Source organism: Vulpes lagopus, chromosome X (assembly GCF_018345385.1).
Source record: "Vulpes lagopus strain Blue_001 chromosome X, ASM1834538v1, whole genome shotgun sequence".
NCBI lineage: Eukaryota > Metazoa > Chordata > Mammalia > Carnivora > Canidae > Vulpes > Vulpes lagopus.
The window spans coordinates 64406634-64478722 of NC_054848.1; the positions used below are offsets into that span (position 1 = coordinate 64406634).

The following is a 72089-nucleotide window of genomic DNA, read 5'->3' on the forward strand; positions in this document are numbered from 1 at the left end:
CTGTTTTACCCATTCTTCACCCTATGTCTTTGGATTACAGTGTTTAGTCCATTAATATTAAAATTATCAGTAGGCATGCACTTGACATTTTGTCATTTGTTTTATGGTTGTTTTTGTAGTTCTCCTTTGTTCCTTTATTCTCTTCCTCTTCTCACTGTTTGTTGGATTTTTATCATATATTTGTATTCTTTTTTATTTATTTATTTTTGCATATCTATTACTGGGTTTTGATTTGCCATTACCATTAACTGTATATAATATCTTATACATATAGCAGTCAATATTATGTTGATAGTCACTTAAGTTTATATCTGTTCTTTACTACTCTCCCTCCTAATGTTTTTGGTATATGGTGTCATATTTCATATGCTTTTGTTTTGTAAGTCCCATGACTGACTTTTATAGATATACTGAATTTTACTGCTTTTGCACTTCCTACATTTTTACTCCTACTTATGGCCTTTCTTTTCCATATTAACATTTATTAGAGCACTGGTTTAGTTGTCATGAATTCCTTTAAATTTTGTCTGGGAAAAAATTTTGTCTGAGAAGCTCTATCTTTCTTTTTTTTTTTAAATGATTGCCTTGTTCGATAAAGTACTCTTGATTGCAGAGATTTTTTATTATTGTAAATATATTATGGCACTTTCTTCTGGCCTCAAAATTTCTGCTTAAAAATACACTGATTATCTTATGGATTTCTTTGAATGTAACTGTTTTCTCGTGCTGTTTTAAAAATTCTCTCTTAATCCATACTTTTTTTTGTAATTTTAATTTATATGAGTTTTTTGTGGATGCTCCTCAAATAAATTTTCTGCCCCCTTTTATCTCTTCTTCTGGGATCCTACAATGCAAATATTATTATACCTGATGATGTTTCTGAGTTCCCTTAATAGTTTTCCTTTCTCTCTCTCTCTCTCTCTCTCTCTCTCTCTCTCTCCTGTTCTGCTTGGTTGATTTGTCATTATTCTTACAGTTCTCTATTCTTTCTGCTTCCTTTTATCTACTATATATTCCATTTGTGTATTTTTAATTTCAGTTATTGAGTTTTTCATCTCTGATTGGTTCTTTCTTATGTTTTATTACCTTTTGTTGAGGGTATCACTGAGGTCCTCCATTCTTTACTCAAGTGAAGTGAGTATTTTTATAACCATTATTTTAAATTCTTTCATCAGTGATATCACTTCTCTATTTTGTTTAGCTTTCTTGCTGTCATTTTGTCCTATTCTCTCATTTGGGACATGTTTCTCTATCTCCTCATCTTGCTAACTCTGTGTCTGTTCCTATATTTTAGGAAACTCCTCTACCTCTCTTGCTCTTCTAAGTAGTGGCTTTATGATTGAGAGGTCTTGTAGTGCCCAGCAATGCAATATCTCCTGTTTGCCAAAACCTGGAACTTCAGGGATGTTTCCTGTGTTGCTTCTTGTACCCTACTGTTGTGACTGTACCATGTTTGCCTTTAGTACAGTCATCTGCAATGGCTCTTTTTGCCTATAGTGGGAAGTATTTGATCCTTGGGTTGTTAATGAGCCACTATAGGGCTGCCTTGTTCTTGAGTTGATTCAGACCATGTGTTTGCCAGAGATTGAGTAACACTGAAGTGCAGGGTATTTTTCCTGTTTTGTCCCCTGCAAAGCTTTCATTTGTGGGCAGGGCCTGCAGTCAGACCTGATGTCTGCCCCCCAGTCCAGTTCTTGGGTCATCATTGGACTGATAATGTAAAGTTATCTTCCCCTCTCAAAAGACCAGGAGTCATTTTGGGGTAGTGCTGACTCCAGGTGGGGTTGCTTGCACACTGCCTAGCTTCTGGCACTTATTTGATAGGCTGTGGCCAAGGGCTTGTTGGAAAGAACAAGCCCACAGAGAACATGGGATCAGGAAACACAGTGCCAGCAATTCTGCACACTTCTGCTACTGAAGAAGACCTGCAGCTGCATGAGAAAATCCCTGCTGAGGCTTAAATGGTGGGGATGATTATGCAGGAGCACATAAGGATGGGGTACATTCTTAGCAAGCAAGGTGGAGAGTGTGTGTACTGACATACTTCCTGCTATTTCCCTTGTATATAGGCTGGGGTGTGGGGAAAGGAAATGGTACCTGCCAGCTCTTTTGTTCTTGAAGTTCCCCAAAGGTCCCTGCCCTCCAGCACATGCTCTGAGATTAGTAAATAAATGTCCTTGCTGTATACCCCAGGTATTTTGAAAACTTCTGTTTCTATGCTGTATCTCAATAAGGTTGTTTATTGTGCTTTAAGGGCAGGGACTCTGCCCTCGTAGCTCTTCCAGAGCTGAACCTCTGAGTTTTAAAGTTCCAGATATTAATTCTCACTGATTATTAGGCCTCTCTGGTTTCCAAAGCCAAACGTTAGGGTGATTTGTCCTCCTCATGTGGGTCCTTCCATGCCTGGGGTGCCTGAGGTGGAGTCTGGTCCTCTACCCTTTTTGTGCCCAAAGCCTCCTTCCCTCCCAAGGACAATCCTGCAGGTCTGTTTGACTGCATCTCCACTCTTTCTACCGGCTTTTATGTGGCTTATTTTCTACATTTAGCTGTGGAGAGTCTGTTCTTCTGATCATTGGGTCATTTGTAGTTTGTTTACACTGAGGTGAATGTTATCTAGTAGTATCTGTGGGATGAGATGAGTTTAGGATCGTTCTACTCCACCATCTTCCCTAGAAGTTAGACATTTTTACCTTTTAAGTGGTATATTTAGTCCATACACTTCTTTTTTTAGTTTATTTATTTATTTTTTTGGTTAGTACACATGACATGATATCTACGCTCTTATCAAATTTTTAAGTATACAACATAGTATCATTAACTATGCATACTACGTTATATATCAGATATTCAAAACTTTATCTTACTCCATTTACATTTAATACAAGTACTTTACATTTGGATTTAAATCTAACATCTCATTATTTATTTCTCCTACAATTGTGCTCTTTTTTCTCCTTCTTGCTTTTCTCTATATTTTAATTATATCATTATCCTTTATAATTTTAATTACATTTACCCTCTATTATCTTATTAATTGTGCATTCTTTTATTATTCTTTTGTGGTTTTTCTAGAAATTAAACATAATCCTTTGATTTATTAGAGTTTGGGACAAATTAATATTTTTGCACTCCCCAGATAATGCAAGCAACTTATACTTTAATTCCACTTATTCAACCCACATTTACTACTATAAGCTTTATTTTTCATGAATTTTTATTTTATTTTAAGTTCAACCAGTTATTATTATTATTTACAAATGCCTAATATTTATATTCTACACTCATATATTTGCTCTCTTTGGTGCTCCTTATTTGGCTTTGTATTAATTGTATCATCTTGTATCATTTCCTCCTACCTGAAGAATCTCCTATTTTTTAAATTTTTTTAAAGATTTTGTTTATTTATTAATGAGAGACACACACAAACACACACACACACACAGATAGAAAGAGAGAGAGAGAGAGGCAGAAACACAGGCAGAGGGAGAAGCAGGCTCCATGCAGGGGGCCTGACGTGGGACTCAATCCTGGGTCTCCAGGATCACACCCTGGGAAGGCAGGCTCTAAACTGCCTGAGCCACCAGGGCTGCCCAAGAATCTCCTATTTTAATTCTTTTAGTGTTTCTGCTGGCAATGAAATTCTTATAATTTTTGTTTGTGTATATATATATATATATATATATATATATATATAATATATATAAATATATATTATGATCATTTCTGAGGAAATTTTGCTGTATTTAACTCCTAAATTAGCAGTACTTTTTCTTTCAGGACGTTAAAAATATAATTTCATTGTCTTCTGGCTTGTATATTCATTACTTATTTATGTGAAGATATAGTTAGGATAACCTATGTATCAAATGAGTATACACATAATCATGTATAATGTAAATAATAATAATAATTTGCTATGATATGAAGATAACTACTCAGTCATTTTACTATATTTGAATTTCCAATAAGTTGACACTGAAGCCACATCTATTTAAGCAGACATGTCATGATATTTGGCTAAATTGTCCCTTGCTTCACTGTTCCCTGATTTCCTCTTCTAGTATACTCCAAAATGAGATGCTTGTTCAAGGCGATCCATAGAAGTATGGAAACAGGATTTAGATCATCAATTTATGTTTTTTATTTCGTCTTTAAATATGTTCTATCTTTATGTATAATTTATAAAATATATTACAAAAATATGAACTCTACACACGTATACTAAGTTACTATCAAAGAAAGTTGGAAAAGTACTTTAGGCTGTAGGAAAAAGAAAAGTCAAAATCAATGCAGGTGCAAAGACTGTTTCCCAACTATGAAAACAGCAATCCAGTTAAGTATGTCAAACCTACAATCTGTTAAATTTTCAAGAACCTAGGCCATAATATCATCTAGCTAGTGAATAAATTTTTTTTTTCAAAATAGACTATTAGGGGATACCTGGGTGGCTCAGTAGTTCAGCACCTGCCTTTGGCCCTGGTCGTGATCCTGGAGACCCGGGATCGAGTCCCACATCGGGCTCCCTGCATGGAGCCTGCTTCTTCCTCTGCCTGTGTCTCTGTCTCTCTCTCTCTCTATGTCTCTCTTTCTCTCTCTCTGTATCTCATGAATAAATAAATAAAATCTTTAAAAATACAAAATAGACTAATAGATCAGCTGCCTTTTACAAAATCAAAACCACAAATTTGAATATTTCAGAAACCTATGTTGTTTCTCTTCAAGTTCATTTACATAATTGGTTCTTAACCAGAAGTAAGTATCCAAATCACCTAAGAGTGTTTTATTTTTGTTTTAAAATTTTAAGAGTTTATTTATTTATTTGTTATTTATCTGTTTGTTTATTAAGTTAGTTATTTAAAAGAGAAAAAGAGAATGGGCAGGAGGGAATGGGAGAGGGAATCTAAATTAGATTCCATGCTGAGCACAGAGCCTGATGTGGGGCTCTATCCCATGACCTTGAGTTCATGACTTAGAGATCATAACCTGACTGAAACCAGGTTAAGTTGGAGGCTTAACCAACTGAACCACCCAGGTGGCCCACCTAGAAGAGTTTTTCGTTAAATTTATTTATGAGAGAGAGAGAGAGAGAGAGAGAGAGAGAGAGAGAGAGAGAGAAAGAGAGGCAGAGACACAGGCAGAGGGAGAAGCAGGCTCCACGCAGGGAGCCTGATGCAGGACTCGATCCTGGAACTCCAGGATCATGCCCTGGGCCAAAGGCAGGCATGCAACCACTGAGCCACCCAGGGATCCCCTAGAAGAGTTTTAAAATGCAGACTTCATTAAGTCACACCCAGAGTTTCTATTTCAAGGGTTTAGGAGCTTTTGTCAGGCATGTTCACATTTTTTAATTTTGAAGTTTATATCTAGTTAAGAACCACTGTATTAGATATTATTTTAGTGTATCTAAAATTTTTCTTAAGTAAGTCAGTAGTAATTTAATGATGAGTATGGACCAGGTTTTGTACTGGATACTAGAGCTTTACTTACGAAATGAACATAGATTTGACACAAACAGTTAAATAAGTGGCTAATTATAAAAATAAAATTAAAAGTTACATTTACTAACTTGATAATTTAAGTCAGTTAAAAAATGAAGGTCTAGAATCTATGTGTATATAAGTACAATCTTGGAATTAGCAATGGTTACAACTCACTGTCCCTGATAACTAATTATGATGTAGCATTTTAAAAACAAATTACACTATGTGTATACTCAATAAACACCATCATTGTTACCAAATCCAATGGGTACTTTTTGAATGGAATTATTATAGAGCACTTTTTTCTTGTGTGGAGAAAAAGTTCAAAATACAGATCAACACTTATCTTTGCCCCTTTCAGATGACATTGGTAGTTTAAGTTTTGAGAACACTAAAAAGTTGTTGGATTTTTTTTCAAAATGTATTTAGTACATTTAGAAAATAGGTGAATTTCTACTTGTTTAGACTTTTTTCACTAGAAAATTGGAGGAGTCTGGTTTGATTTGGTGTTCTATATTATATTAATTTTAGAATTTGTCAAATTTGTGTTTTTATTTCAGCTCTTGATCCATAGTTTATTTTTCCTCAAGTTCATGGTGAAAAATATACTTTTGTTTTTCTATTAATTTCATTTAGAGGTGGGAACAGTGATGTGATTTATAGGTAGACATTCTTAGAAAATGGAGGTCAGGGAATGCATAAGATTTCTCAAACTGATGATTCCAGTCCAAGATGTTAATGTTGGAATACCCTGAACTCACCTCCTCTATGGAAAACACTAAATTGCACCTATTTATAGAACAATTCCTCCTAAGGAAAAACTAAGGGCTGATTGAACAGTTTTCACATAATCAGAGATAGAAAGAATGGTAAAAAGAGGACAACAAAAGAGATGAAGACACAGTAAAAATGAGAACCCTGACTCCTGATGCTGTGAAGAGCAGTGGGGAATGATAGCACTGAGGGACCAAGAACAGACTCCTCTGCCCTTGGGACAGAAAAAAAAAGCCATAGTTTACAAGAAGAACTAGTATGTCATCTTTTAGTTTTGTTTATTGTTACCTATGTAATGGGAGAAGATATTCACAAATGACATATCAGATAAAGGGCTAGTATCTAAAATCTATACAGAACTTATCAAGCTCAACACCCTCCAAAACAAATTCCACCCAAGAAATGGGCAGAATATATGAGCATACATTTCTCTCCAAAGTAGTCATACAAATGGCTAACAGACACATGAAAAACTGCTCAACATCACTCAGCATCAGTGAAATACAAATCAAAACCACAATGATACCAACTCGAGCTGGTCAGAATGGCTACAATTAGCAACTCAGGAAACAACAGATATTGATGAGGATGTGGAGAAAGGGGAACTCTTTTACACTGTTAGTGGAAATGCAAATTGGTGCAGCCGCTGTGGAAATTTTATATGCATTTATGGAATTCATATTTATGGATTAATTTAATATATATGGAATAAATTTATATAAAAAATTGTATAATAGAAATATATATAATTTTATATACGTGGAATAAAGTTTTATATATATGGAATATTAGTCATCAAAAAGAATGAAATCTTGCCATTTGTGATGACATGTAAATAGAGGGTATTATGCTAAGTGCAGTAAGTCGGTTATAGAAAGACAAATATCATATGATTTCACTCATATATGTAATTTAAGAAATAAAACAGATGAACATAGAGGAAGGGAAGAAAAATAAGATAAGAACAGAGAGGGAGGCAAATCATGAGACTCTTAACTATAGGGAACAAACTGAGGGTTGCTGAAGGGGAGGTGTCGGGGGATGGGGTAATTGGGTGATTGGCATTAAGGAGGGCACTTGATGTCATGAGTACTGGATGTTATATGCAATTGATGAATCACTAATTCTACCCTTGAAACTAATAATACTATATATTAACTACATTGAATTTAAATGTAAAATATGAGTAGTATCCAGAGCTGCAACAACAACAACAAAAAAAAAAAAAAATCAAGAAAAGAAAAAAAAAAGAGAAAAAAGAAAAGACAGAAAAAAAAAGCAACTAGTATATAAAAGAGACAAGAGTAGAACTCCAACCAATAGCAATGGAGCTGCAGGAATGCTCTCCGGGTCAAAGGGACCTAAAGAACAACATAATTTATTTTTTCAATCCACCTTAAAAACCCACACCAGGGAAGGTCCAGACACCATAACTCGTGGGTACAGTTGACACAGCAAGCTTGTAGTCTCAGGGATCTCAGGGTCCAAGCACACATCACTTTCAGTTGAGTTGGGGTGCAGGAAAAAAGCTGCAACTTTTTAAAAAGATTTTATTTATTTGTGAGAGACACAGAGAGAGGCAGAGACACAGGCAGAGGGAGAAGCAGGCTCCCTGCAGGGAGCCCAATGTAAGACTTGATCCCAGGACCCAAGGATCATGACCTGAGCCAAAGACAGATGCTCAACCACTGAGCCACCAAGATGCCCTGAGAGCTGCTATTTAAAAGGGATTCCAGAAGCTGTAGAAATTGTCTCTCATCCTCCACAAGTTCGAATCCCATGCAGTGAGCTTACAACCTCAGTTGGCTCACAGAACACAAGCCCACACAGCCCTAGTCATGCTGGAGCATGGAAAATAAGCCAATTTTTTGGTTTTGTTTGTTGTTTTCCTTTTGTTTTTGTTCTTTTTGGTCTTCTTTAAATTTTTTTCTTTTATTATTTTTCTTTCTTTAAGAATCTGCAGTTCAAATAAGCAACTATAATAGAAAAGAATCAGCTTGAGAACTCTGCCAAATAGTGGGAGAGCTGCTGGAATGCTCCCCAGGTGGGAGGGGTGAACATACATTGTTTACGCTCCCCCTTTACTTTGAAAGCACAGACCAGTGCAGTCTGAGCATCCTATTATCTGGCCTGCCACCTCAATGGTCCTGGGCTTCTAAGCCCATACCAACCCAAGCTATCCCACTAGGATGGCCACAGGGTAGTGCACACCAGGACACTGATGCTTAGTGCTCATCAGAGTCCAAGCCTTTGTGCCAAGGTGACAAAGGTACAAAGCAGCCCAGAATATTCCCAGATATCTTACTAAGGTACCCCTGGTATAGATTGCTCCAAAACATGTTGGCCAACATATGCTTGAAATCCAGCTGTCCTCCCAAGGTGTTCCTGATATCAAGCATCCCAGGAACTGCAGGTTCATGCATGCATAAGCTTCAGACACCCCACCAGGGCACATGTTGTGTGGAACACCTCAGAACACTATCATACATTCCAACCTTGGCTCCAGCCACATGGCCAGTGCACCACTGCACTGAGTACTTTAAGATACCCTGGCTTGCGCTGAATTCTGCATCATTAATTTTTCCATACAACCCTCCGTGTGGAGAGCCAGGACCCTCAGGCTTGTACCAGATTCAGGTTCAGCTGTCCTTTCAGGACACATTTTTCATGGAGACCCCCAGGGTTACAACAGCCCATAGCCATTTTAGCTTTAACAATCCTCCCAAGATGCCCACTGCACAGAGCATACCAGGAACTGCCACACTGTACCCCATCTCAGCTCCAGCCACTCCTCAGGGCACCCTCTGTACAGAGAATCCAGGAACAATTTGGTTTACATCCACTTCTGCTTCAGTTATCTTGCCAAGGTGCCCTATGTGTGCAGAAATCCATGTGCCCCCAGGTTGTGCCCACTTGAGTTTTAGCTATCCTGCCAGGGCATCCTCTGCATGGAGAGAATAAGCACCTCCTGACTGCAAACTACATCAGCTCCAGTCACCTTGCCAAGCCACCTCCTACACAGAGAGCCCCAGAACACTATGGTTTACACTCATTTCACCTTTAGCTTCCTTGCTAGCATTTCTTCAGTGCACAGAATGTTGTGAAAAACCTGCCTGTATCCACTTCATTTTTAGTTGTCCTGACAGGATTTCCACTACATGGAAAGCCCCAAGACCACAGCCTATGCCAACCCTAGCTCTAGCTATGGCAGGAAAAGTCACCAAACACACAGTCTACATAGGGGACAACCATGCACAAGAGAATTCCTTCAGTTTAGAAGACGTAGCTGTTCTGCCTAAGCCATAGAAACAAGCATAGAAAGTCAAGCAAAATAAGAGACAGATAAATGTTCTCCAAAAGAGGGGATGGGGGAGAAAAGTAAAACTCTTATAGATGAGTAAATGAAACGGGCATAAGAAATATGCCTGATAAAGAATTTAAAGTAATGATTGTAAAGATACCAGGCTGGACAAAAGAGTGGAATAACTCAATAAGACCTTCAATAAAGGCAAACAAAAAATATAAGAAAGAAGCAATTATAGTTGAAGAATACAATAACTGAAAATAAACACACACACAGACAATACAATCAGTGGCAGATAAGCAGATACAGAAGAATGTATCAATGATCTGGAAGGCACAGTAATGTAAAACACTCAAACTGAATGACAAAAAGCAAAAGGAAAATGAAATTTGAGAACAGGTTAAGGGATCTCCTGAACAACAGCAAGGGAACAAATACATTATAGAGGCCCCAGAAGAAGAAGAGAGAGAAAGGATTATAAATATATATATTTGAAGAAATAATACTGAAAAATTCCCTAACATAGGGAATGAAATAGACATCCAATTCTAAGAAGCACTGAGAATTATAATCAAGATGAACCAAAGATGTCCACATCATGACAAAAATACTTAATATGTCAAATATTAAGGGTTTCCTGGTGGTTCAGTGGTTGAGCGTCTGCCTTTGGTTCAGGTCGTGATCCCAGGATCCTGGGATTGAATCCCACATCAGGCTTCCCACAGGGAGCCTATCTCTCCTTCTGTCTATGTCTCTGCCTCTCTTGCTGTCTGTCATGAATAAATAAATAAAATATTTTAAAAATGCCAAAAGTTAAAGTTAGAGAACCTTAAAGCAGCAAGAGAGAAACTAAAAGTTGCCTGTAAGGAAGACTCATAAGCCTTCAGCAGAATCCTTACAGGCCAGAAGGGAATGCCATTTTGAATGATATATACAAAATGCTGAAAGGAAATATCTACAACCAAGAATGCTCTACCTGACAGGATTTTTCAGCTTTGATGGAAAGATAAATAATTTCCTAGATAAACAAAACTAAAAGAGTCTATCACCACTATGCCGGTTACATAAAAAATGATAAAGGGACTTTTTAAGTGAAAAAAATGACCCTAATTAGACATAAGAAAATTATTAATAAAAAGATGTAAAAAGACTATATATAATATATAAATGATTATATATATGACTATGTACATATATAAAAAACATAGAGGAAGGAGTAAAAAAGAAGGGAAAAATAAAGAAATAAAATTTTAAAATGTTTTTTGGACTTAAATGACAATGTATTTAATACAGAATGCTATTTACATATGATGTTATATATGAATATCATGGCAATCAGAAACCCAAAACCTACAATAGATATATAAAAAAATAAAGTTAAAAATAACACTATAAAAACTAGGCATTACAAAGAAAGAGAGCAAGAGAAGAAGAAAGGAATAAAGAAGAATTACAAAAACAGTCAACAATTAACAAAATGAAAATAGGTGCATAACAATAATTAAAAGTAAATGGCCAACTAAAAAAAAAAAAAAAAAGTAAATGGCCAGAATGATTTAATCAAAGACATGGTGGAGTGGAATGGATTAAACAACAATAATAAAAAAAAACAATAAAAATAAACAACAATAATAACAACATCCTTATATGTTGATGACAAGAGACAAACTTCAGATCTATAGATAAAGAGACTAAAAGTAGGGACACCTGGGTGACTCAGTGGTTGAGCGTTTGCCTTCTGCTCAGGGCGTGATCCTGGGGTTCCAGGATTGAGTCCCACATAGGGCTCCCTGCATGGAGCCTGCTTCTCCCTCTACTTATGTCTGTCCCTCTCTCTCTGTGTCTCTCATGAATAGATGAATAAAATCTTTTTTTTTAAAGTGAGAGACTAAAAGTGAAGGGATAAAAATAAAATCATATATAGATAAAGAGACTAAAAGTGATGGGATAAAAACAAAATCATATACTATGCAAATGGAAGGATAACAAAAAACAGGGTGGCGATACTGAAATCAGAAAAAAATAGACTATGTATAGTAAAATAGACTTTAAAACAAAGACTGCTAACAAAAGGTAAAAGCGTTACAGAATGTTACATTACATAATGATACTCTAACAAGAGACTATAACAATTATAAATATCTACAGACCCAGCACTGGAGGACCTAAATACATAAAACAGATATTAAAAGAAATAAAGGGAAAAATTGATAGCAACACAATGATAGTAAGGGACTTTACAATCCACTTACATCAATGGATAGATCATCGAGGCAGAAAATCAACAATGTCTTTGAATGACACATTGGACAACATCAACATAAGAGGTGTATATAGAACATTCCATCCAAAAACAATAGTATATTCATTCTTTTCAAGTGCACATGGAATGTTACCCAGAATAAATCGCATGGTAGACCACAAAACAAGCCTCAATAAATTTAAGAAGATTAAAATCATACCATGCATCTTTTGTAATCACAGCAATATGAAACTAGAAATCTATCATAAGAAAAAAAGAGTAGAATAGGCCACAAACAGAAACAAATGGAGGCAAAACAATATGACACTAAAAAATCAATGAGTTAATAAAGCAGTCAAAGAAGAAATGAAAAATAAATAAATGTAGACAAATGAGAATGAAAATGTAAAATCTTTGGGACACAGTAAAATCACTTCTAAGTAAGAAATATATTGGGATATAGGCCTATCTAAACAAAGGAGAAAAAGCTCACATAAACAATCTAACCTAACATATAAAGGGACTAGAAAAACAAGAACAAAAAGGCCGGGGTGAGTAAAAGGAAGGAAATAATAAAGGTCAAGGGAAATAAATGGCATAGGGACTAAAAGGCCAATAGAAAGTATCAATGAAAACATGAGCTGATTCTTTGAAAAGATAAACAAATTTGATATATCCTTAGCCAGACTCATCAAGAAAAAAAGGTAAAGTACCCAAATTAATAAAATTAAAAATGAGAGGAGAAATAACAAATGACACAAGAGAAATACAAATAATTATAAATGAATAATACAAAAATTTGTGTATCAACGAATAGACAACCTAGAAGGCGTGGATAAATTTCTAGAAACAATCTTTGAAAACTGAATCAGGAATAAATAGTAAAACTGAACAGACCAATTATTAGTAATGAAATTGAGAAATAAACTAAAAAATATAAAAAAAAATAAAAATCCTGGACCAAATGGTTTCACAGGTGAATTATATGAAACATTTAAAGAAGATTTACCCTGGTCAGCCTGGGTGGCTCAGCAGTTTAAGCGCCTGCCTTCATCCCAGGGCATGATCCTGGAATCCTGGGATTGAGTCCCATGTCGGGCCCCCTACATGGGGCCTGCTTCTCCCTCTGCCTGTGTCTCTGCCTCTCTCTCTCTCTCTCTCTGTGTCTATCATGAATAAATAAATAAATAAAATCTTTAAAAAATTAAATAAAGAAGATTTATTCTAAAAATATTCTTAAAAAATAGAAAAATGAGAAAAATATCCAAATACACTCTACCAGGCTAGAATTACACTAATACCAAAACCAAATACATTTTTAAAAAGAAAAATACATGTCAATTTACCTAATGAACACAGAAACAAAAACTCCCCCCAAAATATTAGCAAACTGTATACAAAAATACATTATAAGATCATCCACCACAATCAAATTAGATTTATTTTGGTTATGCAAGGGTGGTCTAATATTGGTCAATCAATCAACATAACACACTACAACAAAACAAAGAAAAAAAATCATATTGTCATTTCAATATATGCAAAAAAAGCTCCTCTGACAGAATACAACATACAATCATGATAAAAACTCTCAGCAAAGTGGGTTTAGAGGGAACATATCTCAACGTAATAAAAACCATATATGAAAAGTACACAGCTAACATCATACTCAAAGGTGAAAAACTAACAGCTTTTGCTCAAAATCAGAAATAAGAGATGTCTAACTTCACCATTTTATTTAGCATAGTACTGAAGTCTTATCCACAGCAATCATGCAAGTAAAAGAAATAGGAGGCTTTCATATTGGTAAAGATGTTAAACTTTCACTATTTGGAAATGTTATGAATTTAGAATACAAATCTAAAAGATTCCATAAAAAAAACCTACTAGAACTGATAAATATATTTAGTAAAGTTGCAGGTTACAAAATTGATACCAATAAATCAGTAGTATTTCTACACCCTAATAACAAAGTAGTAGGAAGAGATATTAAGAAAAATACATAATTTGCAATTGCACCCCAAATTATAAAATCTGTAAAAATGAACTTAATTAAGGAGTTGAAAGACTGTACTCTGAAATCTAGAAAACACTGATGAAAGATAATGAAGATGACACAAATGGGAAGATATTTTATGCTAATGGAGAACCAGCATTGTTATAATGTACGTACTCCCCAAAACAATCTACAGATTAAGCAAATCCCTAACAAAATGCCAACATTTTTCACAGTGCTAGACAAATAATAATAAAATTTCTATGAAACTATAAAAGACTCCAAATAGCCAAAGCAGTCTTGAGGAAAAAAAATAAGAAAACTAGAGATATCTCAATTCCAGATTTCAAGATACACCATATCTTTAATTTTTTTTTACTTTTTTTTGTATATGTATTTTATTGGAGTTAAATTTGCCAACATATAGCATAACACCCGCTGCTCATCCCGTAAAGTGCCCCCATCAGTGCCCGTCACCCAGTAACCCCATCCCCCTGCCCACCTTCCTTTCCACTACTCCCTGTTCATTTCCCAGAGTTAGGAGTCTCTCATGTTCTGTCACAGTCTCTGATATTTCCCACTCATTTTCTGTCCTTTCCCCTTGATTCCCTTTCAGTATTTTTTTTATATTCCCCAAAAGAATGAGACCATATAATGTTTGTCCTTCTGCGGTTGACTTACGTCACTCAGCATAATACCCTCCAGTTCTATCAACATTGAAGCAAATGGTGGGTATTTGTTGTCTCTAATGACTGAGTAATATTCCATTGCGTGTGTATATAAATATATATATGTACATATATGTGTGTGTGTATATATATATATATATATATATATATATATATATATACACATCACATCTTCTTTATCTTTCAATGGACATCGAGGAACCTTCCAAAGATTGGCTATTGTGGACATTGCTGCTATAAACATCAGGGTGCAGGTGTCCTGCCATTTATTTCACTGCATCTATATCTTTGAGGTAAATCTCCAGCAGTACAATTGCTGGATCATAGGGCAGATCTATTTTTAACTCTTTGAGGAAATTCCACACAGTTTCCCAGAGTGGCGGTACCAGTTCACATTCCCATAAACAGTGCGAAAGGGTTCCCCTTTCCCCACATCCTCTCCAAAATTGTTATTTCCTGTCTTGTTAATTTTCACCATTCTCACTGATGAGAAGTGGTATCTCATTGTGATTTTGATTTGGGTTTCCCTAATGGCAAGGGAGGCAGAGCATTTTGTCATGTGTTTGTTGGCCATGTGTATGTCTTCTTTGGTGAAGTTTCTGTTCATGTCTTTTTCCCATTTCATGATTGGATTGTTTGTTTCTTTGCTGTTGAGTTTAATAAGTTCTTTAGAGATCTTAGATACTAGCCCTTTATCTGATACGTCATTTGCAAATATCTTCTCCCATCCTGTAGGTTGTCTTTGATTTTTGTTGACTGTTTCTTTTCCTGTGCAGAAGCTTTGTATCTTGATGAAGTTCCAATAATTCATTTTTGCTTTTTTCCCCTTGCCTTCATAGATGTATCTTGCAAGAAGTTGCTGTGACCAAGTTCAAAAAGGGTGTTGCCTGTGTTCTCCTCTAGGATTTTGAGGGATTCATGTCTCTCATTAAGATCTTTCATCTATTTTGAGTTTATCTTTGTGTATGGTGTAAGAGAATGATCTAGTTTCATTCTTTTGCACATGGCTGTCCAATTTTCCCAGCACCATTTATTGAGGAGATGGTACGTTTTCCAGTGGATAGTTTTTCCTGCTTTGTCGAATATTAGTTGAGCATAGAGTTGAAGGACCATTTCTGTATTCTCTATTCTGTTCCATTGATCTATGTGTCTGTTTTTTTGCCAGAACCACACTGTCTTGATGATCACAGTTTTGTAGTACAAATTGAAATCCGGCATTGTGGTGCTCCCAGCTCTGGTTTTCTTTTTCAATATTCCCCTGGCTATTCGGGGTCTTTTCTGATTCCACACAAATTTTAAGATGATTTCTTCCAACTATCTGAAGAAGGTCCATGGTATTTTGATAGGGATTGCATTAAACATGTAAATTGCCCTGGGTAGAATAGACATTTTCACAATATTAATTCTTCCAATCCAAGAACATGGAATATTTTTCCATCTCTTTGTGTCTTCTTCAATTTCTTTCAGAAGTGTTCTGTGCTTTTTAGGGTATAGATCCTTTCCCTCTTTGGTTAGGTTTATTCCTAGGTATATTATGCTTTTGGGCACAAAAGTAAATGGGATTGATTCCTTAATTTCTCTTTCTTCAGTCTTATCGTTAGTGTATAGAAATGCCAGATTTCTGGGCATTGATTTTGTATCCTGACACATTGTCAAATTGCTGTATGAGTTCTAGCAGTCTTCGGGTAGACTCTCTTGGGTTTTCTATGTACAGTGTCATGTCATTTGCAAAGACGGAGAGTTTGTCTTCTTCTTGGCCAATTTGAATGTATTTTATTTCTTTTTGTTGTCTTATTGGTGAGCCTAGGACATCTAGTACTATGTTGAAAAGCAGTGGTGAGAGTGGACATTCTTGTCTTGTTCCTGATCTTAGGGGAAAGGCTCCCAGTGTTTCCCCATTGAGAATGATATTTGCTGTGGGCTTTTCATAGATGGCTTTTAAGATGCTGAGGAATGTTCCGTCTATCCCTACACTCTGAAGAGTTTTGATCAGGAATGGATGTTGTATTTTATCAAATGCATTCTCTGCAAACTATTGAGAGGATCATATGGTTCTTGTTTTCCCTCTTGTTGATATTGTCTATCACATTGATTGCTTTACATGTGTTGAACCAGCCTTGCATCTTGGGGATAAATCCCACTTAGTCATGGTGAATAAATTGCCCAATTTATCCTATTGGCTAGTATCTTGTTGAGAATGTTTGCATCTGTGTTCATCAGGTACATTGGTCTATAATTATCCTTTTTAGTGGGGTCTTTGGTTTTAGAATTAAAGTTATAGAACAAGTGGAAGTATTCCATCTGTTTCTATCTTTCAGAACAGCTCTAGTAGAATAGGTATTGTTTCTTCTTTAAACGTTTGATAGGATTCCCCTTGGAAGCCATCTGGCCCTGTAATTTGGTGTTTTGGAGGTTTTGATGACTGCTTCAATTTACTCCCTGGTTATCAGCCTGTTCAGGTTTTCTATTTCTTCCTGTTCCAGTTTTGGTAATTTGTGGTTTTCCAGAAATGCGTCCATTTCTTCTATATTGCCCAATTTATTGGAATACAGCTGCTCTAATATGTTTTTTAAATCATTTGTATTTCCTTGGTATTGGTGGTGATCTCTCCTTTTTCATTCCTGATTTTATTAATTAGAGTCTTTCTCTTTGGTTTTTAATAAGGCTGGCCGAATGTTTTTATATATTATTAATTATTTCAATGAACCAACTCCTGGTTTTGTTGTTCTGTTCTACAGTTCTTTTGGTCTCTATTTCATTGATTTCTGCTCGAATCTTTATTAACTCTCTTCTTCTGCTGTGTGTAGGTTTTATTTGTTGCTCTTTCTTTAGTTCCTTTAGGTGCAAGGTTTCCTTGTGTATTTGAGTTTTTTCCAATTTTTTGAGGGATGCTTGCATTGCAATGTCTTTCTCTCTCAGAACTTCTTTTGCTGTATCCCAAAGATTTTGAAGAGTTGCATCTTCATTCTCATTAGTTTCAATGAATCTTTTTAATTCTTCTGTAATATCCTGGTTGACCCTTTCATCTTCTATCAGGATGTTCTTTAACCTTCACGTGTTTGAATTGCTTCCAAGTTTCTTCTTGTGATTGAGTTCAAGTTTCAAAGCATTATGGTCTGAAAATATCCAGGGGACAATCCCATTCTTTTGGTATCGGTTAAGACCTGATTTGTGATGCAATATGTGATCTAATCTGTAAAAATTTCCATGTGCTCTTGAGAAAAATATGTATTCAGTTGTGTTTACATGTAAAGTTTTGTAAATATCTGTGAAATCCATCTGGTTCAGTGTATTGTTTAAAGCTCTTGCTTCTTTGGAGATGTTGTGCTTCGAAGATCTGTTGTTTCCAGAAAGTGCCATGTTGAAGTCTCCCAGTATAAGCATTTATTATCTATGTCTTCACTTTGGTTATTAATTGATTGATATACTTGTCAGCTCCCACATTAGGGTCATAAATATTCATGATTGTCAGATCCTCTTGTTGGATAGATCCTTTAATTATGATATAGTGTCTCTCTTCATCTCTTACTACGGTCTTCGGGATAATCTTTGATTTATCTGATATGAGGATTACTACCCTTGCTTTCTTTTGAGGACCATTTGAATGTAAATTGTTCTCCAACCTTTCATTTTTAGTCTGGAGGTGCCCATAGGTCTCAAATGAGTCTCTTGTAGACAGCAAATGGATAGGTCTGGCTTTTCTATCCAGTCTGAAAACCTGCATCTTTTGATGGGATCATTAAGCCCATTCACGTTCAGAGTTCCTATTGAAAGATATGAATTTATGGGATCCCTGGGTGGCGCAGCGGTTTGGCACCTGCCTTTGGCCCAGGGCACGATCCTGGAGACCCGGGATCGAATCCCACGTCAGGCTCCCGGTGCATGGAGCCTACTTCTCCCTCTGCCTATGTCTCTGCCTCTCTCTCTCTCTCTCTGTATAACTATCATAAATAAATAATAAAAAAAAAATTAAAAAAAAAAAGAGAAAGATATGAATTTAGTGTCATCATAATACCTATTCAGTCCCTTTTTTTGTGGCTTATTTCTTTGGGCTTCCTCTTTCTTTTCCCAAGTCAATAGTTCTTGCAGAGGTGGTTTGGTGGTCACATATTCTTTCAGTTTCTGCCTATTGGAAGCTTTTTATCTTTCCCTCTATTCTGAATGAGAGCCTTGGATAAAGTATTCTTGGATGCAGTTTCTTTCATTTAGGACCCTGAATATATTCTCCCAGCCTTTTTTGGCCTGGCAGGTCTCTGTGGAGAGGTCTGCTGTTAATCTAATATTTCTCCCAATAAAAGTTAGGCATCTCTTGTCTCTTGCTGTTTTAAGGATCTTCACTTTATCTTTGGAATTTGCAAGTTCTACTCTTAAATGTTGAAGTGTTGAACGGATTTTATTGATTTTAGGGGGGATCTCTCTATCTCCTGGATCTGAATGCCTGTTTCCCTCCTCAAGTTAGGGAAGTTCTCAACTATGATTTGTTTAAATATGATTTCTGGTCCTCTGTACCTTTCGGCACCCTCTGGAACCCCAATTAAACGTAGATTTTTCCTTCTGAGGTTGTCATTTATTTCCCTTAACCTTTCTTCATGGTCTTTCAATTGTTTTTCTTTTTTCCTCAGCTTCCTTCCTTGCCATCAACTTGTTTTCTATGTCATTCACTCGTTCTTCTACCTCATTAACCCTTGTCATTAGGATTTCCAATTTGGATTGCTTCTCATTCAACTGATTTTTATTTCGGCCTGATTCTTTCTAAATTCTGCATTCATGAAGTCTCTTGATTCCATAAAGGATTCAAAAAGCATAAAGCTTTTTTTTCCAGAGCCATCAGTAGCTTTATAATTGTGCTTCTGAATTGGTTTTGACAGCAAATTGTACTCCATCTTTTGTGGGAGAGAATACTGTTTCTGATTCTTTCTTTTGTGGTGAGTTCTTCTTTCTAGTCATTTTACTCAGTACAGAGTGGCTTAAAACTAGTTGTACTTGTTAGAAGTGCAAACTCCTCTCTGTAGCATTCCAGCTGTTTGCTCGTCAAATATCAGGTTGAACCCATAGTTTTTCAAGGTGATTTGAAATTTATCTAGGTTAGTTGGTGGGGACAGGTGACTTGGGGACTCTACTACTCTGCCATCTTGCCCCACCCCCTGTGCCTGTGTTCTTTATCCACTGATGTATTCATTGGCAATTAGTTGGCTTCTATATCTTGGCTATTATAAATGCTGCTGCATAAAAAATGCACATCTATCTTTGAGAATTAGTATTTTTTATTTCTTTTTGTAAATACCCAGTAGTGGAATTTTTAGCTCATATGGTATTTTAATTTTTAATTTTCTGAGGAACTTCCATACTCTTATCATGGCTATATCAATTTACATTCCCACCAAGAATGTATAAGGAAGGGTTCCTTTTTCTCCACATTCTCCCTTTTCAAATTTTATTTCTTGTGTTTTAGCCACTTTAAAGGCTGTAAGATGATATTTCATTGATTGGTTTTGATTTGCATTTCACTATTAGTGATGTTGAATATCATTTGATGTATCTATTGCTCATCTGAATGTCTTCTTTAGAAAAATGTCTCTTCAGGTCTTCTGCCCATTTTGTAATGGGATTGCTTGTGGGTTTTGTTTGGTATTGAGTTGTATAAGTTCTTTATATATTTTGAATATTAAACTCTTATCAGATATATCATTTGCATTTGTCTTCTCCCATTTAGTAGGTTGTCTTTCGGTTTTGTTAATAGTTTCTTTTCCTGTGAAAAATATTTTTATTTTGATGAAGTCTCAATAGTACACTTTTGATTTTGTCCCTTTTGCCTTAGGAAACATATATAGACAAATTCTGTAATAGCTGATGTCAGAGACGGTTTTCCTGGGTTTTCTTCTAGGATTTTAAGTGTTTCATGTCTCAAATATAGGGTTTTAGTCCATTATGAGTTTATTTTTGTGTTTCCCATTAATAGGTGGTCCAGTTATATTCATTTACATTTAGCTGTCCAGAGGAAGACATAGACATGGCCAAAAGCACATGAGAAAATGCTCCGTATCACTGGCCATCAGGGAAATACAAATCAAAACCACAATGAGATACCACCTCCCACCAGTGAGAATGGGGAAAATTAACAAGGCAGGAAACCACAAATGTTGGCGAGGATGTGCAGAAAGGGGAACCCTCCTGCACTGTTGGTGGGAATGTGAACTGGTGCAGCTACTCTGGGAAAATGTATGGAGGTTCCTCAAAGAGTTAAAAATTGATCTGCCCTAATACCCAGCAATTGCACTGCTGGGGATTTACCCTAAAGATACAAATGCAGTGAAATGCTGGGACACCTGCACCCCGATGTTTATAGCAGCAATGTCCAAAATAGCCAAACTTTGGAAGGAGCTTCAGTGTCCATTGAAAATGAATGGATAAAGAAGTTGTGGTCTATGTATACAATGGAATATTACTCAGTCATTAGAAATGACAAATACCGACCATCCCACCATTTGCTTTGACGTGGATGGAACTGGAGGGTATTATGCTGAGTGCAGTAAGTCAATCAGAGAAGGATAAACATTATATGCTCTCATTTATTTGAGGAATATAAAAAGTAGTGAAAGGGAATAAAGGGGAAAGGACAGAAAATGAGTGGAAAATATCAAGAGAGGGTGACAGAACATGAGACATCTAACTCTGGGAAACCAACAAGGGATGGTGGAAAAGAGGTGGGTAGGGGGTTGGGGTGACTGGGTGATGGGCACTGAGGGGGGCACTTGATGGGATGAGCATTGGATGTTATGCTATATGTTGACAAATTGAGCTCCAATAAAAAATATAGAAAAAAAGAAAAGAACACAGGTGCACATACACGCACACGCGCGCACACACACACACACACAGTGGAATATTATGCCACCATAATATAGAAAGAATAATCTAATTCTTATTGCAAAGAATAAGATCTTTCCATTTTAGACAGCATGGATGGACCTTAAGGCTGTTATGCTAAGTGAAATAAATCGGGCTGAGAAAGTGAAATACCATATAGTTTCATTTGTAAGTGGAATCTCAAAAAAAAAAAAGTTGACAAGCAAAAACAGAATAAGACCTATAAATGCAGGGAACTGAGAGTTGACATTCATGGGAATAAAAGGCATAGCATAAGGAATATAGTTATATTCTAGCAGCAATGTATTGGGATAGTAGGGAATGTAACACAATGTGTTGTTGAATCACTATGTTGTACAATTAAAACTAATGCAACATTGCATCAACTATACTAAAAAATTCATTGAAGTATTATTATTGAAGGCTTATTAACAATATCATTATTATTGTTAGCCATAATACACATTTAATTAATGTATTTTGTTATCTAATTATCAATGTTTATAATGCAAACTATTATAATATTGAATAATACTTAGGAAATATATAGTATTTTGTCATGTTTTAAAATTTACGTTACTTTTTTATTGAAGTATACTTAACATACAATATTATATTAGTTTCAGGTGTACAACATAATGATTTAACAATTCTATACATTGTGCAGTGCTCACCACAGTAAGTGTGGTTATCTGTCAGTATATGCATCATTAAAATATTATTCACTGTATTTCCTGTGCTATATATTTCATCTCTATTATTTATTTTATAATTGAAATTTTGTACCTCTTAATCCTCTTCACCTATTTTGTTCATCCTGCCACCCTTTTCCCCTCTGGCAACCACTAGCTTGTTCTCTGTACCCATGATTCTGTTTCTATTTTTGTTTATATATTTATTGTTTTTTTATTCCAAGTATAAGTAAAATCATATAACAGCTTTTATTTCACTTTACATAATACCCTCTAGGTTCATCCATGTTGCTGCAAATCAAAAGATTTAATTCTTTTTATGGTTAATATGTTGCTGCAAATCAAAAGATTTAATTCTTTTTATGGTTAATATTAATATATATATGTATGTTACATCTTCTTTAGTTATTTATCTATGGATGGACAGTTGTGTTGCTTCTATATCTTATGTATTATAAATCTGTAGTAAACATAGTGGTTCATATATTTTTTTGAATTAATGTTTTTATTTTCCTCAAGTAAATACATAAAAGTGGAATTGCTGGATCATACAGTACTTCTAGTTTTAGTTTTTGGAGAAATCTCCATGCTGTTTTCCACAGTAGTTGAAGCAGTTTACATTCTTACCAATAGTGTTCAAGTGTTTCCTTTTCCATATCTTCACAAATACTTATTTTTGTCTTTTTGATACCAGACATTATCACTGGTATATGTTCTATATTATATCATATCATATCATATCATATCATATCATATCATACTATAAATTATTATTGACACATTACTATTATTACTTATCTTTAAATACCGCACAACTTTAATTGAGGCTTTTTTTTAACAGGCAAGAAGTAAACATCAGAACAAATGATAATTCCATATCAAGTAAGAAATGAGTCTTTGAAGTTCAATTTTATTTACATTACATTTACAATTATTTTAGGGACAAATAGCTTGTATCTTCCATTCAATGTAATAGAGCATAAAATACTCCGATATTTTTCTTAATATTTAAAAGTACCTATATATGTGTGTGTATGTGTATGTGTGTTGGAATGTGTGTTTGATTAAAATATTTCTGACCTTGGGCACCTGGGTAGCTCAGTCAGTTAAGCACCTACCTTCAGCTCAGGTCATGATCAAGTCCCACATCTGGCTGCCTGCTTAGTGGGGAGTCTACATCTCCCCTCTGCTCCTCCCCCTGCTTGTGCTCTTTTCTCTCTCTCTCTTTCTCAAAAATAAATAAAAATCTTTAATTTTTTTTTAAATCTTAAAAAATATTTCTAACCTTGATGAGGTTTTTTACTAGCTATTTTAAAAGGAAATAGTTTTTTCCTTCCTCATTATAAAAACCAACCTTAATTGCATGAGTTTTCCTTTTATTTAAAATACACAATTCTGAAACCCAAAGTAAAGAAAAATATATAGTCAAAATCATGAAAATGGACATTTCATTTTGTTGAATAGCTACAACTTAAGGAGAAGTCTCCTTATTTATTGAGCTGATATCTGCCTGCACTGATATAAGTTTTACTCATGGAATCTAATCCTCCCCTTAGGAAATACATAGAATTTTCTAACATTGTGATTAAAAGCATGGACTCTGATCCAAAATATCTTTGAATCTTAGCTCTTGTACTTTATGATTTTTGGCAAGCAATTTAACCTCTCTCCGTGCTTCATTTTTGTACATCTATAAAATGGAAGCAATTATAAAAATTATTATATAATTCAAAGGGTTGTGAAAATTAAATGTGCTTAAAACAGTCTGACAGATAGTAAGCACTATATAAGTGTTAGCATTGCAGCTATTCTGTTATTACTATTACTACTACACTTTCATATAAAATTCTTTAAGTATTTGATATAGTGATCACATCTCTCATTAGTCTCCTTATCTCTAAGAGAACTATTCTGAATTACTTCATCATTTCTTCTTTTGATGTTAGAGCATCCACCTAGTTTGATCACTTTATTCTGGATGCCCTCAAGGGTGTATATGCCATTTTTTAAATAGAATTCTCTGAACTAAAATCAGTATTTGGGTATGTAACCCTAATTTCTGTGGCTTGGATGTCATTGAGGTCAGAGGAGCACTAAAATAAATAATTAGATTTAATCAACAGACTTTACAGACTACTTTATGCTCTTCATTGTGTTATTATGGAAACTATAGAATTCATAGCATTTGAACAGAACAAAAATGACTAAAGAACAACAAAATAGAGAAGATGATGGAGATGTTTGAAAGGAAATATTAAATCTTTCTCTATTTTCCATTCCAATTGTTTGTATTTTTTAAGTTCTATGACTTAAGTCAAAATTGTGAAAACTGGTATAATACAGAAAATAAAGCTACAAATGTGATCTTATGCATAATTTAGTGCTAAATGGGGAAATTAGCTTTTATTTTCCCTGATATGCAAATAACTACAGACTCCAGGGGGAAAGCTATATTTTAAGTTTAAATTTACCTTAATTTAAACAATGTATTTCTTACTCAAGAATATTTCAGTGCTGATGAAAATCTGACTATTAACTTCAAATTGTTCATTGTCCTCACTCATTTTAGTAAGTGAATCAAGCAAAAAAATATGGAATCAAGATTATTTTCCTTTGACATTTCCCAAACCACTCCAGCCAGGTAGAAAAAAGAGATCAAGACCTTCAGAATCACAAATCACAGTTCCTGTAAGTATTGAAAATGTCATTGTTAACTAAATCTAAGCTTACATAATATATAAACATAAATAAAAACATATAGTTTGAATTTTAGTTCCTTTTGGAAGCAGATATTTTAAATTTACTATTATCTCCATCTGTTTCAAATAAACTTTTATTTATACATAATTCTCCTTTTCAAAGACATTATATAGGTAGTAGGCTGTGTAAGCTACAGAAGCTAACGCTGCAACTAGTGGGATCTCTCAGAAAATGTTTACCAGCTGCCAAAACATCTTAACTAAATCTTAGAATATGAGCCAATATTGATGAGGTTTCAGAGCCTCTTAATTTTCTTTAATCTGGTACTCAGGATACTAGATACTGGGACATTCAAGCTTTCTACCACTTTTTTAAAGTACCATTATCTCATTAATAAGGAAAAGGAAAAGCTAGCTTACAAATAGAGAAGATGATGGACATGTTTGAAAGGAGACATCAAATCTTTCTCTATTTTCCAATTCTACACTTTGTATTATTTTAACTACTATGATTTAAGTGAAATCTGATATCACTCCTAATGATATCAAAATGTGTTTTAAAATCATTACCCAAAGCAGAGTTACAGTCAATGAATTTCTTCAAATGCCATCCATTACATCTGTAGTGATCCAAGTTTCATGCTTCTCTTCATGGTCCTCCTTTAATTCTATATGACTATTTCATTGACTAGTGATGTCCCTATTGAGTAGTGAAATGACTATAAAAGATAAATGCAAAATTAGTTTATGTATCCTTTATGAGTAACAGATTTGATAGATTTGGGATTGGGAGTTAAAAAAATTACATTACCACTGCAAAAATTAATATGATCTGATATTTATTTCATTTTATGTCCTTGTTTTGGGAAATAACCCATGCCAAGGGTCTCAGGCTCTTGATTTGTTCAGATATCTTGAAAGCAGTAGCAAAACTCTAAGTAAGGCCTGAAACAGTTGTCACAAGAATTGTCATGACAAATTTCAAGGGAATCAGCTTATTTCTGAGCTAACATGAGAATGAAAGGTGCACAAAATGTTTCAAAAGATCTCTCCTATATAGGGATTTAAGAGGAACCCACTGTCAATGGTGAGGAGGAGCCCTTAAATATCATGGATCATTGTGGGCTTACTCCAATCCCTATTTAAGTCATTGAGAAAATCCTAAGGTTGAAAGTCATTTGGCTCCTAATATGGAGTTATCTCACATACTACAACACACACAAAATGTTGAAAATATTTTTTTTCCATTTTAAATAGATGGTTAATGAAAAGCTAGACAATTTTCATGTTTCAGTTAAAAAATATAACTTATTTAAAATGTTTATCATTATTCTAACTAATCTTTTCAGAGACATGACAAAAGAAAATTAGAGGAAATTCAGAGGCCAGCTCATATAAGGATAAGGCATTCTTCAAAAAAAATTTCCCAAAGGCCATCTGTTTACTTAACAGTTAGGAGACAGGCTCAGTTCAGAAATCCTTATACTCTTAAAGCTTATCCTGAAAATGGAGAATCTAAGAAGTCCAGAGATGACAAAAAAGGAGGAACTTTACAGAGAAATGCCAAGGAAAACAAAAGCCCATGTGACACAACTACAGATTCTAAAACAGTAAATGATGAGAAACCTAGAAAAGGAAATAAAGCAGCTAAAACTCCATCAAAATTATCATGTGAACTATCTAAGAAGTCAAAGTCCAAATTAGAAATAAACCCAGAATCCAATGATTTTGAGGCAATATCAATGTATCCAAAAAAAGATAAGAGAGAGTCAAAGGATTTCAAGGAGACAGATAATGATTTCATATGTGCAAAGAAGGATTCTAAGGATTCACAGAACAATTCTGATGCCAAATCACAGACTTGTTCAAAAAATAGTTCAAATATGGATTTCATACTCTATTTAGAGGAGTCTGGTGCTGAATCCATGAAACTTGATATGTGGTTAAAGAATTACTCTCAGAATAATTCAAAGAAGCCTTCAAAGAAGGACACAAAAAAGGATGCAAAGAGCTCTGATGCTGAATCTGTAGACTCAAAAGATGCAAAGAAAGATGTAAAGAAAGACAAGAAAGGTACAAAGAAAGACAAGAAGAAGGATTCAAAGAAAGACACAGAGTCTACTGATGCAGAATCTGTAGACTCAAAGGATGCAAAGAAAGAGCCAAAGAAGGCTAAAAAAGACTCAAAGAAAAGTGACAAGAAAAGGGATGCAAAAAAAGACACAGAGACTACTGATGCAGAATCAGCAGATGCAAAGAAAGAGTCAAAGAAGGCTAAGAAAGATTCAAAGAAAAATGACAAGAAAAAGGATACAAAGAAGGATGAAGTGTCTACTGATGCTGAATCTGAGTCTGAATTAGAGACAATGAATTGGAAGAAAGATGAAAAGAAGGATAAGATAGATTCAAAAAAAGATGAGAAGAAAAAGGATGCCAAGAAGGATGAAGTGTCCACTGATGCTGATTCTGAATCTGAATGGAATTCAGAAAAGGGTAAACAAGATGAAAAAAAGGATAAGAGAATTTCAAAAAAAGACAAAAATAAATCTGCAATGAAATATGAAGAGTCTACTGAAACTGAATCGGATTGGGAGTCAAAGGATAAGTATGAATCAAAGAAAATTAAGAAAGATTCAAAGAAAGATGCCAAGAAACAAGAGTCTACTGATGCAGAATATGATGAATATTCCAAGAGAGACTCAAAGAAGCCTGAGACATTCAAAAGTTCAGATGCTGAATCTGAAGAGTCACTATACAAACTGGAGGCTAAAAAGAAAGGAGTTGATGAATCTGATGCCACATCTGCAGATTCAAAGAAGGAAACACTGGAACTAAAGAGAGAATTCAAAATGTCATCCAAAAAGACTACATTCAAAGAAAAGGGGAATAAAACAGGTACAGGTAGAGTCCCCCCATTAAGAGAAAAACCACCACTACCTCCTTGTGAGCCTTTACTACCATCACCCAAGATCAAACGTCTCTGTCGGTGCAAGATGCCTCCTGAGCCTCTAAAACCAAGATATGCTCCTTTGGTATGTTTATTGTGTTTTATTTTAGAAAAAATGGCCTAAAATGAAAACTATTTTTTAATTTATATTTTCCTTAAGAGTAGTTTAATTTTACTGGAATATTGATAAGTTAGGGACTAACAGATAAGCAAGAATACTACAAAAGGACTCAAAAGAGTTGAAACTAATTGTCAAAAAGAATAATATTTAGATTGACAGAAAACTAACTTGTGACTTAAAAATTTAAAATTATTTATAAAGAGAATACTATTATAAGGGAGATTTACTGTTATATTCTTAAGAAATAAAAAATGAAAACTGACTAAAACTTCTACAGGGGAAGATTTTAATGAGATAGAAAGACATTTCTTAATTTTATTTTCTCCAGATTTCCTCCTATCCTCCTTCCTCCAAAGTCTGGCTGTAACAGAAGCTTAAGTATACATCTCAATTTAATGTAGGGGCTCCTGTTCCCCATATTCTCCACCCTTGCTGACTCTCTGATCTTTGGCTAGGATTTAATTTATTTGCATGCTTTCCAGGCATTATTTATATGTCCTCTCATTTCACACAGTGTTTATTGTCAATTCTAAGCATCATAGGACTGACCCCCTGTGTTGTGCTAAATTCAGAGCTTCCATAGATATTGCTGAGTCTTAACTTTGAGCTTCTCTTATTAATCGAATCCCTCCCTTTCTCCTCTTCCTTCCCATTCTCATATGCTTATTTCCTCTCAAAGGGCTTCTAGTTCCTCTTCTAGTCTCGTGAGGATCTCTCTTTACGTTTTATTCCAAGTTTGTCTACCTTTGGTTTACAATAAAATTTTATGTATAGATCTCCATTTCTCATATATATATAGCTTTTTCTCCACATATTCACCACAATTTGTTATTTATCTTTTTGTGTGTGCTTACTCCTTAGCTTTATCTTATTATTTATTTATTTATTTATTTATTTATTTATTTATTTATTTGCTTATTTAAATTCAATTACCTTTTTGATTTTAGCCATTTTGACAGGTGATATCTCATTGTTATTTTGATTTGCATTTCCCTGAGAATTAGTGATGTTGAGCATCCTTATATGTTTCTTTTCATCATCTATAGGTCTTCCTTGGAAAATGTCTGTGCATCTCTTCTGCTCATTCATTTTAACTGGATTACTTTTTTATCTTGAGTTGTGTAAGTTGTTTACATATTTTGAATATTAACTCTTTATCAGATATATGATTTGCTGCCACATGGTGTGTTCCGATGAGGGATGAAATGATTACTCAGAGTCCAACATCTTGGGAAAAAGAGAGACTCAAAGAGGCTACACTGTCAGGCACTACCAAGAAATACAGGCACCAAGGTGAAGCCCTGAGTCTAGGTTGGTTTTCAGCCTTATTATAATACACTGTAAAGTATGCAGAAGCAAGGAAGGAAAAACAACTCAAGAAACCAATCACTTGAGGGGCAGCAGGGAACTGTGTATGTAACTATAGGCATGGGTCTCAGAGAAGCATTAACTAGGGGGCTTCAGAGGATGGAGAACTGACCTCAGCAGGCGTGGATATCCACCATCATTGCTGTTTTCAACATGTACTGTTTTCAGTACAGAACAATGGCAGGAATAATTGGCTTTTGCCACACAAATAAAGCTGTGGCCATTTATGCATGTTCCTGTTCTTGTTGTTTCTCTTACCCTCTCAGGTCCTGCTCTTGCACAATTTAAAAATATCTTCCCTAATTTTTTAGGGTATATATTTTTGTTTTGTTCATGTTTCCCTTCTTTGTGCAAAAGTTTTATGTTTTTGTATAGTACCAATTATTTAAATTTACTATTGTTTTCATTGTCAAAGGAGACATATCTAGAAAAAATGTTTCTATGACTGATGTCAAGGAGATTACTCCTTATTGTCCTTCCAGGAAATGTATAGATTCAGGTTCCACATTTAAGCCTTTAATCCAATTTGAATTTTTTTGTGTGTGTGTATGGTGTAAGAAAGTGGTACAATTTTATTTATTTATTTTTTTTGCATGTAGCTGTTTAGTTTTCTCCACACTATTTATTGAAGAGACTTTTCCCACTATATTCTTCTTTGTTTTGTTCTAGATTAATTGACCATATAATCCTGGGTTTATTTCTGGGCTTTCTATTCTCTTCCATTGATCTATGGGTCTATTCTTATGCCAGTATAACACTATTTTGATAACTACAGCTTTCTAGCATACCTTGAAATCTAAGATTGTGATACCTCCAGCTTTGTTGTTCTTTCTCATGACTGCTTTAGCTATTTAGGATCTTTTGTGTTCCATACAAATATTAGGGTTCTTTGTTCTAATTCTGTGAAAAATGCTACTGGTATTTTGATAGGGATTGAATTAAATGTGTAGAATGCTTTGGGTAGGGCAGCCCCAGAGGCTCAGCAGTTTAGTGCTGCCTTCTGCCCAGGGTGTGATCTTGGAGACCCAGGATCGAGTCCCACGTTGGTCTCCCTAAATGGAGCCTGCTTCTCCCTCTGCCTGTGTCTCTGCCTCTTTCGCTCTCTCTCTCTCTCTCTCTCTGTGTGTCTCTCATGAATAAATAAATAAATAAAAATCTTTAAAAAAATAAAAAAGAATGCTTTGGGTAGTATAGACATGTAAACATTTGTTCTCCTGATTCATGAGCATAGAATATTCTTGCTTTTGTTTGTGTCATCTTCAAATTCTTTCATTAGTATTTTAAACTTTTTGGAGGACAAGTACTTTACCACTTTGGTGAAGTTTTTTTCTGAGGAATTTAATTATTTTTGGTGCAATATAAATGGGATTTTTTTCTTAATTTTTCTTCTACTTCGTTATTAGTGTATAGAAATGCAATGTATTTCTGGATATTAATTCTGTATACTGTAAATCATTTATTAGTTCTAGTAGGTTTTTGGTAACATCATTAGGATATTTTATATGCAGTTTCATGTCATCTACAAATATGAAAATGTGTTCTTCCTTACCAATTCGGTTGCCTTGCATTAATTTTTCTTGTCTGATTGTTATGGTTAGGATTTTCAGTATTATGTTGTATAACAGTGGTGAGAGTGGACATCTTGTTTTGCTCCTGATCTTAGAAGAGAAGTTCTGTTTTTCTCCATTGAGTATGATGATAGCTGTGAGATTTTCATACTGGCCCTTATAATGTTGAGGTTTATTCCCTCTGAATCTGTTTTTTTTTTTTTTTGAGAATATTTTTTCATGAATGGATTTCAGATCCTTTCTTTGCTTTTATTGAAATTATTTTATGGTTTTTATAATTTATTTTGCTAATATGGTGTATAACATTGGTTGATTAATGAATATTGAACCATACTTCCATCACAGGAATAAATCTCACTTGATTGTGCTAAATCTTGTTTTAAATGTGTTGTTGGATTTGGTTTGCTAAAATTTTGTTGAAGATTATTGCATTTATGTTCATCAGATATATTAAACTGCAGTTTTCATTTTTTATATTTTCTTTATCTGGATTTGATATTAAGATAGTGCTGGGCTCCTAGAATGATTTTGGAGTCTTTCCATCTTCCCCTGTTTTTGAAATAGTTTAAAAAGAATAGATATTATGTCTTCTATAAATATTTGGTAGAATTCACCTGTGAAACCATATGGTCCTGGACTTTTCTTTTGTGGATTTTTTAAATTACTGATTCAATTTCATTAATAGTAATTGGTTTGCTCAAATTTTCTCTTGCTTCCTGATTCACTTTTCAAAGGTTATATGTTTATAGGAATTTATCCTTATTTTTCTGAGTCATCAAATATGTTGACTTATAATTTTCCATAATATTCTTTTATAATCTTTGGTGATGTCCATTCTTACTTATACTCATTCATTTGTGACTATAGATATGGGAATCCTCTTTTTTATGAGTCTAGCTAAAGGTTTATCATTTTAAAATACCAGCTCCTAGTTTCATTGATCTGTTATATTTTTTTTAGTCTATATGTCACTTATGTCTCCTCTAATCTTTATTATTTATGAACTTCTGCTGACTTTGGGCTTTGTTCCTTTAAATGTAAGGCTAGGTTTTTTACTTTAGATTTTTATTACTTCTTGAAATTATAATACCCTTGAGGGATGCCTGTGGTATTATAATTTTCCCTCTGAGAAGAGCTTTTGCTACATCCCAAAGATTTTGTAACATTGTGTCACCATTCTCATTTGTCTCCACTAATTTGTATTTGTTCTTTGATTTCCTGGCTGACCCATTCATTGTTCTGTGATCTTGTGATCTCTCATCTTTCATTCATGATTCTATTTATTTTGATACTTTCTCTTTTCTTTTTAATAAGTCTCTCTAGGAGTTTTTCAATTGTATTAATTCTTTCAAAGAACCAGATCTTAGTTTCATTGATTTGGTGTACTGTTTTTGTTTGTTTGCATATGATTTATTTCTTCTCTGATTTTTATCATTGTCCTTCTTCTGCTGGCTGTAGTCTTCAATTGTTGTTGGTTTAGCTCCTTTCAGTTTTTAGGTTAGATTGCAAAATTGAGATATTTCTTCTTTCTTGATGTAAGCCTGTATTGTTATATACTTCCCTCTTATGGTTATATTTGCTGCATCCCAAAGGTTGTGTTTTCATTTTCATTTGCTTTAATGTACTTTTTATTCCTTCTTTAGTTTCCTGGTTTACCCATTAATTCTTTAGTAGGATGTTCTTTAACTTTCATGTATTTGTGTTCTTTCCAAATTTTGTCCTGTGTTTCACTTCAAGGTACATAGTGCTGTGGTCAGGACTGTGCTGTGTATGATCTCAATCTTTTTCTACTGTTGAGGATGTATTTTTGACCCAGTATGTGTTCTATTTTGGAGAAAGTTCTATGTGCACTGAAGAAGAATATGTATTCTACTGCTTCAGGATGAAATACTCTAGATATTTCTGTGAAGTCCATCTGGTCCAATGTGTCATTCAAAGCCCTTGTTTCCTCGTTGATCTTCTGCTTAGATGATCTATCCCTTGCTGCATGTGGGGTGATAAAATCCTCTATTATTATTGTATTATAATCAATGAGTTTCTTCATGTTTGTTATTTTTAAAAAATTTTTAAAATATTTTATTTATTTATTCATACACACACACACACACAGAGGTAGAGACACAGGGAGAGGGAGAAGCAGGCTCCATGCAGGGTGCCTGACATGGGACTCGACCCCGGGACTCCAGGATCACGCCCTGGGCTGATGGTAGCACTAACCTGCTGAGCCACCCAGGCTGCCCTTCATGTTTGTTATTAATTGAGTATAATATATATATATTATACTACTCTGAAGTAGTTGGGGGCATAAATATTTACAGTTGATAGATATTCTTGTTAGATGGACTCCTTTATTATGATACAGTGCCCTTCTTAATCACTTATTAGAGTCTGTTTTAAAATATAGTTTGTTTTGTGAATGGTTACTTGGCTTCATTTTGATGTCCCTTAACATAAAGGATGGCTCTCCATCACCTTATATTTAATCTATAGGTGATATTAAGTCTCAAACGAGTCTCTTAGCATATATATGCGTCTTGTTGTCTCTTTTTATTCCATTCTGATACCCTATATCTTTTCATTGGAGCATTTAATCCACTTATATTTTAGAGTGATTATTGATAGGTAAGAATTTAGTGTCATTTTGTTTATTACACTGACTATAGTGATTCTGAAGATTTTCTCTGTTCTTTTCTAATATTTGTTGCTTTTGTTCTTTCTTTCCTACTCAAATGTTCCTTTTCAATATTTAATGCAGAGCTGATTTAACATTCACAAACTCCTTTAGTTTTTGTTTGTCTGGGAAACTGTCTTTCCTTGTATTTTGAATGATACCCTTGATTGATAAACTATTCTTGGTGCATATTTTTCCCATTTTACACATTGAATACATCATGCTACTCTCTTCTGGCCTGCCACATTTCTGTGGAAAGATCTGCTGCACATCTTGTTTGTATTCCTTTGTACATTAGGGGTTTCTTTTCTCTTGTAGTTTTCAGGATTCTTTCCTTATCTCTGTATTCCAACATTTTACTACAATATATCTTGGTGTTGGCCTGTTTTTGTTGAATTTGATGGGGGTTCTCTCTGCCTTCTGGATTTGGATGTCTATTTCCTTCCCCAGATTAGGGAAGCTTTCCAGTATTATTTGCTCAAATAAAACTGCTGCCCATTTCCCTCTCTTCTTTTTCTGAGACCCCCTATAATATGAATGTTATACTTTTGGTGTCACTGAGTTCCTGAAGTCTACATTCCTGATCTACTACTTTTCTTTCCCTCTTTCTTTCAGCTTTATTATTTTCCATAATTTTATCTTCTATGTCACTGATTCATTCCTCTGCTTCATTCATCCTTATTATTATATCCAGTCAGTTTTGCATCTAGGTTATAGAATTTTTTAAATTTCAATCTGACTATTCGTTCATTCTTGTATCTTTGCAGAAAGGTATTCTCTTATGTTTTCTCCTTTTCTCAAGCCCAGGCTGTATCCTTAGGATTGTTGTTTAAAATCTGGTGTTGGTATATTACTTATATATGGTTTTTTTTATAAAGATTTTATTTATTTATTCTTGAGAGACAGAGAGAGAGAGAGAGGCAGAGACACAGGCAGAGGGAGGAGCAGGCTCCTTGCACCGGGAGCCCGACGTGGGATTCGATCCCCGGTCTCCAGGATCGCGCCCCGGGCCAAAGGCAGGCGCCAAACCGCTGCGCCACCCAGGGATCCCACTTATATATGTTTTGATTAGATCCCTGGCCATAACCTCTCCACCTTCATTCTTTTGGGGTGAATTCCTCCATCGTGTCATTTCATCTAGATCAGTGTGTGTGTGTGTGCGTGTGTGTGTGTATTAGGAAAGCCTGTTAAATTTCCTGCTCCTGAGACTTATAGGTATATTGAGAAGAGGTCCTATAGAGTCCAGGGCTTGGAACATCAGAAAGTCTTTCAGAGTATGCATTCTGTTGTTTTGGTTTGTTTTCTCTTTCCCTCAGGTCAATCCTCTACAGAGTTTCTCCTTGCTAGGAGTGGAGAGTGTTTGGACCTTGCCCAGTGTGTGGTATCTTAAATATATTTTTGTCTGTTTGTTAAAATAAGCCTGCCCCTATTTCCACTAGAGCTGAAGCTTTGCAGCACTCTGTGATCAGTAGACATGGTGCATGTGGTGGTTTATGCTTATCTTCTGAGGGAGGGGCATAATACTCTGTTCTCAACCTAACTTGCCCTAGTAAAGATACACCTACAGGAATTAGTGAGGTGGGGGTTTCTTAAGTGGCACCAGCCTCCACTGGGGGCCACAGTGCTGCTCACTGAAGTCTATCAGTGGTGATGAGTGGGGCAGGGGTAATTGTATCATCTTGTTGTTTTGTCCCCACATAGGGAATTTCAAGCTGCAGCTGTTCAGGAAGCCCTCACAGAAGAGCATACAATCTCCCTTCTTGTGCCACAGGCTTCTATAATATTCTTCCTTTCACCCTGTCTCTGTGTCATCTGCCTGTCTGGTGGTGCAAAGCTCCTATGTTTTATTTCAGGTGCACAGCTTGGTTTCAAAAATTCCAAATTTTAGAGACCTTGAGTGGTATAGACACTTGCTGATATTCTGGGGGACGGTCTCCCTGTGCTGTTGCTGATGCAAGCTTGTCCCAGAAAAGCAGTCACATGATCATGCAAAGGCTGGGAGTTTATGGTAAAATACAGCCCAAAACTGGCTTCCAGGTTAACTGCCTTCAGCAGGTACCTCTGCTGCTATGCTAATTAACATGGTCACTCAATGGCTCCTGCCTATATCTTTTATTCCCTGGTTGGGGAACAAAAATGGACTTTTGCACTTCTCCCAAATGCACTTCAAGTAGGCAAACTATTTCTCCCGTTGTGACACATGAGATCCTCAGACCATGCTATCTGCTACAGGATCTCTGCCCTACTTCCCCACAGGAGGAAGCCTGCCATATATGATCCTGGTGATGACTTGGATTTCTAAAATTTCAGACTTTGAGCTCCAATGCTTGCAAAATCTTATGATGATCAGTGCCTCTTCTTTTCCCAATCAATGGTTTAGAAGAAGAGTTTTTCTTGTGCAATCTCCTGAATGCTGCTTTCTCTTTCTCTCTCTCTCTCTCTATCTCTGTCTCTTTATTTCTCTCTCACTCTTTTCATGATCAGGGATTCCTACCCCCAACAACACCCACAATTCTTATCTTTCCAAAATTAACTCTCTGCAGCTTCTACCTTCCATGATTTAGCCTTTTTTCTCCCTCTAGATATAGTTTGTTCTCAGGCCTCAGAACAATTTCTTAAGTGTTCAGAATTATTTGATATTTACTTAGCTGTTTTTGATGGATGAGGCAAGTATAGGATCTCTTTACTACTCTAACATCTTAACTCTCATCCTTTCACTTTCAATATGAATGTGTTTTCCAGTCTGAAGTAAATCTCTTGTAGGCAGCATATGCATTGATCTTGCTTTTTCATCCACTCAGTTACCATATGTGTTTGTATTAGAACATTTAGTCCATTTACATTCAAATTAATTATTGATAGGTATTCACTTTTTGCCATTTTGTTACTTCTTTCATGACTGTTCTTGTAGTTCTCTGTTCCTTCCTGTTCTAGCTTTCTTTCCTTGTGGTTTGTTTGGTTTCTTCAGTGATATGCTTGGATACTTCTCTCTCTCTCTCTCTCTCTCTCTCTCTCTCAGTCTCTCTCTCTCTTTCGTATCTCTTACAGGTTTTTAATTTATGGTTACTGTTAGGCTGATATATAATATCCTATGGATACAGATTTTATATTAAGTTGATGGTTGTTTAAGTTTGAACCCATTCTAAAAGCACTAAAATTTTACTTCTCCTTATGTTTTATGTATATCATGTGCTACTTTACAATCTTTCATTTTATGAAGCCTATGACAAATTTTATACATATAATTGATTTTACTGTTTTGTGCTTTAACCTTCATATTGGTTTTATTTTTTAAAAAAGATCTTATTTATTTATTCATGAGATACAGAGGGAGAGGCAGAGACACAGGCAGAGGGAGAAGCAGGATCCATGCAGGAAGCCTGATGCAAGGCTCAATCCCAGGACTCCAGGACCATACCCTGGGCCAAAGGCAGACACTCAACCGCTGAGCCACACAGGTGTCCCCATATTGGTTTTATAAGTGACTTATCTACTGCTTTTATTACGTTTGTATTTAACCTGATTTTTTTTTATTTTGTGTTTTTCTTACTCTTGATATGGCCTTTTCTTTCTAGTCAAGGATTTGTTTTAACATATCTTGAATTTACTTAACTTCAATCTGTTTGAGAAACTATATCTTCTTCTATTATGAATGATGGCCCTGTTCAATAGAGCATTCTTGCCTGTAGGTTTTCTCCCATCAGCACTTTGAATGTATCATACAACTCTTAAGGTTTGCACAGTTTCTGCTGACAGTTTTATGTGGTTTCCCTTGTACTTAACTGAAATTTTTTCTCTTGTTCCTTTTAAAATTATCTCTTATCACTGCTTTTTGCCATTTAATCATTATGTGTCTTGATGTGGACAACTGTGGGTTGATTTTGTTCAGGGCTATCTGTGCTTCCTGGATGTGGATTTATATATTATTCCCCAGATTCAGGAATTTTTCAGCTATTATTTCTTCAAAAAAATTCTGCCTGTTTTTTTCTCTTCTCCCTTTGAAATTTATATAATGCATATGTTATTAAGCTTGATGATTTCACTGAGCTTTCTTACCGTATGCTCAGTTTTTCCTTCCTTCCTTCCTTCCTTCCTTCCTTCCTTCCTTCCTTCCTTCCTTCCTTCCCTCATTTATTTTTACTGTTCAGCTTAGTTACTTTCCATTAATCTATTCTTCTGCTTCCTGTGTACTACATTTTCCCCCTCTAGTGTATATTTAAATTTCAGTTATTGAGTTCGTCATCTCTAATTGGTTACTTTTACTTTTCCCTATCTTTTTTTTTTAAGTTTCACTGAGATCCTCCACTCTTTTCTGAAATCCAGTATCTTTAGGATCATTAACTTGAATTCTCTCAGGCCTATTGCTTATTTCCATTTCATTTAGCTTTTTTTTTTTTCTCTAATTTTGTCCTGGTCTTTCATTTGAGATATATTTCTCTGTTTCTTAATTTTGTCTAACTCTCTGTGTTTGTTTCTCTTTTTTTTCTTTTTTTATGTGCTTGTTTCTATGTATTAGGAAAGTCAGCTATATCTCCTGAATTTAAAAGTAGTGATGTTATGAAGAAAAGGTCCTCCTGTAGTGCCCTGTAGTGAAAAGTCTCCTTTTCACCAGAACCAGGCCATTCAGTGATGTCTCTAATATGTGTTGTGTGCACCTTACTATTGTTGTTGAGCCATTTTTACTTTCAGTATAGTCAGATACAATGACCCCCTTGTAGTCAGAAGTTTTGATCCCTGTCCTGTTAAGGACAAATCTGAGGCTGCTTTTGCCTTGCAATTAGGTCAGACTCTGTATCAGCCCTCAGCCCATTTGCCAGGCAGGGCTGTGGTCGCACTGAACTGCAGGTTGTTCTTCCTGTAAAGTTCCTGAGAAACTTTAGTTGGTTAACAAGGCTTATAGTCAGACCAGAGTGTTGACTCCAGTTTCACTTGTGGGGGTTGCAATGACCTTGAACTACAGAGCTCTCTCCTTGAGCTTCCCCTATGAGATTTTCTTGGTTGCCAGGGCTAGCAATCAGATCAGATGTTTGCCCCAGCCCACTGTAGTGGCTGCAGTAGAACTGGTGTGTGTGGCTACTTTCTCCTATCCTTAAGATAAGAGTCACTTTGGAATGTTGTTGGTCACTATTGCAGCTTCTTGCAAAATGAGACACAGTAGGCACCACTTTGTAGAGACTCCTGCCAAGAGGGATGGGTTGGATGGGGTAAGTTTTCAGGATAATGCTGAGGCAAATGGTATATGTTTTGCAGCTAGCTGTCCTTCCCTACTAGGGCTGCTTGCAGGATGAGACCTGGTTAGATCCACTTTGTAGAGACTCTAAGTCAGGTGGTTTAGATGGGGCAGATGTACAAGAGAACACAGGGATGGGGTGTGTAGTGTTAGCAAGGTGTGTGCATAGTATTTGCACTTGTTCCTGAAGGTGTCTGGGCATCTAGGCTACAGGTACAGGGAAAAATGGAGCCTTCCAACTCTTGTTTTCAGAGAAGTCTCGTAATATTCCTGCCCCTCTGTTGCATGTTCTGAAATTAATAAATGTTTCCTTCCCCTATGCCCCAGGCAAATTTCAAACTGCTCCTGTTATTCTGTATCTCAGTAGGGTTGTTTGTTATGTTATTTCTCTACAGGCAGTAACTCAGGATCCTATTGCCTCCAGGCTTTCCCAGAGCTGAGCCAGCTTATTTTTAAAGTATCCAGGTTAAGCCATTTTCTATGTGGCCTCCTCTCTGATTAATGAAGAATGGAGAGTCTGTTCTGCCAATCTTTGGGTCATTTTCTGGGTTGGTTGCACTGATGAGGCTGTTATCTAGGTGTATCAGTGAGACAAAGTTAGCATACATCACTATTGCAAAATAATTGATTACATACCTTATGCTGTGCCTTTTATTCCTGTGACTTATTTTTCCATAACTTTTGGAGTTAAATAAAAAAAATTACCAAGATTAATGTCAAGAAATTTATTGCCTATATGTTCTTCTAAGAGTTTAATAGTTTTGGGTCTTACATTTAAATCTTTAATTCAGGGATGCCTGAGTGGCTCAGTGATTGAGCATCTGCCTTTGGCTCAGGGTGTGATCCTGGGGTCCCGGGATCGAGTCTCTCTTCAGGGTCCCTGCATGGAGCCTGCTTTTCCCTCTGCCTGTGTCTCTCTGTATCTCTCATGAATAAATAAATAAAAATCTTTTAAAAAATAAATCTTTAATTCATTTTTGAGTTAATTTTTGTGTATGGTATAAGATAGTAAGGTAGTAGTCCAGTTTTACTTTTTTTGCACGTGACTATCTAGTTTTCCCAACACCATTTATTGGAGATACTGTCATTTCCTCATTGGATATTCTTGGCTCCTTTGTCAAAACTAAATTGATGGTATATGTCTGGGTTTATTTCTGATCTCTCTATTTTGCTCCATTGATCTTATTGTCTGTTTTTGGGCCAGTACCATACTATTATGATTGCTATAGCTTTGTAGTATGGTCTGAAATCACGTGCAATCACGTGAAAGACGTGCAGCTTTGTTATTTTTTCTCAAGATTACTTTAACTTACAGTTTCATAGGAATGTTAGCTCTATTTCTGTGAAAAATACCATTGGGATTTTGATAGGGATTGTGTTAAATCTGTAGATTGTTTTGAGTAGCATGGATACATTAACAATATTAATTCTTCTAATCCATTTGCATAGAATATCAATTTATTTGTCTTTTTCGATTTCTTTCTTCACTGTCTTATATTTTTCCAAATCCATATCTTTCACCACCTTGGTTAAATTTAACCTGGTATTTTATTCTTTTTGATGCAATTGTAAGTGGAATTATTTTCTTCAATTTTGTTTCTGATAGTTTATTATTATTGTGTATAAACACACATTTTTATGTATGGATTTTGTATCCTGCAACTTTATTGAATGCTTTCTATTAGTTCCAACAGATTTTGGTGGAGTTAGTGTTTTTAATGTGTTATATCAAGTTATCTGCAAGTAGATACAGTTGTACCCCTTCCTTTATGATTTGTGTGACTTTTTGTTTGGATTAATTTTAATTGAATTATAATTAACATACAGTGTTATATTAATTTCAAATGTAAAATATAATTCTTCTGCAGTTCTATACATCACTCAATGCTCATCACAATAAGTGTACTAACCATCTGTCACCAAACATTATTACTATCTTATTGAATATATTTCCTATGATGACTTTTTTTCTCTATGATTTATTTTGTAAATGAAAGTTTGTACCTCTTAATCCTCCTTATTTTTGTCTGATTTGGATGATTTTAATTTCCTGTTCATACTTAACTGCTCTGGTTAATACTTCCCTTGCTATGTCACATAAAAGTAATGAGAATGAGAATTCTTGGCTTGTACCTAATCTTAGATGGAAAATGTCCAGTTTTCCCCATTAAATATGATATTAGCTGTGTGTTTTGTCTTATATGGCCTTTCTCATGTTGAGGTACATTCTCCCTACACCCAGTGTGTTATCATAAATGAATATTGACTTTTTTCACAGGTGTTTTCCACATCTATTGAGATAACTTTTATCCTCTGTCTTGTTAATGTAGTGTAAAACATTGATTTTCAGATGTTGAACCATCCCTAAATCCCTGGAATAAATCCCATTTGATCATGTTGTATAATCCTTTTAATATATAGTTGATTTCAGTTTTGATGATATTTTGTTGAGTATTTTTTTATCTATATTCATCAGGGATTGGCCTGTAATTTTCTTTGCTTGTGGCATCTTTGTGAGGTTTTAGTATCAGGATAATGTTAGCCTTATAAAATGAGTTCAGTAATGTTACTTCTTCTTCTGTATGTTTAGAAGAGTTTGGGATTGATATTAGTTCTCCTTTAAATGTTTGGTAAAATTCTCCGTTGAAACCCTCTGATCCTGAACTTTTATTCATTGGGAGGTTTTTGATTACTCATTTGATCTCCTTACTAGTAATCAGTCTTCTCAGATATTTTATTCTTTCTGATTTAGTCTTGGAATGTTATATGCTGTCAGGATTTATCAAATTCTTCTTCATAGTAGCTTCTTAAGATTCCTTGCATTTCTGTTGTAACAGTGTTCTGACTTTTTTCATTTTTGAATTTATTTGACACACTTTTATATTTTTCTTGGTGAGTCTAGCTAGAGGTTTATCACTTTTGTTTATCTTTTCAAACCACTAGCTCTTTGTTTCATTGATTTTTCCTATTACCTTTTTAGTCTCCTTCTCATTTATTTCTGCTTTGATCTTTGTCTACATTCTAGTAAATTTGAGCTTTAATTCTTTATTATTTCAGTTCAATTTAGTTAATGTATATTGTATTATTAGTTTTAGGGGTAGAATTTAGTAATTCATAAGTTGCATATAATACCAAGTGCCCTTCTTTTTTATTTTTCTAACGATTTATTTATTTATTCATGAGAGACACACACACAGAGAGAGAGGAAGAGACATAGGCAGAGGGAGAAGCAGGCTTTTTCCAGGAGCCTGATGTGGGACTTGATCCCAGATTCCAGGATCACGACCTGAGCCAAAGGCAGCCAACCAAACGCTGAACCACCCAGGCATTCCTCAAATGCCTGTCTTAATGCCTATCATGCAATTACCCCATCCTTCCACCCACCTCTGCTCCAGGAACCCTCAGTTTGTTTCCTACAGTTAGGAGTTTCTTATGGCTTGCCTCCTTCTCTGTTTTTATCTTATTTTATTGTCCCTCCCCTTCCCCTATGTTCATCTCTTTTGTTTCTTAAATTCCACAAATGAGTAAAACCATATGATATTTGTCTTTTTCTGACATATTTCACTTAGAATAATACCCTCTAGTTTCATACATGACACCATAAAAGGGAAGAGTTCATTCTTTTTGATGGCTGAATAATATTCCATTGTCTATATATACCATCTGTTCTTTATCCATTCATCTGTCAATGGACATCTGAGCTTTTTCCATAGTCTGGCTTGTGGACATTGCTGCTATGAACATTGGGAGTGCATGTGCCCCTTCAAAACACTATGCTTTTATCTTTTGGATAAATACCTAGTATTGCAATTGCTGGGTTGTAGGGTAGTTTTATTTTTACCTTTTTGAGGAACCTCCATACTGTTTTCTAGAGTGGCTACATCAGTTTCCATTCCCACTAATAGTGTAAGATGGTTCCCCTTTTTCTGCATCCTTGCCTAAATATCTTGTTTCCTAGCTTGTTAATTTTAGGCATTCTGACTAGTGTGAAGTAGCATCTCATCATGATTTTGATTTGTATTTCTCTGATGCCAAGTGATGTGTATTTTTTCATGTGTCTGTTAGTCATTTGTATGTCTTGGAGAGAAATGTTTATTCATGCCTTCTGTCCATTTCTTGACTGTATTTTTTGAGTATTGAGTTTGATAAGTTCTTTATAGATTTTGGATACTAGCCTTTAATCTGATAAGTCTATAAATATCTTCTTCCATTCTGGAGGTTGCCTTTGCTTTATATGTTCTTTTTCTGATTTCTTCACATGTAAAATTTATTTGAGATTTATTTTTTCTTTTTCTTTTTCTTTTTCTTTTTCTTCTTCTTCTTCTTCTTCTTCTTCTTCTTCTTCTTCTTCTTCAGAGGAGGAGGAGGAGGAGGAGGAGGAAGAGAAGAAGGAGGAGGAGAAGAGGAGAAGGTAAAGGGAGAGGGAGACTTTTTAAAGAATATTTATTTATTTGAGAGAGAGAACAGAGTGAGCAAGAGAGAACCCGAGTGGAGGGTAGGGGGAGAGAGACAGAGGAGCAAGTTATCCACTGAGCAAGGAGCCTGATGTGGGGGGCTCAATCCCAAGACCCTTAGATCATGGCCTGAGCTAAAGGCAGATGCTTAAACAACTGACCCACCCAGGCACCCTGAGAAAGAGAATATTAAGCAGACTGTATGCTCAGTATGGAGCCTGACATGGGGCTCGATCTCACAACCCTGAGATCATGACCAGAGCCAAAATCAAGAGGCAATGCTTAATCCACTGAGCCACCTAAGCACCCCTCTTTTCTTTATTCTATTTTATACTCAGGCATTTATTACAATGAACTTTTCTCTTAGAATTATTTTTCTAAATCCCCTAAGTTTAGAGTAATTTCATTTACATTTTAATTTGTTGTTATATTTTAATTGCTCTATTGACTTATTCTATGACATTGGTTATCTAGTAGCATGTTTTTAAGTCTCCACATAATGTATTTTTCCACTTGTATTCTTATAATTCATTTATATATCATTATGGTTGGAAAATATGCTTGATATGATTTCAATCTTCTTAATTTTTAAGACTGTTTTTATGGGTTACTCTATGATTTATTCTGGAATATTTTTCATGGGCCAATGAGAATTATATATATTTTGTTGCTTTTGTTTACAATATTTGTATACATCTGTTAAGTTTATCTGGTATAATGTGTTGTTTAAAATTGATGTTTCCTTATTGATTTTCTTTTTTATGATCTTTTTTCTTTTATATTTTTACTGACAAAATAATACAAATTTAATATAACTAAAATAATACAAAATATGTTAAAAAAATATTGAGACTTTATCTTAATTCCTGTACTTCTAACTTCTTCACATGTCCATCTTCTTGAGGTAACCAGTACTACAAGCCAGTTCATTTTTCTTTTACATTATCTCCTTGTGCATACAATACATGTAAGCAGATAGACAAATAATTTGTTTTGACTAAACTAAAATCATAAATATATAGTACTTTATAATTTAGTCTTACACTTGACAATACCCTGGTTATCCCTATAAGTTGGTATATATGCTGTTGCTTTTAGTTCCAACTTATTTATGAAAACACATACATAATTTTATACTCCAAGACGCCATATATTCTGGATTTGCCTTATATCAGTTTTTAACATTTTATTTCTCCTTGTCTTCCCACGTCTATTTCTACCCTCATTCATTCCAACTTATTTTCTTTTCTCCTGTTAAAATTTAACAATATCTTATTATTTATCATTCCTTTTTTTAATATGTATATTTGTATTGGAGTTCGATTTGCCAACATATAGTATAAAACCCAGCGCTCATCCTGTTAAGTGCCCCGCTCAATGCCTGTCACCCAGTCACACCATCCCCCCCACCTTCCCTTCCAATACCCCTTGTTCATTTCCCACAGTCAGGAGTCTCTCAAGTTTTGACACACTCTCTGACTTTTCTCTCATTTTATCTTCTTTACCCTATAATCCCATTCACTATTTTTTATATTCCCCACATGAGTGAACATATGTAGTGATCATCCTTCTCCTATTGACTTACTTGACAAAGCATAATACCCTCCAGTTCCATCCACTTCAAAGCAAATTGTGGGTATTCATTTTTCCTAATGGCTGAGCAATACTGCATTGTGTATATATATGCCATATCTTCTTTGTCCATTCATTTTTCAGTGGACACCAAAGCTCCTTCAACAGTTTGGCTCTTGTGGAGACTGCTGCTATAAACATTGGGGGTGCAGGTGTCTTGGCTTTTCACTGCATCTGTATCTTTGGGGGTAAATCCCTAGTAGTGTAATTTTTAGGTCATAGGGGTAACTCTATTTTTATCTCTTTGAGAAACCTCCACACAGTTTTCGAGAGTGTCTGTACCAGTTCACATTCTCACCAAAAGTGCAAGGCGATTCCCCATTTTCCACATCCTCTCCAACATCTTTTGTTTCCTGTCTTCTTAATTTTCACCATTCTCACTGGTGTGAGGTGATATCTCATTGTAGTTCTAATTTGTATTTCCCCGATGGCAAGTACTGTGGAGCATTTTCTCATGTGCTTGTTGGCCACGCGTATGTCTTCTTTGGTGAAAATTCTGTTCATGTCTTTTGCCCATTTCATCATTGGATTGTTTGTTGCTGGGGTTTTGAGATTGATAAGTTCTTTATAGATCTTAGATACTAGTCCTTTATCTGATATGTCATTTCCAAATATCTTCTCCCATTCTGTAGGTTGTCTTTTAGTTTTGTTGACTGTTTCTTTTGCTGTGAAGAAACTTTTTATCTTGATGAAGTCCCAATGATTCATTTTTTTTTTTGCTTTTGTTTCTCTTGCCTTCATGGATGTATCTTGCAAGAAGTTACTGTGGCCAAGTTCAAAAAGGGTTTTGCCTGTGTTCTCCTCTAGGATTTTGATGGATTCTTCTCTCACATTCAAATATTTCATCCATTTTGAGTTTATCTTTGTGTATGGTGTAAGAGAATGGTCCAGTTTCATTCTTCTGCATGTGGATGTCCAATTTTCCCAGAACCATTTATTGAAGAGACTGTCTTTTTTCCAGTGGATAGTCTTTCCTGCTTTAACAAATATTAGTTGATCATAAAATTGAGGGTCCACTTCTGGATTCTCTATTCTGTTCCGTTGATCTGTGTGTCTGTTTTTCTGCCAGAACCACACTGTCTTGATGACCACAGCTTTGTAGTACAACCTGAAATCTGGCATTGTGATGCCACCACCTATGGTTTTCTTTTTTAATATTCCCCTGGCTATTTGGGGTGTTTTCTTATTCCACACAAATCTTAAGATGATTAGTTCCAACTATCTGAAGAAAGTCCATGGTATTTTGATAGGGATTGCTTTAAACGTGTAAATTGCCCTGGGTAACATTGACATTTTCACAATATTAATTCTGCCAATCCATTAGCATGGAATATTTTTCCATCTCTTTGTGTCTTCCTCAATTTCTTGCAGAAGTGTTCTATAGTTTTTAGTGTATAGATCCTTTACCACTTTGGTTAGGTTTATTCCTAGGTATCTTATGCTTTTGGGTTCAATTGTCAATGGGATTGACTCCTTAATTTCTCTTTCTTCAGTCTCATTGTTAGTGTATAGAAATGCGACTGACTTCTGGGCATTGATTTTGTATCCTGCCACACTGCCAAATTGCTGTATGTGTTCTAGCAATCTTGGGGTGGAGTCTTTTGGGTTTTCTATGTAGGGTATCATGTCATCTGCTAAGAGGGAGAGTGTGACTTCTTCTTTGCCAATTTGAATGCCTTTTATTTTTTTTTGTTGCCTGATTGCTGAGGCTAGGACTTCTAATACTATGTTGAATAGCAGTGGTGAGAGTGGACATCCCTGTCTTGTTCCTGATCTTAGGAGAAAGGCTCTCAGTGTTTCCCCATTGAGAAGGATATTTGCTGTGATCTTTTCGTAGATGGCTTTTAAGATGCCTAGGAATGTCCCCTGTATCCCTACATTCTGAAGAGCTTTGATCAGGAATGGATGCTGTATTTTTTCGAATGCTTGCTCTGCATCTATTGAGAGGATCACATGGTTCTTGTTTTTTATTATGCTGATATGATCAATCACATTGATTGCTTTACGAGTGTTGAACCAGCCTTGCATCCCAGGGATAAATCCTACTTGGTAATGGTGAATAATCTTAATGTATTGTTGGATCCTATTGGCTAGTATCTTGTTGAGAATTTTTGCATCTGTGTTCATCAGGGATATTGGTCTATAATTCTCCTTTTTTGGTGTGACCTTTTTCTGTTTTTGGAATCAGTATGATGCTGACCTCATAAAATGAGTTTGGAAGGATTCCATCCCTTTCTATCTTTCGGAACAGCTTTAGTAGAATAGGTATTGTTTCTTCTTTAAACTTTTCATATAATTCCCCTGGAAAGCCATCTGAACCTGGGCTTTTGTGACTTGGCTTTTGAGGTTTGAGGTTTTTGATGACTGCGTCAATTTCCTCCTGGTTTTTGGCCTGTTCTGGTTTTCTATTTCTTCCTGTTCCAGTTTTGGTGGTTTGTGGTTTTCCAGAAATGGCTCTATTTCTTCTAGATTGCCTAATTTATTCGTTTATAGCTGTTCATAATACTTTTTAAAAATCATTTGTATTTCCTTGGTATTGGTTGTGATCTCTCCTCTTTCATTCGTGATTTTATTAAGTTGAGTCTATTTTCCTTTTAATAAGGCAGGCAAATGGTTTATCTATCTTGTTGTTTCCAAGAACCAACTCCTTGTTTTGTTGATCCTTTCTACAGTTTTTCTGGTCTCTATTTCATTGAATTATGCTTGAATCTTTACTATCTCTCTTCTGCTTTGTGTAGGTTTTATTTGCTGTTCTTTCTCCCATTCCTTTATGTGAAAGGTTTGCTTGTGTGTCTAATTTTTTTCCAGTTATTGAGGCAGGTTTGTATTCTGATATATTTATTGCTTAGGAGTGCTTTTACTCTGTCCCAAAGATTTTGAATGGTTGTATCTTCATTTTCATGAGTTTCCATGAATCTTTTTAATTCTTCTCTAATTTTCTGGTTGACCCATTCAATTTTAGCATGATGCTCTTTAACCTCCACGTACTTGAGTTTCTTCCATATTTGGTTTTGTGTTGGAGTTCTAGTTTCAAAGCATTGTGGTCTGAAAATATGCAGGGGACAATCCCAATCTTTTGGTATCGGTTGAGTCCTGATTTGTGACCCAGTATGTGGTCTATTCTGGAGAAAGTTCCATGTGCACTTGAGAAGAATTTGTATTTAGTTGGGTTCACGTGAAAAGTTCTGTATATATGTGTGAAATCTATTTGGTCCAGTGTATCATTTAAATCCCTTGTTTCTTTGGTTATTTTGTGCTTAGAAGATCTGTCATTCGCAGAAAGTTCGGTGTTGAAGACACCTCCTCTTACTGTATTATCATCTAAGTATATCTTTACTTTGCTTATTAAACATTATACTTGGCAGGTCCCACATTAGGGGCATAAATATTCATTAGGTCTTCTTGTTGGATAGACCCTTTAAGTATGATATAGTGTCCTTCTTCATCTCTTAGTACAGTCTTTGGGATAAACTTTAATTAATCTGATAAGAGGATTGCTACCCCAGCTTTCTTTTGAGGACTATTTGAATGGTAAATGGTTCTCCAACCTTTCATTTTTAGTCTACAAGTGTCCTTAGGTCTAAAATGAGTCTCTTTTAGACAGTAAATAGGTCTTGCTCTTTAATTCTGTCAGAAACCCTGCTACTTTTGATGGAATCATTTAGCCCATTCCTGGTCATAGTAACTATTGAAAGATACGAATTTAGTGTCATCATATCACCTGTTCAGTCTCTTGTGTTTTTGGATTATTTCTTTGGGCTTCCTCTTTCTTTTCCAGAGTCCCCCTTAACATTTCTTGCAGAGTTGGTTTGGTGGTCACCTATTCTTACAGTTTCTGCCTATCTTGGAAGCCCTTTTCTCTCCTTCTTTTGTGAATGACAGCATTGCTGGATAAGTATTCTTAGGTGCATGTTCTCATTTAGTACCCTGCATATATCCTGCCAGCCCTTTCTAGCCTGCCAGTTCTATGTGGATAGGTCTCCTGTTAATCTGTTATTTCTCCCCATATAAGTTAAGAATCTCTTCTCTCTCTCTCTCTCTCTCTCTCTCTCTCTCCTTTAAGGATTTTCTCTTTACATTTGTAATTTGCATGTTTCACTACTAAATGTCGAGGTATTGAATTGATTTTTTGGGGGGTGACCTTTCTGTCTCCTGGATCTGAATGCCTGTCCCCCCCCCCAAATTAGGAAAGTTCTCAGCTATGATTTGTTCAAGTATGCTTTTTGATCTTCTGGCCCTCTCGTTGTTTTCTGGAACCCCAATTATACATAGATTCTTCCTTCTGAAGCTATCGTTTATTTCACTTAACCTTTCCTCGTGGTCTTTTTTTTTTTAATTTATGATAGTCACACACACACACACACACACAGAGAGAGAGAGAGGCAGAGACCTAGGCAGAGGGAGAAGCAGGCTCCATGCACCGGGAGCCCGATGTGGGATTCGATTCCGGGTCTCCAGGATCGCGCCCTGGGCCAAAGGCAGGTGCTAACCCACCCAGGGATCCCTCCTCATGGTCTTTTAATTGTTTTTCTCTTTTTTACTCAACTTCCTTTCTTGCTATCAACTTGTCTTCTAAGTCACTCACTCTTTCTTCCACCTTGTTAACCCTTGTTGTTACGACCTGCAGTTTGGATTGCATTTCTCTTAATTGATTTTTAACTTCAGTCTGATTAGATCTGAATTCTGGAGTCATGTAGTGTCTTGAATATTTTATGCTTTTTTCCAGAGCCACCAGCAGCTTTATAATTGTGCTTCTAAATTGGCTTTCTGACATCAAATTGTAATCCAAATTCTATAACTCTGTGGCAGAGAGTGCTGTTTCTGATTCTTTTGTGGTGAGTTCTTCCTTCTAGTTATGTTGTTCCATGAAGATTGTCTGTATAACCAGTCTGAATCAAGAATATCAACCTATAAAAAAAGAAAAAAAGAATATCAACCTATGTAACTGCCACCTGAGATTTATCTGAGTGGTCCTAGATGGTGCTCTTCTTGTTTCTGAGTATGTTAGAAGATGCTCAGTCCCAAATTTATATAAACCAGCAATTCTTGTAGCAAGCTCCAACATTGACCACAAAATATAAACAAGATAAAATAGTGGGGAGGCAAATGGGAATGAGGAGAGGATATAATCTCACAAAATGAACCAGCACGTTATACCACTTGGTTCTGGGTGCATGCTGGTCACATTTTAGAAGATATTAACTTCTGCCATTGTAGAACAAAATGAGCCAGAGAAAACAAAACAAAACAAAACAAAAAACAAAACAACAGCAACAAAAAACATATCTTGTATATCTCCCAAAATTATATATGTTGATGGGAGTCTTGAAGTGGAAAATTTATCTAAGAAACGTAATTGTAGAAGTATTTAAGTCAAAAAGGAAGAAACTTGAAAAAGAAGAGGTGGTAACATATTGTAGATAAGGCGGAAAAAGACAACAAAATATTAAAAAAATTTAGTCTGATATAAAAACTAGTTGTACTGGAAAAAGGTTAAAATGGGGGGGGTACCCTGTAGTTATATATACTATAAATCCCTCAACTTCCCCTGGAGCTTTCCACTGCTGCTTGTTCAAAAACTTGCTTTTCCCCTGTTCTTCAGGCTGGTCTTCTGTGGGAGGGGTCTGATGTGCTGTTTCTCAGCTGTGTGTGCCTTTGCAGCCAAACCCCGCCCCCTGCTGGTTGTTGGGCTCCAGGGACATGGTGAAACTAGTTGGACAATCAACAATGGCTGTGGCCTAGGTTTTAAGCTCTGGAGTCAGCTCCCCACTTGTAACTCATGTAGTCTCTCAGTCTGTACTGACCTAGATGCTCCTGGGGTGACATATATGTGCTGATTTGCACATCTTGCATGGCACCCAGAGGCTAGAGAGTCCTCACTATCCTGTGCCCTCCCCACTTCCACCCATTCCAGGGGGAGTGCAGGAACATGGGCTCTGTCTGCTTGGCACCCTGGGACCAGGGGCCTGTGCTGCTGGAATCCTGCTCCCAGGGGCGTGGCTCCCGCAGGGAAGGGAGCTCAGACCCCTCCATCCGGAACCACCCGCCTGACCAATGGGCTTCACCCAGATGTCCTGCCAGGTGCACGCTCCAGCCCTGTAAGGAGATTGGTCCACAGTTTGTGGTGTGCTTACCCCCGGGGGCACTTTCTCTATTAGTGACTCCTGGAAACTGGAGGCTTCACTGCCCCTCCTGAGATTCTGCCTGATTTCCCTGCTAAGCACGTTTCTGTCCGGGGAGAATCTGGTGTGGATTTTTATAGTTCTCGCTGCTTCTCCAAGGCTGGGCTTTCCTGTCCAGGAGGCTTTTTTTTTTTTTGCCGGGCTTTAGCCTGGCTCCTTGCGGTGCTCCTCCCCCAATTTATTCTTTTTTTTTTTCTTCCTTCCTACATTGCTAGAAGCAAAAACCCTTCTCTCTGTAGCATTCTGGCTGTTCTTTCTTTAAATCCCAGGTTGAATTTGTAGATTTTCAGGATGATTTGAGTTATCTAGGTAAGTTGGTGGTGGGGATAGGTGAGTTGAGGACCCCTACTCTTCTGCCATCTTGCCCATCCCCACTATTTATCATTCCTTACTTTATTCTACAATTCATTTTATCATGTTAAACCTCAAAATACGCATCCACCCACACCCTTCCCACACACACGGGAGAGGGGAGTGGTGCAGAGAACAGAGGAGTGATATTTTGTTATTTTTATTTAAAGTCTAAAATAATACATACTTCTCTGCAACCAAGTTAGCAATAGATGTTATAGCTCTTACTCTTGCCATTCTAATGAATCCATAATACTTTACTGATACTTTATCTTCCATTTCCCTGACTACTAGTGAATTTGAATATCTTTAGAATGTACATTGTCCACTTTGGTTTGATCATTTTTAGAATCACCTTTGTAGTCTCTATTTTTCTCATGAGTTTTTTTTTTTCTCATGAGTTTTTTATATAATTTTGTCAGTTTATAACATTGTTTACTATAGATAATATATGTTATATTATTATAGAATTTATAGATATTTATTATAGACATTAGTCTTCATTTTTCTTCATTGATGTATTTTCCTCAACTCTCATTTATCTATTGGGTTTTTTTTTTGCAATTCCAAAATTTATAAATCTTTATATGGCAAAATATATTTATAGTTCCTTTTATTTGTTCCCCTCTTTCTATATTGGTGAAAATTATCTTCTCCATGAGGTAATTTTTAACAGAGGGAAAAAACAAAAGCTAGTCCTAAGTAAATAATAAAGAATCATCAAGTCTTAAACTCAGGGCATTGTGATAATCAAAGTTCTAGCATCCTAAAATGTGTTGGCAAAGATTCCCTAATTTCCCTCAAAATAAAAAAGTTGAAAATAGAATGTATCATAAATCTCGTATAATGTAGTTGCTACTTCCTACAGTTTTAGACTCAGAGAGCTTCTATCTGATTCTTACTCTACCACTTATATAGAACTTTTATAATCCCATGGAATATAATTTTCCTCAAGGGTAAAAAGGGACATTAATTAGAATCTCCTTATAGGAAAATGAAGCATGTAAATTGCTTAGTAATATATCTAAGGTTGTATTATACATATTCATAGAGCTTTACAACTATCAACATTTTTCAAATAATGATGTGTATATATCTTTAACTTCTTTTAGGCAATATGAACACAAGGTAAATGAAACCAATTCAGTACAAAATGTTCAAGACAAAACATAAATCAATATGTTAAGTATCATCCTCTTATCAATAGAAACAATTGATAGATTATTTTATTTTCCTGCTGATATTTTCATTTACAGAACACTCAGAATTTACATGTATTATACACAATGCTAGGCATTTTATTAAATAGCTTATATTGTCATTTATTGCAGTTAATTAGGAGTCAAGTGAAGACAATTCAAATAACCAGAAAAAAAAAACAAAGAAGGAAGATGCAAAATTATTCATTGTTTCTTTTTTAAAGATGTTATTTATCTATTCATGGAAGACACACAAAGAGAGGCAGAAACATAGGCAGAGGGAGAAGCAGGCTCCCTTAAGGGAGCCCAATGTGGGACTTGATCCAAGGACCCCAGGATCATGCCCTGAGCCAAAGGCAGATGCTCAACCACTGAGCCACCCAGACACCCCATTCATTGTTTTTATTCAAAGAAAGATGTTGTTTGTAAAACTGGAATCCACCTCAGAGAACTTACCTTATACAAAATTAGCTAATACACAAGATGAAGTTAAATACATAGGAACTATAGAAATGTAGGGACTTTATACATTTTCCCCCTGAAACACGTTTCATGATAAAATAAAACAAGTAACTCCTTTTCCTATCTTGATCTTTTTTCTTCATTTCCAAAATGAGGAATTTAGCTAAATGATGTATAAATTGAAACTGCTGTGAATAGCATAGAGGAAAGTATTTTGTGTTTTCTAATGGAGTCTGAGAGAAGTAGGCCATATGTCTGCCATTATCTGGGATGGAAGAGAAGTTGAATACCCCTAATGAGGTAGCATAGGTGGCTGAACTAGTAAAACACAAGAGGTAAAATTAGCATTAAATTAAAATTATTGTCTTATGAAATCTTCCGTAAGGAAAAGATAAGGGAATTATTAGGTACTACTATGATTTCTAGAGCTTAAAAAATAACTTTCAAGGTGTATTTACAATATATACTTATGGGGTTGCTTGGGCAACCCCCAATGCTTGGGCATAGTTGGTTAAGTATTTGACTTGATTTCAGCTCAGGTCATGATCTCCAAGTCATGAGGTCGAACCCCATGTCTAGCTCTATGGTTAGTGCAGAGACTGCTTGAGATTCTCTCTCCCTCTCCCTCTGCCCACTCATGCTCTCTCTCTATCTCACTCTAAAATAAATAATTAATATATATATTATATAAAGGTCATTTTTTCAATCATTACTTGCTTTGGCCTATTTTAAAAAGCCATAGTTGCTGTAATTTAGAGCAGTATCACCATATTTGAAGATAAGATATTCAAGTACCAAGGAAATAAATTGTCTAGGCAAACATAGGCACATATTAATGTGATTCTGCATTTGGTGGCTACTTCAAAATCTCTAAATAAATATTTGTATGATTACTTCTCAATTTTACACATTTCCGAATGGGTGAATATTTTGTTCATATGCACCATCTCTTCTCCTCCTCTTTTCCTAATATGGTTCTATCTTTGTTTTTAGTTCCTTTATTAATTATCTTTGTAACTTTAAATATTTTATTTGAATTTTTTTCTTAGTGCTCTTATTACTTTTCAGTTCTATCCTTTTTCTCTAGTTCTTTTATTTTTTTAAAGATTTTATTTATTTATTTATTTATTCATAGAGACAGAGAGAGAAGCAGAGACACAGGCATAGGGAGAAGCAGGCTCCATGCAGGGAGCCCAAAGTGGGACTCAATCCCAAGACACTAAGATCACACCCTGAGCCATAGGGAGATGCTTAACAACTTAACCACCCAGGCATCCCTAGTTCTTTTATTTTATATTCTTATTTAAATATTATTGAAATATAATATATATTATTTTCAAATTTACCTCATAGTTATTTGATAATTTTATAAATTACAAAATGATCACCACTAATTTCCATCTATCTAGTCTAATTTCCATCTATCACCAAACAAAATTATTACAATATTATTGACTATATTCCCTATGCTGTATATTACATCCTCATGACTTAGTCACATTAAAACTGGAAGTCTGTAAGTCCCTTTTGCCTATTTCACCCATCCCTCTACCCGCTTCCTTCTGTCAACTAACAGTTTGCTCTCTATAACTATGAACCTACTTCTATCTTGTTTTATTGGTTTGTTTTATCTCTTTTTTTTTTAGATTCCACATATAAGTAGAAATCTTATGTAATATGTCATTCAGTCTCTGACTTATTTCACTTAGCATGTCCTCTAGGTCCACACATGTTGAAACTGACTTCTTTTTTATGGTTAAGTAACATTTCACTGTGTATGTGTGTGTGAAGTCTTCTTTGTCCAGTTATGGACAAATGGACACTGAGGTTGATTCCATATATTTGGGATTTATCTCTGGGCTATCTATTCTGCTCTATTGACCTATGTGTTCCTTTTTGTTCTGGTACCACATAATTTTGATTATTATAGTTTTGTAGTATAGTTTACAATCAGGTAGCATATGATACCTCCAGATTTATTCTTTCTCAAGATTGCTATGGCTATTCAGTATCTATTGTAATTCTCTTCAAATTTTAGTATTATTTGTCATAGTTGTAGTTCTGTAAAAAATGCCATTAGTATTTTATAGATATTCCATTGAATCTTTAAACTGCTGTAGGTAGTATATTCTGATGATATTAATTTTTCCAGTCCATGAACACAAAATAACTTTTCATTCATTTGTGTTTTGTTTAATTACTTTTATCAATGTCCTAGTTTTCCAAGCATAAGTGCTTCACCTCCATGGTGAAATCTATTCCTGGGTATTTTATTATTTTGATATAATTGTAAGAGGATTGTTTCCTTAGTTTTGCTTTCTGATAATTCATTTTAGCATATAGAAATACAACATATTCTGTATATTATTTTTTTATCCTGTAAGTTCATTTAATAGTTTTAAAATATTTTTGGTAGAATCTTTAGAGTTTTCTGTATATAATATCATTTACAAATAGTGAATATTTTACTACTTCCTTTTCATTTTGGATAACTTTTACTGATAAAGTGGCAATGATAAGTTTGGGAATCTGATCTTCCAAAAGTTCCTGCTGCTCTATCACTGATTCTACAATGGCTATAGGCAGATCACCCCGCCACTGGAGCTGACCCATTCTGTGGCCAAAGCAAGAGCATTGGCAATGAATTGCTGACATTCTTCCTTGATCATGTCTTCCCAGTAGGTAGTATCAACATGGCCATAGACACTGGAACTCCCAAAGCCCCCAGTGGCAAAGGACTTCCTTACCATCATACCCTCCAAGAGCACTGAGTACACCTGCCCTCCTTCTTGGAAGTCCCAGCCCACAATGATGATTCCTACTACCATCAGATCTTCTTCGTATCAGTAACATATCTCCTTAAAGAGGCTGGCTGCCTTATGTACCAGCAAAGTTTTATTCAGCTTGATACTGTGGAAACCAAGCTGATGGGTGATAGCATCAGCTACAGACTGGGTATCAGCTGCTGAGACTGAGCAGAAGGAGAAAATACAGTCATGAATAGGGGTAAGTTTGTCAGTCACTCAATTGGCAATGTAGGACTTGGTTTTTCTGGAGTTATCCCCTAGAACCACATCCAGTCAAATTGCTTGGCCATGATAGTGGTCCCTGTGGAGACTTCTTGGCTTTCCCACTGTGGGGTAATAGCCTCTGGACCACAGGCTGGTGCTGTCTGCTCCTGCAGTGGCTACTAGGGTAGTTGCCATCTTCCTTCTCTACTACAGCCACTGATCACATAATGTTTAATCCTTCATTGTTTTAATGTAGTATATCATATTGATTGATTTGCATATGTTGAACCATCATTGCATCTCTGGAATGAATATCACTTTATCCTGTATTATTCTCTTAATGAATTGTTTAATTCAATTTACTAATATGTCATTGAGTATTTTTACATTTATATTCATTGGAGATATTGGCCTGATTTTTTTTTTTGTAATTTCTCTGGTTTTGGCATTGGAATAGTACTTGCCTCTTAAAGGAGGTTTGGCCGTGTTCCTTTCTATTCCATTTTTTTAGAATAATTTGAGAATGATAAATATTAATTCTCCTTTAAAAGATTGATAAAGGGGAATTCCTGGGTGGCTCAGCAGTTTAGCACCTGCTTTCGGCCCAGGGTGTGATCCTGGAGTCCTGGGATCGAGTCCCACATCAGGCTTCCTGCATGAAGCCTGCCTCTCCCTCTGCCTGTGTCTCTGCCTCTCTCTCTCTCTCTCTCTCTCTCTCTCTCTCTCTCCCTCTCTCTCTCTCTCTCCCTCTGTGTGTGTGTGTGTGTCTCATGAATAAATAAATAGAATCTTTTAAAAATAATAGATTGATAGAATTAGCCATGGAATTAATCATGACTTGTATTCATTAGGAATTTTTTGTTGATTACTGATTTAATTTCATTACTAGTAATTGATATATTCAGATTTTCTATTTTTTCATGATTAAGTCTTAGGAGATTGCATGTTTATATAAGTTTATATTTCTTCTGGATTGTCTAATAATTTCTTGGCATGTAATGATTCAAAGTATTTTCTTATTTTCTTTTTGTATTTCTGTGTTATTGGTTGCAATTTCTTCTCTTTTATGCTTTTTTTTAAAAAAATTTGATTATCCTAACTTTTTTTCTAATGAGTCTGACAACAAATTTGTCAATTTTTGTTCATTTTCCCAAAAAAAAATAGCTCCTAATTCTATTGATTTTTTCTGTGTATTTTAGTATCTGTTTTATTTATTTTTGCTTTGATCGTTATTATTTACTTCCTTCTATTAACTTTGGTATTTGTTCTTTCTGTTTTTTTTCTAGTTCCCTTAAAAGTAAAGTTAAGTTCTTTATTTGAGATTTTTCTTGTTTCTTAGGTTAGGCTTGTATTGCTATGAACTTTTTCTCTTTAAAGTGCTTTATCCCAAAGATTTTGAAATTTTATGTTTCTATTTTTATTTCTCTTAGGGTAATTTTATTATTTCCTCTTTAAATTTTTCAATGATCCATTGTTTGTTTAATTACATATTGCATAGTCTCTATGTATTTTGTTTTTTTTCCCCAGCTTTCTTCTGGTAATTAATTTCTAATTTTATACCACTGTTGTTGGTAAATGTGCTTGATTTCAGTTTTCTTAAATTTATTGAGACTTTTTCCATGATCTAAAATGTGATGGATACTGGAGAATGTTTCATGTGCACTTGAAAAGAATGTGTATCTTGTTAGTTTTGGTGTAATGTTCTGTATCTATTAAGTCTATTCTATTATAATGTGTTGTTAAGGCCAATGGCTTTTTTATTGAATTTTTGTCTGGATGATTTATCCATTGATGGAAGTGGAATATTAAATTCCTTTGCTATTTTTTTTAATTTATTTATGATAGGAACACAGTGAGAGAAAGAGAGAGGCAGAGACACAGGCAGAGGGAGAAGCAGGCTCCATGCACCGGGAGCCTGATGTGGGATTCGATCCCGGATCTCCAGGATCGCGCCCTGGGCCAAAGGCAGGCGCCAAACCGCTGCGTCACCCAGGGATCCCTCCTTTGCTATTTTATATTGCTGTTTATTTATTTGTTTCTCTTAATATTTGCTTAAATATTTAGGTGTACCTACTCTGGCTGTAAACATGTTTACAAATGTTATGTCTTCTTGTTGGATTGACCTTTTCATCCTCATGTAATGCCTTTGTTTTTTATTAGTTTTGTTTTATAGTCTGACATGAGAATTATTATCCTAGTTCTCTTTGCATTTCTATTTTCATGGTATATCTCTTTCTCAATTCCTTCATTTTAGTTTATTTTATTTAAGTTTGAGTTGAGTGTCTTATAGGCAGTATATAGAATGATTTTGATTTTTTTAATCCATCCAGCACCTCCTATGTCTTTTGACTGAAGAATTTAGTCTAATTATATCTAAAGCATTATTAATTGGTAATACTGCCATTTTGTTCATTGTTTTCTAGCTGTTTTTGTTGTTCCTCTCTCTACTCCTTTCTTCTTCCCTTTCTTCTCTTGTGGTTTGGTCATTTTCTTTAGGATTATGTTTAGATTCCTTTCTCGTTGTCTTTTGTGTATTTAGTAAAAGCTGTTTTTGGTTTACTGCTTTCTGTTACTGTGAGATTCATATAAAATATCTTAGGCACGCTACAGTTTCTTTTAAGTTGACATATATTTTATATACATTCCAAAGCTTTATATAATTACTCATTCCTCCCCCACAAAATTTTGAAGACACACTTTAACATCAGTTTATGCATTCCTTAGCTAATTATTGCATTTTTAAATTAATTTTACTACTTTTGTCTTTTACCCATCATACTTAATTTATAAATGATTGATCCAAGACTTTATTATTTATTTATCCTTTCTAGTGAGATTCTTACTTTTATGTTTTATTAGCCATTAGTATCTGTTATTTTTAGCTCAGAGAGGTTTTTTTAAGATTGTATTTATTTATTCATGAGAGAGAGAGAGAGAGAGAGGCAGAGACACAGGCAGAGGGAGAAGCAGGATCCATGCAGAAAGCCCAATGTGGGACTCGATCCTGGGACTCCGGGATCATGCCCAGAGCCAAAGGCAGATGCGCAACAACCGAATGCCCCCAGGTGTCCCAGAGAAGTTTCTTTAACACTTCTCTTAAGGCTAATGTAGTGGTGATAAACTCCTTTAGTATTTGATTATCTGGAAAACAACTTGTGAATCTTTTAATTTGAATGATAACCTTGCTAGGTAGAGAATTCTTGGTTTGCAGTTTTCCTCTATCAGCATTTTGAATATGACATGCTACTCCTTTTTGGCCTATGTTTCTCCTGAAATCTACTGATAGCCATATGGGGTTTCCCTTGTAAGTAATAAATTGCTTTCCTGTTACTGCTTTTAAAATTCTCTCTTTATCCTTAACTTTTACCATTTTTTAAATGTCTCACTGTGCTTCTCGTTGGTTTCATCTTATTTTGAACACTTGGGGCTTCCTGGACCTGTATATCTGTTTCCTTGATTGCTTCATATATATCTCTTCTCCTATTCTGCTTGATATTGTCTCAGAGGCGCCTTACAGTATCCTCACTTCCTTAATTGTTTTTTTCCCCTTTTGCATTGTCTTCTAGTTCACTAACCTATACTTCTATTTTAAACATTGTTCTATTGAAACCCTCTAGAGTATTTTCCAGTACAGTTGTAATTTCTTTGACACTTTTTTATATTTTCTTTATACTGTTTTTATTTATTTATTTTTTTATTGGAGTTCAATTTGCCAATGTATAACATAACACCCAGTGCTCATCCCATCAAGTGCCCCCCTCAGTGCCCGTCGCCCAGTCACCCCCACCCCCTACCCACCTCCCTTTCCACCACCCCTCATTCGTTTCCCAGAGTAAGGAGTCTGTTGAAGTGCTCACTGGGTTCATCCTTTCTTCCCCCAAGATCAGTGAGCATCTTCATGACCATTCCTTTGAATGCTTTATTAGTTAACATGCTTATTTCTATTTCATTAAGATTTTATTTTGGGGATTTGCCTTATTCTTTGGTTCAGAATGTACTCCTCTATCTCTTCATTTTTCCTACCTGTGTTTGTTTTGTATTAGGCAAAATGGCTATCCCCTTCAGTCTTGAAGGAGAAATCTTGTGTAGGAGCTGTTCCATGTGGTCCAGAAGTTTAATCTTCCTTGGCCACCAGAACCAGGTACCCTATGGGTGTACCTCTTGTGGTTGCACATACCCATGGAGGCCACAGTTGCTGCACAGAGATGGTGGAGCTTGAGGCCTTTAACTCAGCCATTTATAGCTCAGCCCTTGCACAGGTAGAGAGTAATTTGAACCACTTGCTCATCTCTTGTAGCTTAGCCTCTGTGTGATGTGGAGTAAGTAGGGCTTGGAGCACTCATTTATTCAAGTTGAGGCTAGTCTGCTGCACAGGGAATGTGGTTCTAAGGGCATTTTCCCAAAGTGATCGTGGCTCAGTCACTACACAAGTTGGTTAGGGCTCAAGGCACTTGCTAGCCCAGTTGTGGCCTTTCTACTGCATTGGGATGGCAGGATGTGGGGCCTTTTCTCAGCTTAATTTTGGATTTGTTTCTGTATGGGTAGTGCTGGGCTTAGGGCACTTGCCCAGCCTGGTTGCGCATTGGTCTCTGCATGGGTTGAGCAAGGCTTGCACACTCACCTGGCCCTATTATGACTTGGGCGGTCTGTATGGTGAGTGGGACATGGGGCATTCAGATGTCCTAATTACTGTGTAGGATGGACAACACCAGCAGCCTAGAAGGAGAACATGAAAAATGGTTCCCATTGCCCTTTTCAGTAACAAGTTAAAGTGATATTGATAAAATGACATCGTCCAGGGATTCTGTCCCATGATAAAGTTCCAGCAGGTTTCTGCTTCTTGGGAAGCTGCTTAAAATTAGTAAAGGGGTCTTTGTTACTTATGGTCTAGATACTTCTCAATTTTTTGCTTTGGTGCTGAATAGCAGGACAATTGGGTGTGCACACAAATCCTTTAAGAGTAGAATCTTTGTTCTCTATAGTTCTATGATTCTCCCGGTATTAATTTCTATTGATTTTCAAAAGTAGACATTTGGCAGAGATCTCTCTCCAGTGTCAGCTCCCAAGGTTTGGATGGCTGATGAGATATAATCTCTTCACTCCTCAAGGGACAGATTCATACTTTTGGGATTCCTCTTAATTGTTACCATCTGTGGGGTAAAGTCCTGGGCAAAATCAGGACTTTATCTATCTCCTTTACCCTTATTGATGTGTCTCTTGTCTGGTTTTGGAGGCACTGTATGGTTATCAGGTCCTTTTTAGAAGAAAATTGTTCCATACATATCTGTACATTTGTTGTGTTTATAGGAGGAGATGAATTGAGGGTCTACCTATGCTGCCTTATTGAACATTCCTCTAGTTCTTCTTTTAAGAGTATTATTCTAATGGTCCCTGTAATGATATTACCAAATACTATGGTTTTGTTTACACCCTCATCCCCTTTTGATCTCTTGCATTCATTGGAATGTGTCTAGTCCCTTAATTTCCCTGAATTTCAACTACTAGGGTTTTCTTTTCTTTTCTTTTTTTCTTTTTGACTAGTATATAATCTATCTGCATTTCTGGCATTTCATCCTCCCATGTCCAACTCAAGTTGTTTATGGTGTAGTTCTTGGTTCATTTCTTTCACTCTTCTCTACATACTGTCCCTAGAAGAATTCATCTATTATTATGGCTTCAATTTTCACATCTCTAAAGTTATATCTATGAGAAACAGACTCATAGCTATAGGGAACAAATTGATGGTTACCAGAGGAGAGATGGGTGGGAGAATATGTTAAATAAGTGACAGAGATTAGGATTGCACTTGCTGTGATGAGCACTGAGTGTTGTATGGATATGTTGAATCACTATACTGTACACCTGAAACTAATATTTCACTGTATGCTAACTGGAATTTAAATAAATTTTTAAAAGAACAGAGAATTCTCTTCTTTTGATAATAGCTATCAAAAACATAGAAAATGTCACACTTTCTCATTAAGTCAAGAAACATTAAGATTAAGAATAAGATTAGGGTACATCAAATACATCTTTGTTTCTTCTTTTTCTTTCACAACCTTTGTTGGATCTGGTTGATTAAAAAAAAAAATCTAAAATATGACCACGTCTTATCAACTATGCTGCTACCAACTTGGTCCCAACCCCTCTTATCTCTCTCCTGTGGAAAGTATCCATCACATCATGTCATTCCTCTGCTTAAAACTTTCAATGAAGGGATGCATAGCACCTTTTGGGAGTGATTGAAGTGTTCTGAATCTTGATTGTGGCAGTAGTTTGGGGTGTGTGTGTGTGTGTGTGTGTGTGTGTGTGTATCAAAACTCAGCCAAGTATCCATTTAAATGGAGTTCAATTAAATCTAAGAGAAAAAACTAACTTGCAAAAAAAGTAACAACTTCTAATATTTCACCATGTCACTCAGAATAAGTGTCAAAATTATTACAATTGTCTACAAAATCATAAATAATTTGACTTGGTGTTCTCTTTTTTCAAGATTTTATTTATTTATTCATGAGAGACACAGAGAGATAGAGAGGCACAGACACAGGCAGAGGGAGAAGCAGGCTCCAAGCAGGGAGCCCAATGTGGGACTCAATCCCAGCTCTCTAGGATCACACCCTGGGCTGAAGTTGGCTCTAAACTGCTGAGCCACCCAGGATGCCCTTGGTGTTCTCTTTGATCTCATCTTATTTTTCTCCTCATCAATCTGACCCAGTCCCTTTGGCCATCTTGCTTTTCCTAGAACATCCCAGCAATATTATCTAGGTTCTGTCTTGATATCCCCCTCTCCCTACAATATTATTTCCTCAGATTTCCAAATGGTTAATTCTTTCCTTCAAATATTTGCTCAAATGTCTATTTCTCAAGGAAGCTAATGTAACCATACTATTTAAAATTGCAACAATCTCTACCTTCTGCACTCCAATTTTATCTAATCTATTTTTTTTCTATAGAATTTGCTACCTTCAATTATATAATGTAATTATGTTTACTGTGTATATCCTCTGGTAGAATGCAATATCTATGACATCAAAACTCTTCATTTTGTTTACTAATATATCTGAAATTCCCAAGATAGTGGTTGGCATTCAACATTTATATAATAAGTAAATTAGTATGACATTTTTTAGAAAATTAGCAAGAAATGAATCAAAGAATTGCTGGGCAGTTTTAAAAATCCAGATGACACTAGGTAGTATAATTTTTATTGTGCTCAATTCATTCATCCAAAGAGAGTGCAGAGAGCTATCTGTCAAAAGGCTATCTATCAAGGTGATATTTAACCTGGTCATGAAAGATAAGAAATATTTTTAAAGGCAAAGATAGTGGGGAAATTTCTCTCCAAGAAAATCCAACTAGTTAATGAGAGAGCCAGTCTATAAAATTACATCATTAGATACAAAGTAAGAGTATGATATTTAAAGATGATATTAACTGAAGTAAAACAAAATTTCCAGACAGAATCCCAAGTGAATGGTGAGAGAGACAGAGGGATGGCCACTGACAGAAGCATAATGAAAGTATAAGGGGCATAAAAGCAGCATAAGATTGTGATATCTCTACATGAGCTTTTTAAAAAAAATACTAAACTATAAATGGAAAGAAGATGAACCAACCTCTGATTTTTTAATAGTGTTATTTTAGACTATTCTTTCTTGTCTATTGTATAACTGTGTTGCTATTAATAGTGTTATTTTAGACTATTCTTTCTTGTCTATTGTATAACTGTGTTGCTATTAACAAAGTTAATTTTGATTACTATCTTAGTAGATAGTATCTAGAATCTAGATAGTATCTTAGTTCAGGTTGCTAGATAGTATCTAGAATCTAGATAGTATCTTAGTTCAGGTTGCTATGACAAATATCATAGACTGGGTGGCTTAAAGAAGACATATTTCTCACAATTTGGTAGACCATCAGTGCACAATTATGGTACAAGAGCGGTGGACTTCTGGTAAAGGACCTCTTCTTGGCTTGTAGACACCATTTTCTTGACATATTCTTGCATGGCGTAGAAAGAGCTCTGGTCTCTTTATTTCCTTATAACGGCAACAATCCCAACATGAGTGATCCATCTTTATGACTTCATCTGAACCTAGTTACCCACTAAAAGTCTCTACCTCCAAATACCATTACATTGGGGATTAGGGCTTCAAAATGTGAATTTTAGGGGAACACAAATATTCAGTTCACAGCAGTTTCCCTTCAAGTGTTAACTACAGTTTAATTGAAGCATTTACAAATCTAAAAGCAAAGGGGCACTGGGTGGCTCATTCAGTTAAGGGCCCTACTCTTTGTTTCAGCTCAGGTCATGATCTCAGGGTCCTGAGATTGAGCCCACATCAAGCAAGGCTCCATGCTTGCCCCTCTCCTCTGCTCCTCCCACCACTCTCCTTTTCTCATAGATAAATACAATCTCTAAAAAAATTATTTAAAAAAATATATTTATTTATTTTTTTCTGTATTTCATGAAAGACAGAGAGAGAGGCAGATACATAGGCCGAGGGAGAAGTAGGCTCTGTGCAGGGAGCCCAATGTGGGACTAGATCCTGAGACTCTGGGATCACACCCTGAGCGCAAGGTAGACGCTCAACCGCTGAGCCACCCAGGTGTCCCTAAAAAAAAATTCTTAAAGCCAAAATATAAACGAATTAATTTAAAATGTTTGGATTTGGGGTAATGTGAAATGCATTTCTAGTGCATCTCCCAAATCACAATATATAGATGAAAGTTATCCCACCTATATTTAAGGCTTGGCACAGTTAATACTTCATCCTAAATATTTGGGAAGCATCATAATGTTGAAAAAAAATACTGAACTTTAAATCAAGAGTGTTAGTGATAAGACGTATTTCTGAGAGTAAAATAAAGATACACATAACAAATGGCCAAGAAACAGAAATGTAATTTATACAGGAGGAAATAAATATGTATAAGAAACAAAATTATTAAAAATATTTACCATGGTTAGTAATCAAAGCAATCCTATGAGATCATTTCTCATATAATAATGAAATAAAAGTTAAATAATGTATACCTAAATTATATAAATATAACAAATTTTATATGTATTATGTTTGTAAAATATCTTACATATATATCTTACATAGAGCTGGTGAGGCTTTAGGGAATGTGGCACATTTATTCACTGTTGACTGAAAAAGAGGAATAGTGTAAACTGTTTAACCTTCTATGAAGGAAGAGCCACAAATGGGGCAATACTATTTGACTCAGTAATCCCATTATTTTAAATGTATTGTAATAAAGATATCAGCAGAAGAAAAAGCAAACTCTAGGAATAAAGACTGCAATACTGTCTGTAACAGAAAAACTTTGGAATTAAACTAAATGTATGAAATTAGGAAAATGGTTTAGTGAAATATAATACATATAATAGCATGCATTCATTGAAATGATAATTATAAAACCTTGATAATTAAAGGGGAAATCTAATACTATCCTGGTATAAAACTGAAGCAGGAAAAAATATTATGGGATCACAACTAAGCAAATATCTGCATGCTTCTGAACAAAGATAGTAATATGCAAATATTAATATACTTAATTAGTGTGGTGGAATTTGGAGTGACTATCAGTTATTTTAAATACATTTTGTGAAAAAAAATAAATACATTTTGTGTTTTCATATTATGCTACCAATTTAAAATATTCTAGTCCTTTAAAATAGTTGTGAGATCTTAGACACATAATGTACGTCAATAGGCCTTGATTCCTACATAAATGTTAACGGTACGATGAGTATTCAGTACTTCTCATTTTTAATGAACATTAAGATGACCCAGGGAAGTTGTTGAACATGCAGATTGCTAACTCCATCTTAGTCCTTGACTTGGTAAGTCAGGGGTGGAGTCCAGGGACCTGCATTTTTAATAAAAAATAAAAATTATATATAAGTTTCACTTACAACATTATGTGTTTTGATGCGGTCTCTAGAAAAAAATGGGCACTCTCTATAATTAAGATAAATAAAATTTTCCTCTTTCTCTCTTTCTTTTTTTTTTTTTTACCTTATTTCTCAGCCTGAAGCAAAGTGGATTCATAAGCTTCTTTAAAAAACAACTGAGCACTTGGTTTCACAGAATGGCCTTACCATGGTAAATGCTGGCTACTCTCGAGTGAGCATTTCTGCTTCTGTGGAACTGTAATAAATAAAAACAAGTCTTATGTGAGTCCCAGGAGCTAATTTTTTTTGTGTAATTTATAGAGGTGATTTTAGAGGTATATGCTGTACTTATAATGTGCTTGAAATACTCAAGCCAAATTGCTGTAGCATTTTACTCCATGTTCTTGAAACTAATTTGGAAACCATTTCTGAGTTTAGGTTAAAACTTACCAATCTTCCTTTTGATACCCTTATCATGTTTTTTTAAATATATATTTTACTTAGCATTAAGAAAAAGTAAACAAAGAATGGAAAGAACCAGATCTTTTATGCCTCTAAAAGAAATAGAAAACTCTATGTAGACAGTAATAACCACTTCCTCCATACATAAGCAAGCCACTAAATGTAATCATTTACCTTTAGAAACTGTTTTCATAGTCTATTACTTTATTTAATGATAAGCTGCAAAATACCCTGAAAGAATAATGCACATTTGTCAATTATTTTATATTGTCCAGGAATATACTTGTCACATTTATTCCTGAGAGCAGGAAATGGATGTGAGAAAAAAAGATTATAGATTAGATAGATAGATAGATAGATAGATAGATAGATAGATAGATAATTGTCTTAGTCTGTGTTCAGGCTGATATAACAAAAATAATATAAACTGGGTAGTTCATAAACACCAAAGTTTATCTCTCACAGTTCTGGAAGCTGGGTGGTCTGAGATTAAGGCACCAGAAAGTTCAGAGTCTGGTTAGAGTCCACTTTCTGGTTCATAGACTTCCCTTCTCATTGTATCCTCACATAGTAGTAGGGGGCTATGGAGCTCTGGGTCTTCTTTTATAAAAGCACTAACTTCCTTTGTGAGGACTCTACTTCCCCAAAGCTTCCCAAAGGCCCTTCCTTTGGGTATTAGGCTCCACCCTAATACCATCATATTGGGGATTAGGATTTTAACATATGAATTTTGGGAGAACACAGACATTCAATCTATTGCAAAGATAAATATACAGATAGAGTTATAAACAGATATAAATAAGAAGACTTTCTTCATTGCATCCAATCTGATTTCTGCCTTTTGTTATAAGCTTGACTTCCATTTTCTCAAAATTTACTAGATTTCAGATCCAATTCTTAAAGAGGTATCATTTTTCTAACCCATTTGATAACATCTTATACATGTTTTAAGTGATGCATAAAAGGTTTTACTGCAATATTGTAAACAAGAAAAGTTCAAAAACAATCCAATTATCTGTCAATAAGTGATTGGTTGAATATATAACAGAACTTTGCAATTGAATGACTTGTGAGTGAGAAAAAGAATAAAGAAGCTATGTAGTGATATGGAAAGATCTCTGACTTAAGTTTTAGTGAAAAAAATCAAGATGAATAAGAGAGTATATTCTGTATGAGCTATGGTATTTTTTTAAGCAGGAAGAGAAAATGTGTGTGTGTAGGTCTGTATTTACCTGTCATTACTTAAAGAAACTCTAGAAGGAAACAAAATAAGAAACACAATTACCTATAAATAACCAGTGGCATCGGAGAAACAAGGATGAAATTCAGACCCAATACTGCTATTCAGACAATATGCAAGGATATATATGTAATTATTGGTAAAATACTTCCAATACAGTCAATAAATGACAGCTATACATTTCACCCTCCACCTGAAATGTCTCTTTGGCCTTCTCCCCTAGAACACCGGTGATCCTCCAAAAATTCAAAGGTAAAGTGTAATGAAATGTATAAAATACTTATTAAGAGAAACCATGGTGAAGAATAAAGGAGAAAAGGAGAAATAGTAGGTAGGGAGAATCTTCAGATTACCATGCAGTTCTAACCTATGTTAAAGGAGAAAGAAAAAGGAAAGCTGGGAAGGAAGAGCCTCAGACTGTGCTGCAGGTCAGAGAAAGTCTTAACCAGGCCAGTGAGGAGCCCTAAACAAATAGTGCTCTTTAGAGGAGTCTGAGTTGGTAAGTAATATCCGTGCCATAGTACCCCCACAGTGCTATATCATTAGCTGGAAGCAGTCCAGTGAAAGAGCTGTTGTGGCTTGCACACTGGTGGATTTCAAATTGTTGTAGCTTGAGGCTATCAAGTAACTTTACTCCTCACGGCAATATTTCTTGAAGTAAGATCTAAGCAGCAAACTCCCATGAGTGTCATTATACAGATCTACTTCTCTATCCAAACTCACCCCTCCAAAGTCCCCTCAGGCTTCTCCTTAGGGGAAACTTAACAGTAGTGGAAAAATGATAGCCTTCATCACTTCCGTTAATCTTAGGGTCACAAGTGGCTGACCTCCTACACTGTACATTATTTCCCCCTCAACTTCAGCTATTGCTTCTATAGGTCTTGCTGCCTTACCTGGTGGTATGATCTCAAACTGCATTCCTGAAGGGTCTGAGCACTAGTAATCATACTCTTTCCAAACTCCATTCATAGTAAAAATTGGGCAAGGGAGTCTAAGTGGATCTTGTGGCTTCCACAGATATTCCTTTTCTTATATTGTGAAAAAGAACTCTACCTCCTCTTGCTCACCAGGTTAAATTATCTGTCAAGTTGGTGACTCTTCTTCACAACAGATGGCTTCTAAGCATAAGGAGTTCAAAGTTCCCTGACAGGGGCCATAACTTGTGCTTCAATGGGACTGTTATTGTATCCCCTGGCAATAATATGTCCCCTTTGGGGGGATTAAGACTTATAAAATTGCATTGGACAGAGCTGATGTAACAAGAAGAACACAAGCCCCCAGTGAGCTATCGCAAGTGATGGTAAATGAGGCTACTCCTGAGTATATCACATTCCTTGATTTCTAAGGACATATGTTTTTCCTATTCAAGATACAACATTATATAGAAGTTTCTGTTTTCAGCACTATAACACTATATCTTAAAGAAGTTATAAGATAACACACATCTTATGTTGTAAGATATAACACTATATCTTAAAAAATGACACTCAGTTTTTCAGAGTATTGCATCCAAGCTAACACTTAATTGTGTTTCAGTAGGTCATTCACGCGCTCTCTGAGGTCAACTGCTTATGGATAGTACAATATGTAATATTAACAGTGAATCTCTTAGTTAGAAGTTCACTCCTGTACCTCCTTTACTGTGAATTGAATCCTTTGGATGCTATACTCCTTCAAGGTCATCCCTGAGTGTGGCTGTAATGTAGGTGCCATATATCTATAGCTTGAACCTACACATGAACCAACATATTTATAAACCAAATCCAGGCTTTCTCTCCTCATTCAAATAATTATACATGCAAGCTGAGGGAAGGTGCTGGTATGAGTATGTTGGATGACATAGAGGTCTGTGTAATGTATTCATACAGTTTATTTATAATCTCTGGCCAGGCCTGGACTTGATCCCAGAATGATTATGTCCATTTTATGATAGCTACTGGGCCTGCATACTTTTTTATTTGGTATATCCAACATAATCTGGCTTATAATTGGGAGTTATGAATTCATAAGCATGCCCTAATATATAGCATTTTGTCTCTTTTATGGCCCAGTACCATGCCAAGAACTGTCTATTAAAGAACATATAATTCTTAGATATAAATGGCATGGCCATCCTTCAGAATCCTAGGGGCTTACATTGAGATTATAACACTGGAACCTGCCATAAGCTCCACCCTTCACATTTCCCTACAACTGACACCTCCCAAATCATAGTATTTTCTTCATTGTATACCACGAACAGCAGGGCTACTGACACCACAACTTGGACTTGATGTCAAGCTCTTTTCAGTTTCAAGGTCCCACTGAAATCTGTCAGCCTTTAGTGTAACCCAGTATATCAAATGGAGTAGTATTCTTAGGTGTGAACTGTGTTGCTCCAGAATCCAAAGAAGCCCATCAGACATTGTATTTCTTTCCCTTTAGTATTAAATGCAAGATACAGTATTTTTTTTCTTTTCTGTAGAGGGAGAAATGTCTCAGCATGTCTTTGACCACTGGATTAAAATTTTAATAATATTGCAAGTTGCTGAATATTTCTGGGATTTATCTTCTATTCTCTAAAATAAATATGCCTTAATAAAGCCTTCCAGCATATTATTCACCTTTCTTTATTATCCTGCATCATCAGAATAATGCCATTGATATAATATTCTTTAGGGTATCCAGGTTTTCCAGAGATTTTTGGACTATGTTATAAGAAAGAATGATAGATTTAATACAGCCCTGAGCAGAATTGTAAATGAATATTGTCATCTGTCTCATATGAGAGTAAACTTTTCTATTTCTTTTTTTCTGATTAAATGGGAAAGAATTAGTTGTCAAAATCAGTGTATTTGAGGTCTCACTAAATTAATCTAACAACAATACCACGCCCAGCAGAACAACTACAATTGGCGATACTACCTGGATGAACTTGTAGTAGTTTGTAGTCATTCTCCACTATTCATCCAATTTTCTCAGTAGTCAGATTGGCAAATTAAGCGGAGACATGAGTGAGACTATCACTCCTGTATACTTTATCTCTAAAAGTAGTATAAATCATTGCCAGATGGATCCAGGGATGCAATATGTGTGTGTGTGTGTGCGTGCGTGTGTGTGTGTGTTATACATGTATTATTTTTTCTCCTGGGGGGTGTGTGGAGGAAGTTTCAAAGGTTTCCATGTGATTTCATTACTATAAAAGCCACTATCTGACAGTCTATGGACCACCTAGAGGTTTATTCAAACTGCTAAGTATGCAACCGGAAATGATACACTTAGAAGTTGAGGAAATGGCCAGTGGGTGGGTTTGTAAGATCAATTAGACCCATAGTAAACTGAATCATAACCAAGACTAATACCTGTTCACATGTACTTGTTTTCTAGGGTAGTCTAGCAAAGTGACAGTTACCTAAACTACCACAAACTGAAGCTACCACAAACTGAGTCACAGAAATTTATTCTTTCACCATTGTTGAGGCTAGAAAAATAAAACCAAGATATTGACAGAGCTGCTTTCTTCTGAGGACTATAAGGGAAGTACTCTACTTGTCTGGCAGGTGGCTGCCTTCATACTCACATGGCATTCTCTATATATGTCTCCAAGTTTCCCAGTTTTATAAAGACACACATCACAATGGATTAGGCTCTATCCCAATGACCTCATTTTAACTTGATTATCTCTGTAAAGACTCTCCCTCCAAGGTCATGTTCTAAAGTACTGAAGGTTATAACCTCAACATATGAATTTTGGGGACAAATTCAATCCATAACACCTGTAAGTCCTTACTAAAGGATACCATGACGATGATGTTTCAGTTCTCTGGATATCAATGTCAAGTCAGATACTGTGTCCAATAGTCCTCAAAGTACCTGGGTATTCTCCTTTCCCCAGTGTAAGACAGTCAAGTAAATGGCTCTAGGTCCATGAAGAAAGTACTTATTAAAAATATTATTGACTATATTTTCTATGCTGTACTCTTCATCTGTGTGACTTATAACACAGATGTGTAAGTTTGCATTTGTTAATCCCCTTCAACTATTTTATCTATTAACAGAGTTTTTTTCAAATTACACATTAATATCCTTTTATTCCACAAAATAAAAGTATTATTATATACTCCATGTTTATAAGTATTTTTTCAATATTGGCCAAATACTCATTTTCAATTTTTAATATTTTTTTGAAAAAATTAAAAATAGGGATGCCTGGGTTGCTCAGTGGTTGAGCATCTGCCTTTGGTTCACAGTGTGATCCTGGAGTCCTGAGACCAAGTCCCACATCAGGCACCCCACATGGAGCCTGCTTCTCCATCTGCCTATGTCTCTGCCTCATTCTCTCTATGTTTCTCATTAATAAATAAATAAAATCTTTAAAACAATTTTTAAAAAATTAAAAATAAAATAAAAAAATTGTGAGTATGGTTGAAACAATGTTACATTAGTTTCAGGCATAAAATAAAATGATTCAATAAGTTTATACATTATGCTATGTTCACCACAAGTATAACTACCATCTGTCATTATACAATGCTATTACAATATCATTGACTATATTCCTTATG

General features: G+C 35.5%; 1 protein-coding gene and 1 pseudogene across 1 annotated transcript; one reads left to right on the forward strand and one right to left on the reverse strand.

The window, feature by feature from the left end:
• Positions 1-17425: 17425 nt before the first annotated feature.
• CYLC1 (cylicin 1) lies at positions 17426-29008 on the forward strand (the record flags this gene model as incomplete). The annotated part of the gene is made up of 5 exons (XM_041740433.1): positions 17426-17438; positions 22894-22926; positions 24614-24732; positions 26093-27775; positions 28973-29008. Coding segments are annotated over 5 exons (1884 nt in total), but the record flags the coding sequence as incomplete, so codon positions are not given.
• A 9152-nt stretch (positions 29009-38160) lies between these two features.
• On the reverse strand, positions 38161-56134 carry LOC121482560 (annotated as a pseudogene).
• Between the last annotated feature and the right edge of the window lie 15955 nt (positions 56135-72089).